The sequence below is a fragment of the Strongylocentrotus purpuratus genome, unplaced genomic scaffold (assembly GCF_000002235.5).
Source record: "Strongylocentrotus purpuratus isolate Spur 01 unplaced genomic scaffold, Spur_5.0 spur5_scaffold_3, whole genome shotgun sequence".
NCBI classification, from domain to species: domain Eukaryota; kingdom Metazoa; phylum Echinodermata; class Echinoidea; order Camarodonta; family Strongylocentrotidae; genus Strongylocentrotus; species Strongylocentrotus purpuratus.
In genome coordinates this window covers 12,833,061-12,905,149 of record NW_022145609.1, presented here as the reverse complement: position 1 = coordinate 12,905,149, position 72,089 = coordinate 12,833,061, and the positions used below count along the sequence as shown (strand labels likewise).

The following is a 72,089-nucleotide window of genomic DNA, read 5'->3' as shown; positions in this document are numbered from 1 at the left end:
AAAAGTATGATGGCAGTTTCAATAAAACACCATTTTGCCTTAATCCAATGATGTATAGAAGTAGGGAAACATCTTATTCTAATATGATTATTATGTACAATCCATTACAATACCTGCCTTCTCATAAATCGACCGAATGAAAACAACTTGTACAATGATAATAACTATCTATTTTGTGAAAGATTCAGCCCCTTAACAAAATTGTTTCTTTAGTTATAAATAGATTCATTAAGAGGCAAAAAGGGAGATTTTTAAAGTCACTTATGAAAAACTATTCTGATGTTCGTTCTCAATGAAAATCGTTAACGGATAGGTGTACTACTAGGTTATAATGTCTAGAAATCATACCTCCTGAGTAACACATGGCACCTGCATCACTTGTATGACTCCATGAGTAACGTGCATTCCCGGAATAACCACATTCTGCAAGGTTGTCTTCTGTTCCGTCACAGTTGACCCTATCTAGAAGAATACGAACAGAGCCCTGACCAAACCTTGCAGACCCCGGTGCGTCCAATGCTCCATCAAACCCCAGCATCCTGCAGACTACCCTCGCGTCTCTCAGATCCCAGCCAACACCACAAACAGTTCCCCATGATCCGTCCCGCAAGACCTCTACCCTGCCTTTAGCACTGTCCGATCCATTGACAAGCCGAACTTGGAATGGGTTCGGATGGGCTTTAATAATAAAAATATGTTAAACCGAACATCAGTTCATGTTTTTGTTTACATGATTCGACTACATATTTGTCTTGAATTAGGAATGGCATACACAAAAATAGAAATTAGTCAATCTCAATAGGGATATTTCTACGTTTCATTTCATGTATTCATTTATTTATTGAAGGGGGAGATTTTCGGAAATATTTTATGAGCGTAATTAAAGTTTTAACAAAAATTAATACAATTCTGAAAACATGCGCGTTCCAAACTTTACAATCGTTTACTAAATAAAGCCTTAAGTCCATACCTCCTAAATAACATACGGCACCTGCGTCCATGTGATGTCCACACGGAATGCTGGCCCCAAAGTATGGACAGTCGGCCAGGCTGTCTTCTGTTCCCCAGCAATCGACACGAAGAACATCACCAGCACCCTGACCAAACCTTGCTGATCGTGTCGCAGCCAGGGCACCGTCGAACCCCAGTATTCTGCAAACCACTCTTACATCTCTTAGATCCCACGAGGCACCACAGACAGTTCGCCAAGATTCACTATACAAGAACTCCACTCTTCCTTTAGCATGGTTGGAGCCATTTGCGAGACGTACTTCTGGTTGAAAAGTGTACATGGTGCTATTTCTTCTCCGCCACCCATTTTATATCAAGAATAGTTAATTTGGTTATATAAAGCGTTAGAATATGTCTCTGAAACCAGAAACAGCTCTGGTTCTCCCTCTTTTAAAATAAAGAGTGGATTGATTTTTGACAAGTGATATTCTTCATCCGTCACTGAATTGGTGGTATGGTATCGTATGCCATAGTATATCCTTGAAAATGTCAATCTAGAACAATTTCCTTGGGGACGGGTTCATTTTCCCCAAATCGCCGGACCGCTAGCCGAAATTTCTCCAAGAATCAGACAGGAAAGAATATGGAAAAGCAGATTTCCTTGCTATACTACAAAGGTTTTGAAAATATTGGTCGATTCTTTTTAAAAAAATGTTATAAAGCTATAGCAAGGATAACCCCTTTCCGTCCAGTTAGAAAGTTGTTCACGACTTTTTCAAATTATACGGCTAAATAAACAGCAATGTTTTATGCCACTGTTTTGTCCGTTGGTGAATATTAGTGGGAAGCAGATATTTACTTAGTTTGGACAAAGGCATTGAAGAGTATATTACCACATTGTGTCGTTTATTGCGAAAAGCGAAATAAAAAACGAACGAAACCTTTCTAACACGTGGTTTAATGAAAGGCAGAAAAAAGGCAAATATAGATCCACAAATTCCAAAGAAAATTTGACAAATGAAAAAGGTTTTAATGTTTTAAAGCTGCGGCGATCAAATACGTTTTTAGTAAGTTGACATACGTCGCGAGTAAAAAAAATATCTTTCGAAAAAAATAGTTAAAGGCCCACTGCACTACTTGTAGCTACTTGCGCCCTCTTACAACAAACAATGCCTAATCGGTGATCATTGGTCCCCCATGATCCTCTTTTTCTTATGTTAACTGAGAGCTGAGTTGATGAGATAACCACCTGTCCAGTGACCTTGCAGGGCAGTCTAATCCCTCCTGTAAACTATGGCAGATAAGCTTTAACCCATGGTACTCACAATGTGTCCTATATTTTGTTCACGCTTATAGGTTAAATGTGTCTAATATATTCCTATTCAACATTAAAATATAAGAAATTAATGTAACTCCGTTCATTTTAATTTTCACAAAAATGAATAGATTTTGTTAATAGATATTATATTGTTCGTTCAATTCACAAAAAATAACAACAGAATGATAGTATGTATAACATTTAACATCTAACGAATAGCACCTTTTCATTTATACATTTCGTTTTCAAACTTTTACAAATGCATAAGAAAGCATATATACGTTCCGGTACTAATTACCACAGAATCATAACATAATCATATACTGTTGGAAGTTATTACTCATCTTTAACACTATAACATGTAATACATTGGATGAACAGTTTTTCAAAAAAGAGCCTCACGCACACACACGCATGCACACACACGCACCCACTCGGAACGACACACACACATACAATCTTACCTACACCCTCCCTTGTTTGCAGCATTTCTTTTCACAAAAATGTAATGTATGCATTGAGAGTAGATAAGGTTCATGTTATGCCACAGCCTCTCTGAGGCATTCACCCTCGCTACTCTCATTCCACCCTCCCAATTCTTGATGTTGTCTATTATATGTATCCTGCAGGACGCCAATCAACTCTGCAAGTTGCTAGTACATCACTCTTACCATGCGTCACCATTCCTTCCTCATTTCGTACCGTAAAACAAATATCAACAATTAAATTCCTTGTTTTCACCAGACTGTCTATCTGCTTCTGCTCTGCAACTGTTTCGGATAGATCCAGTCTCCAGCATAGCATTTGGAATAAGATAGCGATCAAGATCTGTGTCGATTCCTATTGCGAACTTTTGGTGAACCGTTTTCATACCCATGTACCATCTCTTTCTGTGTCGAGTCTTGCTGTGAGGGGATTTTCCTTCCCCTCCAATACAACCGATGTCCATTTTCGATTTGTTTTATAACGTGTTATTGCACATGTTATTGTATCACCATCATTTGACGAAGGTCTTGTGATTCATATCCGTCCCCAATTTCGGCCTTTGGTAAACCGTTTCCATTTCCATATAATCATGTTTATTTTTTTCTTTTATGTCTTGAGACAAAGAATCCGTTCATCAGAAGGCTTTTGCATGTTCATTTTGCCAAAACAGTTCCTCTTATCCGTAACCGACTTCCCATTAAGGCATTATTTGAAGAAATGTTCGTGTTTGGAATGAAATATCCATCGATGTCTAAGTCTTCTTTGTTGAGACGTTTTGTAATCCGTTTTCATGTCTTTATATTCATGGATCTCCCCCTCTCCCCATGTATTGCTGTGGTTTATTCGAGTGTGAAAAGAACAATGTATTATATTAGCATAATAAAAAATGATTTAGCAAAATATTGAAACCTTTCGTACTCCAATAATTATAAAAATCAGTCGTATTTATGAGTGTGGTATCGTGTTTTTATTCATATAGTATAAATTATTCATCGGTTATACAGTTAAAAATTTAGTGAACATGTTGTTTAAAAGTTTAAACAACTGTTGATTAACGGGTGACCTGATCTAAGAGTTGTTTAAAATGTTAAGCAACTCGAGTTGTTTAAAGTTTAAACACTTAGTTGATCAACATTTTGAACAACTTGTTTAAAATCACAATTTAAACAACTGGTGTTGTTTAAAGACGGTTGTTTAAAACGGAGCTGTTGTTCAGTGGGGGTTGTTTACACCAACTGGGTTGTTTAAAGAAAGTTGTTTAAAAAGGAGCTGTTGTTAAATAATAATAATAATATTGGATTCTTATATAGCGCACGTATCGACCTTGCAAGGTCCTCAAGGCGCTCCAACATTACCCGGCTATGCTAGGCTGCCATAGGACATTAGTTCCGCGGCGGGACTCGAACCGTGGACCTTGTGATCGACAGTCCGGCGACGTTTCCACTCATCCACGACACGTCTACAGCTTGGTTGGCCATGATTTGAAACAAATCTTTTAGCCAACGCGCACTTTACTGGCACGTGACACATGACGTCATATGTAAACAACACTGTCTAAAAGCTCTCGTATAGTAAATAAAGCAGTCATTAAATTTTTAAAAAGCGAATGTTTAACAAAATTACTTTCGTTTCGAGCAACATTGTTTACAATTTGTTCAACTGTTGTTTAAGATAGTGTACAACTGTAAGTGAACATCACTTTTTTAAGCAGCGTTTTTACTGTGTACAGATCAAGATAGATAGTTACTTTATCTCGTTGTAGTTTATCAAAGTAAAATGAACTATGTTGATAATATTTTATGGAATGATTAATTAATAATAATAATAATACATAACATTTATTAGGCGCTTAATACTGATGTTTCTAAGCGCACAGTGTTCTGATTAAGAGAAGACTATAACCCGTAGAATTAAATTAGAAGAAAAAGCAAAAATACAAAAGTAACATAGATAAGGTAAGAAAAACAGTGGCAATCAACTAAATAAAGACAAATATTCTCTGTTGCTGTGTGGCGATTTGTTGTGATGGAGTCTATTCTTGCTTTCTATGGGTACACTTTGCAAGGCTGCAGTTTTGGACTAATATTGAATATAATATAATGGAAAGCAATAAAACAATTTTGTTCGAGTATCACTTTTCCAGGTGATCTCTCGAACTAAGCACTTGAATGTCTTCAGCCCCTCATACATATACGAATTGAAGCTATACAATATATTTATGATTCATTAATTTATTACAGATTTGTTTAAGGTAGGCTTATACGAAAATCAGGCATGAATTGTTTGGTGCGCATTGATAACGGTTATATCTTTAGCTCAAGCAACAACATTATCCCAACGGTATCCATATAATACCTTCTTGAATGATTTAACGAAGGTGAGCTTATATACGTTAACAATCAGTGCCAGGCTTGAAATCTCACACACACGTGCGCACACACACAAATGCATCCTCCAAACACAAAAAACACACACACACATACTACCCTTTTCATTTATTTGGGGATAATGGGTATACCAAATAGTTTGACCAAAAATTACACCTTCATCCGTTTGAGCACCTAGATTACATAGTGTAATATGTTTCCATGCATTGTTTATTTTGTTTATATGCCAAAATAATAAATTGATTGTAGGACAGGGATTGAAAAACATTTTTCAAAAATCGATTTATAGTGAAAATAATACATATATATGTCGTGTCGAAGTGGACCACTCCATTTCCGACCATTACCTCGCAGAGCAGCTGGTGATAATTATACATCTTTTTTTTCAGAATACATCTATCCTTGTCTTTCCTCAATGAATAGTCTTCTAAAGTTCCTTAATTTCTATGTGGACCTATTAATGATCCACGTCCATTTAAATATCTTCTCATTTATTAACGCCTGTCCAGTATTCGGGTTTGGAAGGATTCATTTTTAAAACTTCTTAATTTTTGGTATCTAAAAGAAAGTCAAATATCAACAAAATTCCATCGTGTATGTGGCTTTCTTTTTAAAGGCATGTTCAGATATGACATGACAAAATCGCGACCTTTTTTCTTGTTTAATAAAGACGTAAAGTGCAATACCCTTAACATATCTGCACTCTGAACTATGTGATTCTTTAAAACGTGAAAAATCTGCGGCTATTTAATTTTTGCATCGGTTTACCGCGTGATATCTGACCAAGTCTTAAGCAGTTGTGATGTTGGTGTAATCAGGAATAATATCGTATTCCGTATCTGACGATGACCTTGCCACTTTGTGTTTGTCATCACCAAGTGGGATGGCAGTTACTGCCATTTTAGCATTTGTCGGAACTCTAGCTTGATGTGTTGAGATTGTTGAATCACGATTACAGTCAGGATAATCGTCTTTACCTGCAGAAGGCTCTTCATAAACAGTTGTCATGTCCATGTATTCATGTAGTTCAGGCGCTGTACTGCCTTTTGTTACGGAGGCATGTTCTACATCTTTCACATATGGACAGTTTGTCTGGGATCCTTGAGTTACAGATGGATCCCTGTCTATGCCTACATCCGTATCTGAGTTGATATCCATATACTCGTGTTTGTAATTTTCTCGAGTATGTTTCGGTTCTCTGCTGACACTTGCTTTTTTGTAATACCGTTGGAAATCAGTTAAATTCAGAGAAATTTCGTTTCCTAAACCTGTAACGCCAGGTAGAAGATACCCAGCGGTGTCTATGTCTGTAAATACTGGGGGCTCGTGATAAACAGACTTGATGTCCATGTATTCATGAACCCCATCTTGTCTGCTGAATTGTAGAGTTCCTTTCAAATTTCCTTTATTGTCAATATTGGGTAAACCAGTTGATATTGCTCTCAAATTCGGGGTAACTTCGTTTTTGGAGGGTGTAACGCTTGGGAGAAGATAGCCATCAGCATCTTGGTCGGCGTCTACTGATGTCACACCAGGAAGAAGATAACCGTCAACATCGAAGTCCAAACCGGATGAAGGCTTTTGATAAACAACGTTCATGTCCATGTACTTATGATCTATATCTTGTATATTTGTGTGTGTTGCTCTCGTCATTTTGACGTCAGTCTCTGTTACATTGGCAGCCGTCGTTACCATTGTTGATGTAAATTCAGACTTTGAAGCTGCTGAAGTTGGAAGAAGATAACCGTCAATGTCTCTGTGTGTGTCAATTGGAGGCGTTTGATTAATAGTATTCATTCGCGACACCATGCGAAATTCAGACTTTGATCCCGATTTCGTTGCTCTCCTAGTTGGAAGATAGCCATCAAGATATGTGTCTGTGTGTGTTGAAGACTTTTGATTTGCAGGCTTCATGTGCATGTCTTTATGAATTGCCTCTTGTTTATCGCTATGCCTTGATCTTGTCATTCTTTTGTCGTTGCAAGAACCTGATACACATGCGGCTCTCGTAGCTACCATGGGAGTTAATTCAGACCTCGAAGCTGTGGAAGACGGAAGTAGGTAACCATCAAGATCTACATCTGTGCCTGTTACGGGCTTTTGACTGATAGGCTTCATGTCCATGTATTTATGAACCGCATCTTGTTTATTGATTTGTCTTGCTCTTGACATTCTTATCTCATTGTCAGAACCTACTTCATCTGCAGTTGTGGTTCCTATTTCCATGTATACTCTTGGTTCCGGAGTTGTACCAGTTGGTAAAAGATAACCATCGATGTCTTCATCTTTAGAACTACGAGGTCCTTCACGGATAGGTTTCATGTCCATGTATTCATGGGATGCATTTTGTCCACTGTCTCCCCTGATGTGCACCTGCTCACCTGCCGTATTTTCACTCACTGTCCAGGCAACATGCGATTTTTGTTTCCGAGATGACACAACAGCTGACAAGCGTTCTGGTAATTTAGGTGGGGAATTAATATCCTGATAGATTGAGTCTAAGTTCTGAAGGTCTACAGACTTAGAATGCATCAAATCCATGTATACAGTTGTATCAAGATTGATTTTAGCTCTTCTCTTCCTTGATCGACATATTAGGCAATATACGAACCCTGTGATAAGAATAATGCTCGTAACGGGAATACATATTCCGAGCAATAGTATGTTTGTAGTATATGAATCCAGAGATGTATTTCCAAGATCCGTTAATAGCACTTTTAACGTTGTACTTGGCAAAGAAGAATCAGTAGTCTCGAATTCAATAGTACTAGAAGATTCTGAAAGATAATACAGAATTGAGAATTTTTCAGCAAAGAACAACAACAACGCTCATAGTTTTCCATAGTGTCTCAAATGTTAAAATAAATATTTCCCTTTAAAAACATTTATAGTCATTAAAAGTAACAAATGTATCTATTCAGATGTATGTAAGCTACTGTAGCTATACGGTATGTCTTCGATTCCTTCATTATAGTTGTTTTTGTTGTCTTTTTTAAAGGAGATATGAGTACATATATATTTGTATTACTGTTATTAGAGTACAAGTTGTTGCATTTTGTGTATAAATAACTAGGGGGTTAACTGCACTGTCGTATCCAGACTTTACCATGTATGCATGTATAGTTTGTTTCTACACATTTATTAACTATTTTTGCTACCCACCAACAACATCAACTGAAATCGCTTCGCTCGATGCATTCAGCCTCTTTTCTTTTGTCACAGCAGTGCAGCGGTACGCCCCTGTATCTTCTGCACCGGCTCCCCGGATGGTGATGTAGTACATTCCCATGTCAGGGTTGCTGTCTACCCTGTATTCCACATCAGTTGTACCCGGGAGTTTGTCACTATCTCTGTACAAGGCAACCTCATCCAGGTCTATCCCTGCGAGATTAACCTGACAAGCTAGTGTAAAGTCGTCGCCCTTTGATATTGTATCGTTAGATGGGCGGTTGGCTGTGACTTTAACCTCGCCTGCAAAGAGTGAAAGTACCAAGTCATGGTTAGGGTACTTATTACAAATTACGGTCTTCTTGTACGGCATGAAATTTTAGGCCAGGAAAGTATGCAAAACGGTCTATATGTTCAATATATTCCTAGTGAGCATTCTGTGAGCAACTTTAATTCAGGAACACTCAGTGGACATATGTAGTTACATGCACAGTACATGCACATGTATACTTTAAAGGGGAAGTCTACCCTCATATTAAAGTGGGTTTCAATTAAAAAACGAAATGTGAGAGAAACAAATCAGTTAAAGTTTGAGCAAATTCTGATTAAATAATAGGAAATGTACGAATATCCGAAGTTGTCATCAGTTAAACACAAATTAGCAACACTATGACGTATCTTGCGAGCTTCTCTCCAATTTGTTCTGTACAGAAAATCTCATGAATTTTAATTTTCTTAGTTATTGATGTTGGATTAGATTTGTTTCATACAGAGGTTGTATAAAAACATATTTGCATAAATTATATTTAGGGTGAATGTATTAGTATAGAGCAGATGAAAGGGGAGCTCGTAAGATCCCAATTTGTGTTTGATTGATCACACCTTCAAACATTTATATTTTTATTTTTATTAACTTTTTTGCTCGAACATTCACTTACTTGTTTCTTTTGTTTATCGGCTTCTATCAAAACCAACTTAAAACCAGGTTGGACTTCCCCTATAATGCATGGATTTGAGTGTGATGTACCATTAACACTTGGTTACTTTCTTCGCCTCTCAGCACAGTTGCTCATTTGCCACATGTGCAATTTTGCATAAAACAACAGGCAACACTTGACGGAAGGAAAGCTTTAAAAATAACAGCTTTGCAAAATTACCCATTTTTGGTCTTGATTACCTCCATGGCAACCATTTCAACACTGGTATAGATTAACCTTGTACTAGAAACAGTTTGGAATATCTATGCCATATTATAAATACAAACCATTTTAAATATAATGTGGCACAGGGAGATTATTTGTGTTACATATACAGAGTTAAGTTTGGATGTAAATGGAAAAAAGGACACACACATGTGTAATTCAATTCAATTAATTCACATTTGAATATTTTTTATGACATTCATCATGATCATGCGTATCTACTTCTCTAAATTCTCTTTGAATTTAGCCATCACAATACCAACGAGTTCACTTACTTCTGTCACAAACTGCTCGCTCAAATGCTGGCTCACAACTGCAGCTCCCATCAACGTTACTGCAGTTAGCACCATCCACACATGTACAGTTCTTCATACAGTAATCTCCAAAAGTACCAGCAGGACAGACTGAAATTATATGCATTATATAAGAATAGTTAAACAGCAGCCCGTTTCTAAATATTTTTTCCTCCATCTGACACACTCTAACAACAATCATTAAAATAGCATTTTTACTCTACAATCAGACTACCAATCTCAATTACGATGGCCTTGAACGAAACATTCCCTTCACATCTTCTGAAAGATCCAGACAACCTTCATATTGATTGTTATTTATCTTAATAAACATATTAATAATACCATCAGCAAACTGTATGCAATCAGTAGCAATATCATACTACCAGCTTTGCTTCATTTGTTTCATAAAGCATTTCTTTAGAAAAGGCCAGCAGGAATTCAAAAAATTCTATGTACACTTTATCTAAAAACTCTGTAGATATTAGCATTTCATTTCCCTAAAGAGAGGATGCAGATTTACTATCACACTATGCTAATTTTGTTATTCTCCTCCATATGACATGGCACACAAAGGGTTAAAAAGAAATAAAAGAGAATTGGATTAGATCTTAGATATTAACAATAGCAAAAAATACAACTACATACTTTCTCCCGGCATACTCTTTGAAATATTCCTTTCAAATCATGAACTACTTTTGTTTGAATGCAGGATTTATAGTCACAAATTTGATCTGATGATTTTTTTTTGCACTGCAACTTTAAGTCATCAATCAATGTGCAAATGCACTTATCATGGTAATTCAAATGTGCTTTCAGCAACCTTAGTATAAACAATCCTACTCTTTTTATGTTTAGAAATAAAAGATCAAGCATTCTCATGTCACTCAACATCCCCTATATTTCCTAGTTCACATACTATTTTGACAATATGTTCCAATGAAGCCCGGAAGACAAGTGCAGTTGTAATAGTCAGTGCCATCAAAGCAGGTTCCGTACACATTTGACAAAAAGGATTATGCGTATTTGTATTTGAATAACCCTTTCAGCATTCTAAAACAGCACAACAACAATTCTCCAACGCCGGGCATTTAGCAATAATTTCAAAGATCTTTAAGCAGTAATTTTTCTGCTACAGCTTAACTTCCAACAAACCTTGTTTAAATGATTACAATGAATAAACAGAAAATTGTTAAGACTATAAAAAAAGTATATTCTGTAAAACAACAATTGAAAATTGAAGCTTCGAGGCCCTGAACTATTTTGAAGGTAACTTCTTACTTTCCACATAAGCCCTCATGCATCTGAAATTTGAAAATTTTGTGAATCAAATTTATAATGCTGTTGTTAAGAGTACAAACAAACAGCTCATCTTAGAACTGCTTTTTAATGCCATTAAACAAATATAATTGGATCATTTAACAAAGATTCTAGGGTGGTACAGAAAGAGATGATTAAATATTATCTGGGTGAAATAATAGAAGTACTAATAATTGAGTATAGATTTAGCCTTGGTTTCTTTAAAATCACGCGTTGTCATTTACTGGTATAAAACCCAGTACATAGTGTTTATCTAAAAGTAAACTTTGCTCAAATTTACCACATACATACATGATTATTATTTGATACACAGGTTTTATTCTTCAATAAAAAAAAAAGATGATATTTTTGCACTGGTCAGATGTGAATTAGTAAATCATCACGAAAAATGTTTCTACTGAATATGTGATGGTATCAAAATAATCATGAATGAGGACTAGTTGTGTGCAAATACTGATAAGATCTGCACTGTACAGAACTTTATAAAAATTTCCCAAAATGACACGGTTGCCTGTAGAGTTGGTATAATGTTTGTCTTACCTCTTTAAAAAAATGACTGTGACAATCAGGTTATTCTTGATAAAGTTCACATCTCCGCAGAATTTTATATGTTAATCTAAAGAGTCATAAAGTTCGGAGAAGATATAAACTTTATCTATCAAGATAAAGCCATATTGTCACAGTCAATTCATGAAAGGAGTTATGGACAATATATTCCAACTATATGGGCAACAGTGCAGCCATATCATGATTTTGGAATTATTATTTGGGCTGGAATTGATACAAACCCTCTGCGCAATTTCTCACTGTCCATCCAGGCATGCAGAAATATGTGTAGGTAGCATTACCGGGATTCATTAAGTGGTTTGTGCAGTTCACTTCATTGACACATGGGTTAGGGAAACATGCATTAATGTCTTTAGAGCAGGGCAAACAATATCACAGCCACAAAAGAAAATACAACAAAAAATAATCAAAATCATGCAAACTAAAATGTTTTCTATTACCTGCGAGCTTTGTATATTGTTAAGTGCAATTTGTTTATGTTTTACAAGTTGGGCCTAGCTTCTTATAATGCCAAACCCGTAGATTGGGATTCTTGCATATGTTTGCACTAGTCAAATTGGACTACATAAATCATTGTGCAAAATGTGTTTTTGCTTAATATAATGGGTGGTATCAAAATGAATATAAAATCAAAATAGTGTGCAAATATGCTTAACATTAGCATTTTAATTGAACATTTTTATTTTGGGGGGGGGGGGCTGGGGGGGGGGCTTTAGTAGATGAAAACTGAAAACCTCATCTCTAAGAATTTTTTCTTTTAAAAGTCTCTTCTATTATAAATTTTAACTGTTTGATAAATGATTAGTTTTCTCTTGATATCTTTTCATTGGGTATTACTTATGAAACTTCACAAATAATTTCATTTTGGACCAAGACAAGGCAGAGGAATACTTGTGAGGAATCAAAATATACATGATCCATTGTGTTATTCATGCAAATCAACACTAACAAAAATTGAAACTGCATAATTCATACTTTTGTCAGTAACTCCAAATAGTTTTTAAATAAGAAATCTCAATAAGTTGGCACCAGTTTTAGTATTTCTATACCTACGGTTATGAAGAGGAAAGATACCCGCTTGCAGCATTCGGATATAAGCATTTTGTACTTTTGAACTTAACAAATTGTTAAATTTCTGGTTAGATTTATCAAATACATTGTTCATGTCATGCTCAACTGAGATATATTTCACCTAATTTCGAGTTAAAAAGGATAACAAAAATGACATGGCTCTCACAAGTCCTCTGAGAATTTTTTTTAAAACCTGCGAACTTCGTAGTTTAAAGAGTGATAGTTCTGTCTACAAGATCAGCAAATGAACAAAATCTAAGAATGTTTATAATATACTGAACACAATTCCTTTAACATAATTCTACCTATGACGTAAAAACATACGATCAATATAAACAAAAAAACTAGAAATATCACAATCTGTATTGCCGCGCAATGCGAATGTACCCCCGGCAGTGGCAGCGATTGTGTGTCATCCTTATGTTTGAAGGAGGGGCAAAGATTCCCCCTCCCCTCCCTGAGACAAATTGTGTAGATTAGAGTATAATGCATCTCTGTAGACGAAACACAGGTGGCAGCATCAACAAACACTAAAAATTAGTAGATTGTACTTAGACACACCTCGATCATACAACATTAGAAAGAAATCCGTCAAGAAATGTGGCAGTTAGAGCACATAAAAGACACTTGACTTTTGACCATATAACAGACGGAACAATGAGGGAAGCATTACCCAAAAGTGTAGTTGTGTAGATTAGAGTATAATGCATCTTTGCCGAAAATTTGAAAGAAATCTGTCAGGAAATGTGGCAGTTAGAGCGCATAAAAGATAGATGACCATTGACCATATAAAAGACGTAACAATGAGGGCAGTATCACCCAAAAGTAATAGTTGTATAGACTGTAATAAGACATACCTCGATACAAAATTTGAAAGAAATCCGTCATGAAATATGACCTACAGAGCGCACACTGGTGGCAGCATTATCAAAAAGAGTATAGGGGCATATAGTTTACTAACATACACTTTCATACTCAATTTGAAACAAATCTGTCAAGAAATGATGCAGTGAGACCGCACACTAGAGTGCACTCAAGACATCTATCAAAATATGGCCTTTTACTCTATAGAAGACGGAACAATGGAGGCAGCATCACCAAAAGTTAAAGCTGTGTAGAGTATACCAAGATACATCTCCATACACAATTTGAAAGAAATCCGTCAAGGAATGTGGCAGTTAGAGCGCACACAAGAATATGACGCGGCGGCGGCGGTGGCGTAACGCTGCTGAATCCAAAGTACCCCACCGGCATACTGCCGAGGGATACAATAAAGCAGAGCAATTCAAACATTCATGCAGAACGGACTAAAAATCAATTCGACATGAGTCATGCATGAGTCAAAGAATATATCAGTCACCACACTGCTCTATTAAGATAACAGGGTACATAAAAATATAAATACATATCTCAGTTTCCTACATATATGTACCTGATACATACATGTCCTATTAAATTTTATCTACCCATGTGTATATTGCTTTTCCTTCATGCTTTTTATGGGGGACTCCTGTAAGAATAATTCCTCTTATTTCAAAAGGGCTTCCACTACAGTCTTCATCTCTTAGGTATTCTGAAGAAGTGTATTTTTGAAAGGGATAACTAAGCTGCATGATATGTTACCAAATTCACAGTGAGTTCCGTTGAATCCATCTGGACATGAACATGTGTATCCATTGACCAAGTCCATGCAGTTCCCTCCATTCATACAGGGGTTGCTCGAACACTCATTGATATCTGGACCAAAAGAGAGGGGGAAATGATGTTAGCTGGGTTGGCTTCATATCTTATCCTACTTGTTTGTATGTTAATAGCCAATTAAATATACGAAAGAATATATCAAGCCCTGCAGATGCCATCATTCATACCAGTTCTAAGGGAATCCTGAGAGTGCCGGGAATGACTAAGACATAAAATCTAACGCATTTAAACTCAACACTGTCCTGAACATTTCAGACTACAAATATTGTACAAAAGCTATATAAATGCAGTGAAAAAGTTTATAATAGCTGAGAAGTGAGCATAGAAAAATTAGAAAAAATAAAGGTAGATATCTAACCTGGCGAATATTTGACCATGCGGTGGATTAAGTGAATATCTTCTCCTGCACATTTTTAATTACACTTTGTTTGTCCAAGGAACGTCTCTACTGCTTAGTTAGTGTTCAGAATGATTTTAAGCCACTTATTTGTATGCGCCTTGAGCATCTCTAGAGATAGATATGTTGCGCTTTATAAATATTGTTATTATCATTTTTATTATCAATGAAATTAAGACCCCGTTTACAGTGAGCAAAAAGGCCGGGCCGGGCCGGACCGGGCCGAGCCGCGGCCAGGCCTAGCACTGTAAACGCGCAAAAGGCCAAATGCGAGGCCAAACTGGCCGCGCATTTGGCCCTGCTCTGGAGGTAGTCTAAATGCGCGGCCAACTGTTACCCGGGAAGTGAAAGTTAGCCGTGTATAGGAAATGATATGTTACCAAATTCACAGTGAGTTCCGTTAAATCCATCTAGACATGAACATGTGTATCCATTGACCAAGTCCATGCAGTTCCCTCCATTCATACAGGGGTTGCTCGAACACTCATTGATATCTGGACCAAAAGAGAGGGGAAAATGATGTTAGCTGGGTTGGCTTCATATCTTATCCTACTTGTTTGTATGTTAATAGCCAATTAAATATACGAAAGAATATATCAAGCCCTTGCAGATGCCATCATTTATACCAGTTCTAAGGGAATCCTGAGAATGCCGGGAATGACTAAGACATAAAATCTAACGCATTAAAACTCAACACTGTCCTGAACATTTCAGACTACAAATATTGTACAAAAGCTATATAAATGCAGTGAAAAAGTTTATAATAGCTGAGAAGTGAGCATAGAAAAATTAGAAAAATAAAGGTAGATATCTAACCTGGCGAATATTTGACCATGCGGTGGATTAATGAATATCTTCTCCTGCATATTTTCAATTACACTTTGTTTGTCCAAGGAACGTCTCTACTGCTTAGTTACTGTTCAGAATGATTTTAAGCCAGTTATTTGTATGCGCCTTGAGCCTTTCTAGAGATAGATATGTTGCGCTTTATAAATATTGTTAATATTATTTTTATTAATAATGAAATTAAGACCCCGTTTGCAGTGAGCAAAAAGGCCGGGCCGGGCCGGGCCGAGCCGCGGCCATGCCTAGCACTGTAAACGCGCAAAAGGCCAAATGCGAGGCCAAACTGGCCGCGCATTTGCGCCCTGCTCTGGAGGTAGTCTAAATGCGCGGCCAACTGTCACCCCGAAAGTGAAAGTTCGCCGTGTATAGGAAATGATATGTTACCAAATTCACAGTGAGTTCCGTTGAATCCATCTAGACATGAACATGTGTATCCATTGACCAAGTCCATGCAGTTCCCTCCATTCATACAGGGGTTGCTCGAACACTCATTGGTATCTGGACCAAAAGAGAGGGAAAAATGATGTTAGCTGGGTTGGCTTCATATCTTATCCTACTTTTTTGTATGTTAATAGCCAATTAAATATACGAAAGAATATATCAAGCCCTGCAGATGCCATCATTCATACCAGTTCTAAGGGAATCCTGAGAGTGTCGGGAATGACTAAGACATAACATCTAACGTATTTAAACTCAACACTGTCCTGAACATTTCAGACTACAAATATTGTACAACAGCTATATAAATGCAGTGAAAAGTTTATAATAGCTGAGAAGTGAGCATAGAAAAATTAGAAAAATAAAGGTAGATATCTAACCTGGCGAATATTTGACTATGCGGTGGATTAAGTGAATATCTTCTCCTGCACATTTTTAATTACACTTTGTTTGTCCAAGGAACGTCTCTACTGCATAGTTACGGTTCAGAATGATTTTAAGCCAGTAATTTGTATGCGCCTTGAGCATCTCTAGAGATAGATATGTTGCGCTTTATAAATATTGTTATTATTATTTTTATTATTAATGAAATTAAGACCCCGTTTACAGTGAGGCACTTCGTGATCATTTTGAAGCGCAATTTGTATTATTGGGGCTTCAATATTACACCATATCACAAATACTGATATCACGTAGGGCCATGCATCTCAGATTTAACTTTGTTAAGCGATGCCTTTAAAGTTTAATATGAATTTCAAAGATAATTTGAACATGTATAACTCTTCTTAAATGAAGAAAATAGAATTGAAGGTCATAGCACGTAACCCAACCCTTCAATTTTACAGGGGGGCTGTTTGGGGTAATACAGATAGCAAATGTCATTGCACCCGAATACCAATATTTTATTTTAAATTGCATAGAGGTGTGCGCTAGACAGGCGACTCTCTCTGCCTCTCTCTCTTTCATTAAGTTTACTTGTGTTCTATGTAACTGTTACCTTATAATTTTGTTTAAAAATGTATCTGTATATGTCACAGAAGCTGCTAGACAACTGCTGAGGATTATAGAACAATACTCCCGGCTAAAACAACTTTCGTTCATAATGAAAACCATACATCTTACACTATACTAGTCTTGATCTTTTGCAATTAAATGTCTTGCTCATTAACCAAAACACGGCTTTTCCTTCACCCCAAGTTTACAAGGAAAAGAATCACTAGCAAATCATTCATGAAAGGTAAGAAAGATTCCTAAAGGCTAGTTCAGACATGACGTGTAAATGAATAGGAACTGCGCGCACCAAGGGACACAACTAACGTAATATATATATATATATATATATATATATATTTACAGCCACGGTCTTGCCTCGTCTTGTCTGAACGAGCATTCACTGTCAGTGCCAATCATCAGACGTACCATGAATAATTTTTTGTTTAATGTATGAACTAAAGCTACCTAAATATATATATATATATATATTATTATGTGTTCGGGTTTTTAAAAGCAATAAGACTGCATGTTGGTCAATATTTATGACCTTTTAAGCTCAATTCTTTTTGTTTTGTCGCGATTTTAACAGTATGCCATTTACAATTACGACTAGTCGATTCCTCATGTCCAAAAGAGTTCGTACCTCCTGAATAACACACGGCGCCCACATCCCATTGATGCCCACACGAAGAACTAACTACAGTGATACAGTCTGCCAGGCTGTCTTCTGTCCCAAAACATTTGACGTAAAGAATGTCACCAGAACCCTGACCAAACCTAGCCGATCGTGGTGCAGCCAGGGCACCGTCGTACCCCAGCATTCTACATATTACCCTTGCGTTTAACTGATTCCAGCCGCCATAACCACAAACGGTCATCCACGATCCACTGGACAAGACCTCCACCTTTCCTTCAGCATTGTTGGAGCAATTTATAAGACGTACTTATAGGTAGATGTCGATTAGTTTCTGCAAAACTGCGTGTAATTGTATTTTATCCAAAGTGATTAAGTGTGACCCAGAATTAAACTTTTTCTGAAACGGATACGTTGCCCTCGTTTTATATATAATAATATCATAACTACAAATCAGATTATTTTCATTGTGAAGTTGTCATATAACTAACAGGTGTGTTGCTAGACTTGGGGGGTGGGGGCAGGGGTAATACTAATTTTGTTATACTGCTGACATTGTCCAACAAGCTTTTTTTTTCTTCTGTGAGACTGTTTTTCTTTTACATGCGAATGAATTCTTCCTTACAGGTGAGGACCTGTCGAAAGAATATGCATAATTGATAACTATCGAGTTTCTAAAGACCTACATCAAGAATGACCATTTCCTATGTTTCATGGTGGAAGCACCATTTTTCGCGGGAAAACATTTTCAAAGTATTGTATCCACAATCTTTTCTTTTCAAAACATACCATAGAAATTTTGAATATTTCTTTATACACTAAATAGGAGAGTTCTCTCTTTGAGACAAAAATTAATGGCATTGCAAATAAGAGACAAAACAGTTACAACAAAAATTATCAAAAAAACTTACAACGCCTAGCTGGCAACTGCAACTATGTACTCATGGTACAATAGCCTGGGTAATTAATTGACAGCTAGGTTAGTAATGTTTGTGCATATTGGTCAAGGTTTCCATGCACGACCAAGATGATAATGTTTTGCTCGATGTTTGGGCATACGTAAAATCATGTACTCTTCTCATTCTCCTCGAAACTGTGAAGTCTTAGCATTTCACTCTTTTGATAATAACCTTGTTGTTTTCATGGTTATGAATATGGTTCAACGTAAACACCTTAAGTAGCTCTTTTTTGGATTAAGCATCATAGGAAAATGAACACAGATTATGAATCAGATTATGTATTGTAACCGTTTCAGTCTGTGCTAATCCACATGGGATATTCCTTCCATACTGACAATGTACTTGTTTGCATATTTTCTTCAACATTACATCTGTATTTTAAGTGGAAACTAGTTCTTCCCTTTCATGCTTCCTCTTTGATTTTTGTTTGTATATGATATATGTATTAGCATATGATATCGGCGTGATTTTGAGGGGAGTTTTCAACGCAGTTTACTTTTTTCCAGCGGCCTCTTGATACCTGTTCTTGTGAGAAACGGCTGAGATCAGCCACGAGCTGTGCCACAAAAGGTTCTTTTGTTTCGAAAAATGCTCTGTTTTTTTTAACGACGATTTTGAGACTTTCTGTACTTCTCGGTATCCCCGACTCCGGGAAAACACTTCTTAGATAAACGCATCAGCCTGAACGAAGGAAAGTCATCGCATCGACGTATACGAGTTTCAAATGGATTGCCACGCAAGTCATGAACCGACGTGAGTTGTGATATAAGTTGAGATCGGGTAGATTAGGCAGTCCAAGCCAGTCCGTAGTCAGTTTAAACCCATTATTAACTAGTTCTACCTCGATCCCAATACGTCCAAACCTATTCTAACTAGTTCGCCACTTGTTCTAACTAGTTTTTAACTCGACCACCCCGTTCAGAGGCAGTTTATCTCTTCCTCATCTCGTTCTGAGTGCGTTCCTAGAGCGTGTGCAATCCCGTCCTGACTCGGGAGTTATAAAAACCCAGCGGGTTCTCGCCATTCCTCATTCCCGTTCAACTTAAACGCTTTAGGCTTTGCAGATCAAGAAGTTTAAGTCAAGCACCTATCACACCAAACTAGTTCTCACTACGATCTGGAAAATGTTGCCGAACGGGCTCGAACTGTGTGTGAACGGATTGAACGTATTAGCAACTATTTACGAACTTTTTAAGGACTTCATGGACGGGCTCGGACTGGCTTGGACGGGAAGGGTGGTCTAGAACTTTGAGACTGTTCCAAATTCTCCCCGTCCTGCAATTGGACAGAGTGACAACGTACTTAAAACGAGATTAACGTACTACGAACGGAATTGCCGTACTTCGATCCTAATAGGAACGTGTTACCACGTGATGTGGTCGAGCATCAATGAGGAAGAACGCGCTGGGTTTGTATAGCGCTCGAACCAGGACGGGATTGCAAAGCACGATAGAAGCGCGATCGAACGCACTAAGATCGAGATGATGACGAGATGAACTGTCTCTGAACGGGTGATTGGGTTATAAACTAGTAAGAACAAGTTCCGAACTAGTGAAAATGGCTTGGACTACTTGGAAATATCAAATTTATCCGATCTGAACTTGATATGAACTGACCGTGGACGGGTACAGACGAGTTGGACGTATTGTGGACTGTTAATGAACGAGCTAGGATCGTATTAGAGACATTAGTCCAGTCCGAGCCCGTCCATAAAGTTCTTAAACAGGTCGCAAACGGTTGCTATTACGTTCCACTCCGTTCGCACACAGTTTGAGCCCGTTTGGCAACATTTTCGAGAACGTAGTGAGAACTAGTTTGGTGTGACGGGGGCTTTAGTAGTTATTAGTTGTGATATTTTATTCTCATGCCGTACTGTACACGTACTTTATAGGACCCCGTTGGAAATAAGCCTTTTCCGGCTTTCATGGGTTATCCTGTCAATGTATCTTCTCGTTTCATTTTGCTTTATGTATGCATTCATTGTACTATACTTGACGAATAAAATCAATCAATCAATTTACATGCGCCAAGCTAAGATATTGCAAACAATGGGCACGAGCAGGGCTGAGAGGTGCACAGTCTAACTAACTTTAGCACGCGTTATACAGTGCCCGAAGCGTGGTAACGTTGCACACTCGCGCACATATAGAAATATCCCATGCTCCGGCGTTCAAATACAACAAAATATGTTAACCTACAACTTCCAGAGTGAGGTTATATTTCACCGAGGCAGCAGGCTGATGTTAAGATATACTGGCTCGAGGTACATTCAAAATTGTTAAGTGATTATATGTTATACTGAATGCATGCAGTATTTGTAATATAAAATTGAGGGTATTTGCGACCTCTTGCCTTGCTCCCTTGGAGTCGAGCCATGCGCGCTGCTCAAACAATGGAGTATAATATGCAAGGAAGAGAGGTGCGCAGATGATTCTCTTTTGTATGCGTTATACCGTGTTAAAAGGGTTGTTATATTTTGCAAAGTCGTGCACATTATAACAATATATCGAGTGTCACGTAACCCCTTTATAGCCAAAAGGATACTCACTAACAAATACAAACAAACAAAAGGAAGAAACATACTGCTGAGGAGCCAGAACTATTATTTTGAAAGCAAGATAGGTACAATTAGCTGCGATGTTAAGCCTGACTAGTTATCTCTTTTATTATCGTTAGGATAAATATATATTGTGAAAATAGATTATTTGGATAAATAGAAGGGACTTACATATGATTATGAATAATCTCTGTTTCTTCTCTATTACTTAATGAATTAAGCCAAATCTAAAGTGATGATAGAGGCTATCGAGTACATTCAATATCTAAGTAGTTTGATATGACACGTTTATAACCAAAGAAGGAACGCAATATGATTGATACGATTTAATTTGTTGAAATATTTTGTAAAATATTGATTATTAAGTCACTTATCTCGAGTTGTTCATGTTCTTCTAATAATCATGCAATTAACAGAATGGTCAGTTACAAATACTTGGTTATGCGGGAGAGGGAAACATACTTCCTGAGTAGCAAATTGCTCCTGCATCCCTTGTATGAGCGCATGGGTAACGTTCAATCCCTGCATGAGCGCAATCAGCTAGGTTGTCTTCATTTCCGTCACAATTGACATACACCAGCAGAATACGACCAGAGCCCTGACCAAACCTAGCAGATCCCGGTGCGTCCAAGGCTCCATCAAACCCCAGCATTCTGCAAACCACCCTCGCGTCTCTCAGGTCCCATGAATAATCACAGATAGTTCCCGAGGATCCATCGTGCATGATCTCTACTCTGCCTTCAGCATCATTAGACCCTCCGACAAGACGAACTTCAAATGGATTCGGATGGGCTGAATGAATAAAAAGTGTTTTAAAGGAACTTTAAAAGGGACAAAATATTACTTAAAACCTCTACTTGGTCCCGGAGAATATGCAAAAATCAAACATAATCAGAAATAAAATTAACTGTTTAAATACGATAGGGTATCTTTATAGTGCTGTGACGTATATCATTCCAAATGTTTGATCGTGCTTGCTACTCAATCATTTGGAAATGTCTTTCTGAAGGATTATAACAAATAGCCGATATAAAAAAAATATTGATCATAATTTTACTATATCGCCAGATATTTCTTTTGAATTTGTAAACATGAAAAAGACTATGAAAAATGTTATAGTAAGTGTTTTTTTCTGAACGAAACCCCTATTTTCTCCTTTATCAAAGTGACATCACCTGAAACAGGGAAAACTTGGATTAAGAATGTCAATGTTCTTGTATTTTTCTGTCCTAAATAGTATGGCATCTGTAAGTACCATTGGAAAATTATTCTTTGATATTAAATGAGTTCATACCCCCTGAATAACATACGGTACCCGCATCCTCGTTATGCCTACAGGAAGTGGTGGTCCACAGGTATGGACAGTCCGTCAAGCTCTCTTCTGTCCCGTAACATTGAACACCAATAATATCGCCGGTTCCCTGCCCAAACCTAGCCAAACCAGGTGCTTTCAGAGCTCCGTCGAACCCCAGCATTTTGCAGACCATCCTTGCTTTCCACAGATTCCAGTAATTATCACAAACGGTCATCCACGATCCACCGTACAAGACCTCCACTCTTCCTTTAGCATTGTTGGAGCTTTTGACGAGACGTACATCTTGGTAGAAGATTGCATTTAATAAAAAAAAGTTGTATTTAATCACATTTTCAAATGATAAACTAAATACTGTATAGAAGCATAATTCTCGTTTAAAGCCATTTAATTCCCTATAAATTTGCCAGAGGACTTAGCAAGTATCAGTACTTGAAAATTTGTTCCATGCGATTGATCGGCGTTCCCAAATCGTATAAATAACTTGATATCTCAAAAGGAAATACCAACTTTGAAATGTTCCTGTATCCCGGCAATGAAATTCATATCATTTAAAATAATACATTCTTTGTTTCCCGATTGTATATTTACCAGGTTTCCATGATTACTAGCCACTAAATACTAATATCGTAAAAGTTCGCCAAATTCCAATTGGGCCACTTTCTATTAATATAGACATGGTGTTGAGGGGGTGGAGTTATCGACCTGCTTGTAGGTAATGTATATACAACTCGAATAAAGATACGTCGTTTCACGAAAAATAATATAAAAATAGAGTATATTTATAAAGCGCATAATAAATTGTGAATTTCTCTATGCGCTTTACAGTTTTGTACAATCAAAACAAATTTGAATATATAAACAACATTAAAACAACAATAAATAACAAAATAGATAGGAGAATGACAAAAAAATATTAATGAGAAAGTAAACCAATTAACGCACCTATAATTACACCTACAAAATTAATTGACATTACATATAACAAATTCAACAAACAGACAGACACTCATCATGCCGAATCAGCCTCCCAACCAGAAACGGACAAAGCAGCTCTAGGAGAAGAGCCTTGAAAACGAATAGGTTTTCAGGGCTCTTCCAAAGCCGTCAATGCTCACAACAACTCGAAGCTGGTCAGGAAGCTGGTTCCACAAGACAGGTGTCAGAGTAAAATGGGGAATTTATTCTTATTTTATTCGTATTCCTATTTTCAAGGTCATCTAGACATTAGAGGGCGTTTGTAATAGAAAATATTTCGCTTGTCTGAATATATGCAAATTAGGGTGTGGTGCCGAGAATGCTAAAGTGTGTACGTGTGGATTTAAATCAGTGCAGTTGACTAGAAGACGGAGGTTGTAGCTGGACGTGTGAGAGGTCTTGTACATGTACCCTTATGTGTGTTGTGGAAGTTGCTACCAGAGCCTTAATATTGTATTCGGCGCAAGCAGTCTTTTTCCTCAGGCGACACCGGTACGAGAGGTATACTCCATGTAGCCCAGAACCTCAATTTTCCTGCCATTGGCAAAACCTTGTCAACATAACTGTAAGTAGCTTTCTATACATAACCTATGTGTGATAATGAGATTCAGATAATTTAAATATTTACAGTGTGCAAGAAGAACCACGTTAGAGCAAATTAGCTCGTATGTGTATCAAAAGTAATTATTCACGAACACGTGACGAAAAGGCCGTTCATGAACTATCGTTCTCCTGAGTGTCGCTCGATAGGGATAATTATACGTTTATTAATATAAATGCTTTAACACTTCATGCATAAATTCTGAAATTATATGTAAAAAAACATTTTATTTTGTGTTAATGAATTAACGCATAACAACCTAGTAGTAATGTTGAGAAACAAATTATTATTGAAATAGTTGTGCTAGAAATGACTTAATTTCTCTAACGAATTTTTGTTGACATAACGAAATTCTTATAATGATTAATTAATTTTATGGGTCATCATCCTTCCGACACAAGTCTCCAGGGTAGAAACCATGTCGGTATTGGATCTTCTGATATAGCAATTAAATCTTACTTTTTGCCCGGGTCAGTTATATTGGTGACCCTAGTTAATAATGAAAAGAAAGTGTAGTGGAAAGAAACCATGTTGGTTTTGTTATAACCGGATAAAGAAAGTCTGGTGAAGTAATCTTTATTATTCCATCGTTTGGTTTATTCGAAAATAATTAATAGAAATAAGTGTTGAAAACGTATAAATTAAATATGTATTTTGAAGGATATATTGATAATTTCATTTATAGCCGTGTAACGAGGGACAAGAACGTTCTAAACTACAAAACTAGTGGCACGCTGAGCTTCGTCTAATTAGCATTCAAGAATCGCTGAGTCATTACATCCGGGATCTTGAAGACAACGTCACATGACCGATTGCCGTAATGAGTGATTACGGGACATCAACCTTCACAAGTCTCCAAGCATCGAATCGTCGTAGAAACCATGTCGGTATTTGATCTTCTGATATAGCAACAACTATTCACAAAAACCAAACAAAAGGCCTTTCGCGTAATTCGGACAATTGTCCTAATTTCGGACACTTATGATAACTTCAGATAATTACTGAACGTAAAACGGGAAGTTAACTTAAGATGGGACTCCACTCGGTGTTAATGGAGTAATTAATTGACAGCACGTATATTTACATATTTGTGTAACAACAGATTTCTATGAATAAAGATGTGTATTTGACGTCAAAGTTAAATCGTTCAACTGTAATCAAGAGAACACACTGTTGAATTTAGATGCTGATTTAGTTTCATTAAACAGTCTTTAAAACTCATTTATCAGAGTCTTCTTGGCTATTTTGTTGTATCTTTGAAAAATCTTGACAACAGGCGCTGCCGTTGAAAAGACACGAGAACCATATGTTTGGGTTGATGTGGTAGGGACAGTCAGGAGATTCGTTGTTGAGTATAGTATCGTGCTTTTATTCATATATTATCTACTAATCATTATATTATCGATTATTCATCGGTTACTGATCAAGATAAATAGTCAATATCTCGATGAAGTTTATAAAAGTAACATAGTCTATTTTTTAGTACACTTTAATACAAGGCTGCAGTTTTGGACTTATCTTGCATATAATATCATGGAGGCTATAAAACAGTTTTTCTTTTACATCCCTTTTCCAGGTGATGTCTTTAACTAAGTACTTGAATGTCTTCAGCCCTACATACCTATATGAATTGAATCTATATGATATAATTATTTATTAAGATTCATAAAATGTTTACAGATCTATTTAAGGTATACAAAACCGGGCATGAAATTATTTAGTGCGCAGTGATAACGGTTTTATCTCTAGCTCCAGCATAACAATTATCCCATCAGGTATCCATCTAATCCCTTCTAGGGAAGAAGCAATGTAGACAGAATATCATTCACAATGGTATCACTGTTACATGCTCTATACTCTGAAAACATTTGAGAGAAAACAAGGGTCCTTTATAGGGACAAAAAAAATTGCCAATTCGCGATCATTAATCTCTTCACCCACAATCGAGTGAGTATTACTAATGTTTACATCGGGAGAACGCCAGGAATGATTTAACGAAGGTGAGCATATATGTTAACATCGCGTGCGCGCGGACACACACACACACACACATTCACCCTCCTACCCACGCACACAAAAAATATACACACGCTCATGCACCCTCCCAACACATAAACACACAATACACACGCAAACACATACCCACTCACAAATACTACCCTTTTTCATTTATTTGGGGATAATGAGTATACCAAATAGTTTGACCAAAAATTACACTTTCATCCGATTGAGCACCTATAACATAGTTGGTGTATTTCCATGCATTGTTTATTTTGTTTACATGCCGAAATAATAAATTGATTGTGGGACAGAAATTGAAGAAAAAAAATGAAAATCGATAAGTTAAAATAATACATATCTATTTCGTATCGAAGTGGACCGCTCCATTTCCGACCATAACCTCGTAGAGCAGCTGGTGATGATTATACATCGCACCTTTTAAGTGCCGTCTCGAAATGATCAAATTATTCAATTCGATATTATCAGCAATTAACATATAGGCGTTACAATAAAGTAACAGTCTGACGATAGTAATTTCATTGGACTAACGTAATTTCTAACAGAATGTTCAGCATATTTACATTGTTAAGTGAAAAATAACACTTCGTTGTGTGTATCATATTGAGTGCATCACTACATCAGTATCCGATCATCCATATTTTCAGAATACATCTATCTTGTCTATCTTTTGTGAGTGTTCTTCTAAAGTTCCATAATTTCTATGTAAACTTCTCAATGATCCTCGTCCATTTAAATTTCATCTCATATGAATGTCCATCCAACATTCGAGTTTGGACGTAATCATTTTCAAAGTTCTTAAGGAGAAGGTTGAGTTCTGGGAAGAGGTGACAAGTATTTTGTGAGCGTTTATATCATTGTATTATGCAAGTGTGGAAGGACATCAGATTAAGAATGTTCCCTGAAAAGCATGGCTCTTCAAATGCCTTAATATTCTAAATATAGCATGTAGCATTATAAAATCGGAACGGAATTTTACGCCACATGTTCGTGTAGTCCCATATACATCTTTCTGTGTACAGTGCTTGTAATTTTACCAAGACTGGGCAAAATTTCTTATCATTTTGAAGATTCCAGAACCTTGCAGTACACACCAATACATATATGCTAGATGATCAACCTTTTTCCGATCGAATTCACAACGTTTCTTTCTCAATGCAATCGCGTGACCAGAACTCAACGTTATATTTAATGTTTGGTATCTAAAAGAAAGTCTAATATCAAGAACTATGTCCCTCATTGATGTGGCTTTCTTTTCAAAGGCACGTTCAGATATGACGTGAAAAAACCGCGACGTTTTTTGTAATGTAGACGCAAAGTGCAATACCATAAGAACTGAAGGTACTTCAATTTTGCATCGGTTTACCGCGCGATATCTGACCAAGTCTTAAGCAGTTGTGATGTTGGTGTAATCAGGAATAATATCGTATTGCATATCTGGCGATGACCTTGCCACTTTGACTTTGTCATCACCAAGTGAGACGCCAGTTACTGCCATTTTAGCATTCGTCTGAACTCTAGCCTGGTGTGTTGAGATTGTAGAATCATGATTAAAGTCAGGATAATTGTCTTTATCTGCAGAAGGCTCTTCATAAACAGTTGTCATGTCCATGTATTCATGCAGCTCAGTAGCTGTACTGCCTTTTGTTACGAAGGCATGTCCTACATCTTTCGCATATGGACAGTTTGTGCGGGATCCTTGAGTTACAGATGGATCCATGACTATGCCTACATCCGTATCTGAGTTGATATCCATATACTCGTGAGGGTAATTTCCTCGAGTATGTTTCGGTTCTCTGCTGACACTTGCTTTCTTGTAACACCGTTGGACATTAGTTACATTCAAAGAGATTTCGTTTCCTAAACCTGTAACGCCAGACAGAAGATACCCATCAGTGTCCATGTCTGTAACTCCTGGGGGCTCTTGATAAACAGACTTGATGTCCATGTATTCATGATATCCACCTTGTCCGCTGGATTGTAGTGTCCCTTTCAAACTTCCTTTATTGTCAATATCGGGTAAACAAGTTGATATAGCTCTCAAATTCGGGGTCACTTCGGTTTTGGAGGGTGTAACGCTTGGGAGAAGATAGTTATTTACATCTTTGTCGGCGTCTACTGATGTCACACTAGGAAGAAGATAACAGTCAACATCAAAGTCCAAACCGGATGAAGGTTTTTGATAAACAACGTCTATGTCCATGTACTTATGATCTATATCTTGTATATTGGTGTGTGTTGCTCTCGTCATTTTGACGTCATTCTCTGTTACATTGGCAGCCGTCGATACTGTTGTTGATGTAAATTCAGACTTTGAAGCTGTTGAAGTTGGAAGAAGATAACCGTCAATGTCTCTGTGTGTGTCAATTGGAGGCGTTTGATTAATAGTATTCATTCGCGACATCATGCGAAATTCAGACTTTGATCCAGATTTCGTTGCCCTCCTATTTGGAAGAAAGCCATCAAGATATGTGTCTTTGTCTGTTGGGGACTTTTGATTTGCATGCTTCATGTGCATGTCTTTATGAATTGCCTCTTGTTTATCGCTATGCCTTGTTCTTGTCATTCTTTTGTCGTTGCAAGAACCTGATACACATGCAGCTCTCGTAGCTACCATGGGAGTAAATTCAGACCTCAAAGCTGTGGAAGATGTAAGTAGGTAACCATCAAGATCTACGTCTGTGCCAGTCGTGGGTATTTTACCAATAGGCTTCATGTCCATGTATTTATGAATCGCATCTTGTTTATTGCTGTGTCTTGCTCTTGACATTCTTATCTCATTGTCAGAACCTACTTCATCTGCAGTTGTCGTTCCTATTTCCATGTATACTCTTGGTTCCGGAGTTGTAGCAGTTGGTAAAAGATAACCATCAATGTCTTCATCTTTAGAACTAGGAAGTCTTTCACGGATAGTATTCATGTCCATGTATTCATGGGTTGCATTTTGTCCGCTGTCGCCCCTGATGTGCACCTGCTCACCTGTTGTATTTTTATTCACTGTCAAGGCCACCTGCGATTTTTGTTTCCGAGATGATACAACAGCTGACAAGCGTTCTGATAATTTAGGTGGGGAATTAATATCCTGATAGATTGAGTCTACGTTCTGAAGGTCTAAAGACCTAGAATGCATCAAATCCATGTATACAGTTGTATCAAGATTCTTTTTAGCCATTCTCTTCCGGGATCGACATAGGCAATAAACGAAGGCTGCGATAAGAATAATGCTCGAAACGGGAATACTTATTACAAGCAATAGGACAAGATTGTGTGGGACTTCATTAGATTGTACATTTTCAGGTTCATCTGGACTGAAATTTCCAAACATGTTTGGAGTATTTGAATACAGAGATGTACTTTTAAAATCCGTCGATAGCCCTTCTAGGGTGGTGCTTGGCAAAGAAGGATCAGTGGTCTCGAATTCAGAAGTACTAGTAGATTCTGAAAGAGAATAAAGAATTGAGAATTTGTTAGTAAAGAACAACGACAACGCTCATCGTTTTCCTAAGTGTCTCAAATATTACCAAGTATTTTCCCTTTAAAATTCTTGTTAAAACAGTCATCGTCATAGTAAGCGACAAAGTTATTCATTCCGAGGTCTTGTGTTCATTTGCTATGAAACAGTACAAAAATAAATTAGAATTTGATATTGGGACATGAAAAAGTAATTGATTTATGTGACTATAATTAAATCTGTTAATGTCAAGAAAAAAAACTAATTTCTTAAATACAGAATCAACATTAAAATATTTAAAAAACTCATATTTACAATACTAATTAAGTACATTTACGGTTTAGAGCAACTATTATAATTCCTCCTATTATTTGAATTCCTGATAAAGGAATTTTGTTGGAAAAATATGAAAAATCAATAAGCTACAGATTAAATCCATTTTTTTCTAAAATATTTTCTTTACACACTAGCTTAAAACGAAGAGGAAACTTACTTCCTGAGTAACAAATAGTGCCTGCATCTTCACCATGTCCACAGTTGTGAACTCGAATCCCTAAATGTGCACAGTCTGCAAGGTTATCTTCTGTTCCGTCACACCCAACATCATCTAGAAGAATGTCCCCTGATCCTTGACCAAACCTAGCAGATCCCTTGGCTTCCAAGGTTCCATCAAACCCCAGCATTCTACAAACCACCCTCGCGTCTCTCAGATCCCACCAGTCATCACAGATTGTTCCCCAGGATCCTTCATGCAGTACCTCTACTCTGCCTTCAGCATCGTTAGACCCACCGACAAGACGAACTTGAAATGGCTGAGGATGGGCTAAAGAGAAAAGTAGTTTTGTTCTCTCTTATATTTTTCAAATTTTGCGAATCATAAGGAAATCAACCAGATCATTTGCCTGAAGTAATAACGAAAATAAATTAATGGTTAACATGCCAAAGATTCGATGTTTTCCCTATGTACTGTAGGGGTCAAACAATACATTTGTCATTCTTTTCTATCATTTCGTTAAAAAGTAATCGGCAATATTTCCAGAGGGAAACAACGCAATGTGAATTTCACTGGATATCTGCTCTATATTTACATTGCATATACCAGCAGTAGGAGTTTTTGACTTAACTATTCAAAATAAAAATCAATAATATCAAGTCAAAATGTTTTGGAATTAAGGTTCCATTTTGTCTTGATAGATCGACTTAAAACTTTTTATCTGTAGAATATGGACCAGAGAAACCTACCTCCGGAATAACAAATGACACCTGCATCCTTTGCATGTCCGCATGAAGTATAATCTCCAATACCTGCATGAGCACAGTCTGCCAGGTTGTCTTCTATTCCCTTACAGTTGACATTCGCTAGAAGAATACGACCAGAGCCCTGACCAAACCTAGCAGATATCGGTGCGTCCAAGACTCCATCATACCCAAGCATTCTACAAACCACCCTCGCGTCTCTCAGATCCCAGCCGCCATCACAGATAGTTCCCCAGGATCCATCGTACAGTACCTCTACTCTGCCCTTAGCATCGTTAGACCCATCGCCAAGACGAACTTGGAATGGATCTGTGAAGGAGAATCAGGGTGGTTGAAATATATGAAAAGTTTTGCCAACTGACATTTGTATAATGTTTGGTTAAAAGTCATGTGAGGCTGTTTTAATCCCACAATCCTCGATAAAACTGCAAAAGAGTTTCTTAAAAAAAGGGTAGATAATGATCACGAAGATAGTTCCATAGCGTATGTTTACTGTAGTGTGAAGAGAAAAACTCTGCAGCTATGTGTCAACTTTATATCCACTGCGTTGATTTGGAATATAAAAATTAAATAAAACAATCATGGCAAAATATAATATAAGTCAAGCTCTTACTTATTATTTTCAATCTGTCGTTGGTTTATCTTTTTTTTTTCTTTGTTAGTTTGCAAGAAAAAGAGAGTTGATCGAAGAAACTCAGATTTGTGCGAATGATACAGTTTTATAACAGAAAATACATCTAAAAAAAAATGGTAGTTTTGTATTTAAAAAATTGTGCACGGGCTTTTTAGAAACGTGACAAAAGTAAATATAAGTTAAGACCGTGAACTAACTTTTTTCTTTCTCTCGTTGTTTTTTTTTTCTTCATAATAGAAAAAAATAAGTTAGTCGAAGAAACTCAGATTTTTGCGTATAAAACCGTTTTATAATGTTTTTTAAAAAAATCCGAAATGGTTGTTGGGTTTACAAAAGATTTGGAACGGAATTTGTACTAAATCTTTTTCAAATGGTTTGACGGCAGTTAACATCATCATTGCTTATAAATCATTAAAGAAACGTTTTTTTTTAATCTATTAATATCGGTGGGCAATAAGAGAATCTTTAAAACTTCTTTTGTAATGGAATTATTGTTTAAACCCGAAAATTAACATTCGTCTGAAATGGAAACCTACCCTCTGAATAACATATAGCTCCAGCGTCCCTCGCATGACCACAGGAACTAAAGTCTCCTATTCCTTGATGACCACAGTCTGCTAATTGGTCTTCTGTTCCACCACACGTGACCCAATTGAAAAGAATACGCCCAGAGCCCTGACCAAACCTAGCAGATCTCGGTGCGTCCAAGGCTCCATCAAACCCCAGCATTCTACAAACCACCCTCGCGTCCCTCAGATCCCAGTCACCATCACAGATAGTTCCCCAGGATCCATCGTACATGACCTCTACTCTGCCTTAGGCATCGTTAGACCCACCGACAAGACGAACTTGGAATGGATCTGTGGATGAGAACCAGGTGGTTAACGATTTTTTTTCTAGAAATATATGACAAGTTTTGCCAAGTGACATTTGTAGAATGTTTGGTTAAAAGTCATGTGAGGCTTCTTTAATCCCACAATCCTCGATAAAACTGCAAAAGAGTTTTGACAAAAATGTAGATATTGACCACGAAGAGAGTACTACAGCGTAGTTTTACTGTAACGAGAAATACTCTGCAGCCATGTATTAACTGGATTTTAAAACACCCCTTTTCAGGTTGGAACAGTTCTTTATCTTTTTAATTAGATATAGATAATTTCGAGTCGAAGCTGTTTACTTAATATCCACAGCGTTACATATTGATTTGGAATATAAAAAGTGGAATAAAACAGGCATGACAAAGTAAAATTAAGTCAAGCTATTATTTATTATATTCCATCACTCGTTCGTTTATTCTTTTTCTTTTCAAATAACACGAGAGAGAGAGAGTTGATCGAGGAAACTCAGAATTATGCGTATGATACAGTTTTATAACAGCAAATATGTCTTTAAAACAGTGGTAGTTGGGTTAAACGAATTATGCAAGGACTTTTTAGAAACATGACAAAAGTAAATATAAGTTATGATCGTGAATTAACTTTTTCTGTCTCTTGTTCGTTGATTTTTGTCAGTTTAGATTAGGAAATAAGTTAATCTAAGAAACTACGTATCAAACAGTTGGATAAAGTTTTTTTTTTAATGAAATGGTTGTTGGGCATAAAAAAAAAGATTCGGCGCGGGATTTGTACTAAATTATTTTCAAAAAGGCTTAACGGCAGTAAACATCATCATTGCTTACAATAAAGAAACGTTTTTTAAAAAAATCCCTTAAAGATACAATGCCCTTTTTGCTGCCAACATCAAATTCAATAGAACTTTGCAGAAATTATGAATATGTCATGTATGTCCTATGTGTGAAATGTAAACATTAGCAGTGTCCTAGTATTCAAGTCATGTAAGGAAACCCGTTTACAGACCCATAATACACCATTAATTGAATGAATGAAATCTTTATTTCTTTCGTAATAACATATATACATAACATAAGCTGTAACAGGTACATGGGCATGTGTTTACAAAAATAACCCAGTACTTTTAATGGCCAAAATTACACTGATTGAATCTTTGTGCAGGACAAAAAGTATACACCTATTCGGTAAAAGGGTCTGAAAATCAGACTATTACTTAGGTGATTGCAATCACTTAAGTCGATTCGACAACTACTAGTCATTATTTTCCCACTAAAAAAAAACATTTGTAAGCCCTTTCGTTTTGAGGGAAGTTCTAAACTAGTATTGTCTTTCAAATGCCGTTTTAATTAAACTTGTTCATTTTTTTGGCCTGAAAAGAGAAATAGTACCTTTAATCTCAGTGGAGCATAAGAGAGTCTTTAAACTTTTGTTGTATTAGAATTATTGTTAGAACCCAAAAATTAACATTCTTCTGAAATGGAAACATACCCCCTGAATAACATATGGCTCCAGCGTCCCTCGCATGTCCACAGTAACTAAAGTCTCCAACTCCTCGATGACTACAGTCTGCTAGGTTGTCTTCTGTTCCAACACACGCGACCCAATTGAGAAAAATACGACCAGAGCCCTGACCAAACCTAGCAGACCTATAGTTCCCCAGGATCCATCGTACAGCACCTCTACTCTACCTTCAGCATCATTTGATCGCCATCGAGATTACTTCGAATAAGATTTTGATGTGCTTTAAGCAAGGCCCGCTCCCCCCCTCACCCCCTCCCCCCGGATCCGCGCCTTAAGAAAGGGACAGTGCTTTGTCTGTTGTTGGTACATTCGAGTACCTACTTTTAATTTAGTTTTCCATGTGTACGGAATATACCATAAGCAGCTTACAGAAAGACAAAGTTTTGCTGTTTCAGCTTTTTTGAACTGTAGATTAGTTGGGAAATGGTTCATGATTCGAACAAATATATCTTTGATAGATCTTTTTACAAGTGACACGGAAGGGGGGAGGTTACCTGATTCAAAAGTAGTTTATGCTGTCAGACTATATAATGTGATAAATTATGGAAAGATTACTCTTCTACTTTTTATTAAAAAAGACTGATGTAAATCATAACAGATGCACTTTCGTCTCGTGCCTATTAAAATTAAATTCATCATACGCTGTCGCTCATTAAGGTGTAATATTTTTTTATCCCAATTTATGGAATTATTTTAAAAATAATTTAAAAATAACAGATCTAGATAATAGTATACATTCTCAGATTTTATTGAATAATAATTTGCCAATGTGTGTTTTACGTGACTGCTAAAGCATGTGTATGCTACTCTGCTTATCAACTAGGGGACCTATGCCCTTAAGTCATAAATGACAGTAATGAGGATTAATGCCCCACAAAAGGGCACTAATATAGCACATCGACACGGTTTTGATCCTGGGGCCTCATAGTTACGAGGCCATTGCTTTTTCACTGAACCATGACTGTACGCAGCGGGGGCTAGGGTAGGGGGCAGTTTCCATAAATTTTTTAAAAAAAACAGAAAATGCAATAAATTTTCAATAATTTATTGCATTTTCCCCCGATTCCCAACATAAAAAATCTTCTGTGTGCCCATGCCTTGAGCCATGATGCATGGCCGTCCAGAGGATTTTTTTTATGTTTGGGGATCGGGAGAAAATGCAATAAATTATTGAAAATTTATTGCATTTTCTGTGTTTTGTTTTAATTTATGGAAACTGCCCCCTACTCTAGCCCCCACTGCGTACAGTCATGGTTCAGTGACAAAACAATGGCCTCGTAACTGTGAGGCCCCAGGATCAAAACCGTGTCGATGTGCAATATTAGTGTCCTTTTGTGGGGCATTAATCCTCATTACTGTCATTTATGACTTGAGGTCATAGGTCCCCTAGTTAATAAGCATAGTAGCATACACATGCTTTAGCATTCACGCAAAACACACATTGGCAAATTATTATTCAATAAATTCTGAGAATGTATACTATTATAAAGATCTATTATTTTTAAATAATTTTTTTAATAATTCCATAAATTGTGGTAAAACTAGTCCACTTTTATGAGCGACAGTGTAATACTAATATTAACATCCACCACCGTCTACTATTCGTCGAAAATGTAATATTAACGAATCATTAATACATTCGAATCCTTCTTTTTTTGGAAAAATAGTTTACAGACAATTGGTTATGTCCTTCTCTTACTTAATCATATTCGACGAATCAAGTGGGGTAAAATAATCAGGTTACCCATCGGGATCGTGTTTATCACCAAACAAGGTACATGACTGAGCGGAATTCTCGTTGAGAGAAGTAAACAGTTTGTAATGTCCAAATTCACTTATACATTTTGTTAAACGAAGATTTTATATGAACACTTGTACGGCTAAAAATATATATGTATTTACAAAATAAATGAATAATCTTCTACATAATTACAGACCAGGACCTAGATTTATTGTGCGTGTGTATATTGTGCTTGGTGACCTTAAATTTTGTATGAGGTTATAATATGTCTCCGACTTGAAACCGGACGAAATACTCCAGTTCAAATGTTCAAATGTTTGCCTTTTGAATGGCATACTCATAGTCATAACAAAATGAAACACAGTGGACACGACGAACTTTTAAAGATAAACATTGCATTTATATTGTAGTATATGAATTACTTCAGTTGGTACATTCCAATTCAGACTGCCTACATATTTCACAATTGCATCAAACGATTGATCTAAAATTTTGATTTTAAAGTTGAATCCGACTAGCTAGAAAACTATTATTGTAGGTAAAGTGTGTTAAGGGTTACAAGATGTATTTGCTTTGACAGAATTATATGCTGTAGCTCTTGACATTTTACCTACAAGTGTCTTTGAAAAATTTAGTCGTAACTGATCTTCTCATTCTATTTAAACAGCATGTGTGCAGAATGACATTGGGTTCTTTTGATTTGTCTTATTCCACTTCCACGAACTGTATTTACAAAAGGCATTACCTTCCAGAATTTGGGCCTCACCAAAAAGTTTTGAATAATAATAATACTAATAATAATAATGATAATTATAACTAGAAATTTAATTCGTCACGAAGACGAATAAGGTGGTCTGTCTAAGTCTTATGATAGAATTGAGAATGGGAGAAGTTATATAGACATGTAAACAATGATGATCATGATGACCATGATGATGATCATGATAGTAAAGGTGATGATGATGATAATGATAATGTTATATGATGATAAAAACGATAATGTTAATGATGATGATGAGCACAAGCATGATCCTGACATCTGATTGAAAAAATAAGGAAATATTTAAATAGCAAATAGTCTCAGCTACAACATACTAAAATTTGGGAGAAAACTGTTGAATAACAACCGAGATACTGGTCAAAGCACCTTGTCATGCAGATTCATGTTTTGAAAAAAGTGACCTCCAATAGACATAACACGTAAATATGACAAATTATGCATTGTCGCCTTTAATGGAATATTTAACTATGATGACGTCATCGAAATGAAAAATGAATGGTATATTTTTGATAGAGAATTATCTCAGCTACAACATATTAAATTCTGGGAGAAAATCGATCACCGATAAGTGAGATAATCTCAATTAAACAAAGACAAAAATGACGTCATCAACAAAAAACATTTGTTTGAGTTTAGATGCCAATATGATGACTTTGTTTCACTTTGTACGAGTCAGGGTGGTATGAAATCATATCTACAACTCATGCTTTCTCCAACCATGATATAAAAATTGGGGGTCAATGGACTATCTGAAGAGCTATTTCGATTTTTAAAATGGCATGTTTTTGATCAAATTTGCATTATATCGCCCATAGCAGTACGCGCGGATTTTGAACTTTGACGCACGCTCACGGCCTTATGAAATATGAAGAGTGACTGAAATTAATGTTAATTGTCAATTACGTTAAGAGGAATCCAAATCATGTAAACATTTTGAATTTGACCTTTTCCGCGCGTCATGAGCGCGCGCAACGCGCGCGGGGACATGTACGGACGGAAAATTTTGAAATGCTTAAAATGACCTGATTCGTACTCTCCTTTAGTAGTTAAGTAATTTTGAGCTTTTTAAAATTTTGACGCACACGTACGCGCGCGTCATGACCTTTATGTGACCTTTGATGACATTACCTGTTGACCCTTGACCTGAAGTATATGTGATGTGAATATGAATGACCTTTGCTGATGCATCATGAAGATATGATGGATAATGTGATTTCACAAAATGGCGCCTGGATGACGTCACGATGACTTGATGACCTTGAAAATCTTCAAGGTCATAGGTAATGACAATGACCTATGACTGTGCTAAAATTGAATCAAATTGACCAAACCAAACTGTGAGTTATCCTGGGCACAAAAAACGGGAAGAAATAAAAATAAATAATAAATAAAGAAAATTCTGACGAAATCAATAGGTGGTCTGTTGATAACAGACCACCTAATAATAGCCTAATAGTCCACTCCAAATTTTATTAAACCGAAACGGAAATTCTTTTTTCCCAATTGATCGTGAGCCCGGCAGCCACAGAGCAGCGGCAGATTGACGTTGCTCTATCCCTTATTGTTGAACGCCAAACAAGGTAGCAACAACTCCCATCTTTTTACATCTTTTGGTATGACGTGGCCGGGGTTCGAACCCACGACCACCCGGTTGTGAGGCGGACGCTCTACTGACTGAGCCAACACTCCGGTTTTGATTGATCATATTTCTTATTTCATTTCATAATCTTTACTTTGTTTTAATTTGAAAAGTGTGTTTTTTAATCTATTATACCATGAAATGAATAGTACATCAGAATAAGGGGCAGGGTCAAAAGTGAAAAGTTGAAAAATGCATTAGTAAGCACCGTTATTGTTATGCACAGCACCTTTATTTCTTTGACATAAGAGGGGTGATTCTTGTAAATGATTGGGGCTGTGTGTTCCCAACTGATTATTCATGAATGCCAGATGTTAAGTAACCTAAAAATGAAATTCACGCTCTTTGGTCAGGGTGTGACATTTGGGGTAACAATTTTTAATGTTTGGGCGTCAACTTTCCGCAGCCGCATGCCCCTAGGGGTAAACAATTTGTTGAAAAGGAATATGAGATCGAACAAGTGGAGGCTGGAGTTCTCCTTAAAAAAAGTTGCAGCGTGTTTATTTTCTTCCAGAGATGAACTCATGTGCAATGAAATAAATTGTGTATTTCGAAAGTTTATTTCAATGACAAGGCATTGTCTTTTTAGTGTCTGCATGTTTGTTCCTTTTCATGCATGTCTGTGTCAGTACAGCGTGTACATATATCATCTGAAAACACAGCAGCCCCACACTCTTAACAAAAAGAGGCATGTACAGCCGAACTAGAACAGTGCATTTTGCAACTTGTCAATTTTGACCTTGCCCCTTGTTTTAATGTACTGCACACATGCTATGACTGACAAATCATAACATATGGTCTTAAAGAAGGATAAACATACTGTTTAATGATACTAAACAAAGCGATGATTATGCCATGTCAAGGGAAATATAATCGATCATACTGGCGTATCCACATTTTTTTGAGGGGTTAAAATAAATCATTAAAGCAATTTTTAAAGTATATTATATTAAAGTGTAGCAAAGAACGTTGAATAGGCAATAGTGATAATTTGTCATCATTCAAAAAATAGTCAAAAGAACATTTTGTATATATTGATGAGAAGAAACCTTGTTTTAATGAGGTGGTGTTAATAACACATCTACCTACATTCATTTGTTTTAAGTGTTTCCACTTTAAGATCATGTATATCTAACAATAAAAGACTGAACAAAATGTAAACACGACATAATTCTCTTATTTATCCTTCTTTATACATGCAGATTTGTGGGTGCAAACACCAATTATATATTTTCACCACTTCATAAAATATGATACCGTAATAAATAAATTTAAAGGAGTGTTGAATTTATATCAAGTAAAACATCGAGAAACTTACCTTAAGCACCCTCTACAAACAGTAAAAGCTTTAATCTTGAGAAACTATTAGAAGACATATTCATTTCTATCACATTCATGAGAATAGAAACGACCCCCTTAATTTCTTATACTTGTTTTTAAGTCCGAGGAATTTACTTCTTTAAGTCAGAATCCGAGTACAAAACTTTCCTATTTAAAACAAGACTATAAAGATACTTCAAATTTGAAATCCATAAAACACAATTCTGGTCTAATGGATTAAGTTTTTAAGTCGAATAAGATCCATTTTTGTATGCGCGCTGATGCATGAGATCATCTACGTGCAATCCGATTGACAAGTAGTTTAATTTCATCACAGCTTTATTCGCAGAAGTCAATTTCTTTAAAACTCGTAAACGTTTATTCAGTGAAATAGATCTTTAAACAATTAATGTTTAAAAAGTATTTTTAAGCCTTAAAAAGGATTTACAATTTAATTACTAGAAATCTAGTGATGGAGTTTCCTTATTAGGATATCTACCGAAACGTTGACACATGAGGTCAATTTATTCTAGAGATAATCTAATTCATTTGCATAAAATTAGACAATATGACTGCATGCTATGCTCAGCACTTGAGAGTAAATTTACATCAGTGAGGTCAAAACATTTCCAAAAGAAAGGGTACGATGTCCAAAATTATTTCCAAAAGAAATATTCTACACTAAATTTTGAAAAGATAAAGAAGCACACATTTCAAAAGATGACATTACATGGTTTTCAGAAATAATGAATAATATCACAGATCATTGTCAGATTATAATTCTTACATTTTTAAATAAGATATTCATCGAAATGTTTTCAAACGTTTTCATCATTTTTTTATAAAGGAAATATCAAACACTAATCAAGAACTCCCTCTTTATAGATATATATATGAGGTGGATATAAGGCCCATTATTAGAAAATGGCAAACACCTTCTTTAAATGCATAGAACCATGCAAACATTTCTATTAAAAACATGTTTTTAATTTTTTTCCCAATTTTGCGCAATATTCTTTCTGAAGATTAATGTCCCTTCCTCTAATTTCGTCCGTGAATATTCAATGTGACGGCCAAATCATGTGTTGAATCTCTTCCTAATCTGGAATATCATAATCGTTGTTTTCTGATGATCCCTCTGTAAACTCATTACTATCTTCGATACACAGCATGAGGAATTCATGCGTATTATCAGGCTTTTCTTCAACATGCTGCATGATATCGCATGGTAATTCAATCCTATCGTCGCCTGCAGCACTTGGCAGAAGATATCCATCTTTGTCTTCATCTTCAAGCGTTGAGGATCGTTTGGAAATAGTCTTTACGTCCATGTGCTTGTGAATTGAATCGTGTTTCGTACATTCATGTTGCAGTGTAGGAGTCTGTTGATGTGAGCTACTCCTTTCACAAACACTGGTGAGAAATATATCTCTATCGTTTTGAGACAAACAACTCTGTTCTGCATTTTCAACATTCGGTTTATCTTCGGAATTTAAACCAGATTTACTTGGCAAAATATAACCGTCAAGGTCTACATCGCTTCCCTCCAAAAGCTGTTTGTTATTATTCGTCATATCTATATATTCATGGGTGTCAGTTCGTTTAGTAGTTTGTGCGTTATCTAGCGGCTCTTTTTTTCCACTTTCAGTTTTACTTGGGAGGAGATATCCGTCAAGATCTACATCCTTTCCCATTGTAAGTTGTTTGTATACAGTATTCATAACCATATACTTGTGTAGATTATTTTGTCCCTTGATTTGCACAGTATCTACCGGCTCACACGTTTCATCATGGCAGATTGCTCTGGATACTGTCGCTGTATTATCATGTGGTAACGTATCTGTGTCTTTATTTCCAACGCGGAGGCTATAAGCATAAATATGTGCATCCTTGTTCGTTGAAGCTGTCTTGTTCATAGGAGTCATGTCCATATAGTCGTGGGTGTTGTCACTAATTCTTGGCTGTTGTGCCAAAATCTGCTCCTCAACCGTATAAAACCGCTGGTTCTGACAGGACTCTATGATCGTACTACCTTTACTCAACCTCGTTAAGCGTCGCTCTGGGAGTTTGGGAGGAGCATTTAAATCCTGATATGTAGAGGCTACAAACGTGTCCTGGTTTATTCCTGTGTCGTTAAAATCCATGTAAATATCATTTTCTAAGTTCCGTCTTGCCCTTGACTTGATGGCCCTACGTACACAATATGCAAGTGTTACCCCGATGAAGATGATCGAAAGCAGTATGCAAATCCCGGTAACAATTGTCACTTGTAGATTTTGTAGAGGGCTTTCCGAGGTTGGTGTTGGACCAGATTCATGTGTTGTTATTGTTCTGCTTGTTTCACCGATTTCAGATTGCGTCGTGCGATCTAAATGAGGATCGGAACACGAATATAAAGCAAAGTTTGAATGAAAATGGATTTAAGGAGCTGGACTTCCAAAATCTTCTCCACAACAGGAACGCAATACTGTAAAATTCAGCCCCGAAATTTGTTTTCAACCATTTTTGCAAAACAACACAAAAAAATCCACCGTAGTGGTAAAGTCAGCAACTTTAAAAACCTATCATTTACCTTTGCAACTCGTGGTAAATACTTCACGATACACATGAACACAATTTGTTAATTCGTTGTCGTAAATGTTTCACTTGATACCGAGAACTACATTTATGATGTAGTATACCATACCTTTTTGGATGCAAATAACGCTGGCATCCTCGTTGTGGGCGCAGTTGTTTATACCAATGCCGTCATGATCGCAACGTTCAATGTCAGTTTCTGTCCCGTGGCACTGAACTTCATCAAGAAAGATGCTCCCAGATCCTTTACCAAATCGAGCTCCAAGTGGAGCGTCCAAAGCTCCTTCAAAGCTTAACATTCTGCAAACAACCTCGGCGTCCTTGAGATCCCACGAATCGTCGCAGACAGTCCCCCATGATCCATCGTGTAGAATCTCTACTCTACCTTCAGCGTCATTAGTTCCACCGATCAGACGAACTAGAAAGGTAATAACCGTATATTTTTAACAGATTGAAATACAACAAGATTCCCTCTGAGTAAGCTTTTTTGCAAGCACTTTTAAACGTCAACGTTATTTAGTAGGTAAAGGTGTGCCTACGTTCTTTTATCCTGCCGGAATTCATACAGGTATGTTTCAAAGTTGATAAATACTTTTTTGTACAACTTTACTTTTTCCTTTTTTTTTGTTTCACAATGTTTGAAAAACAATATATCAAAAAGATGTACATCGTTCTTTTGCAACTTTTGGCGAGAAAGCTAAACTTATTTACATGAAAAACTCTACTGTACTATGGAACAGAATCATACCTCCTGAGAAACAAATCGCACCCGAATCACTGGCATGGGTACAGTTATGAACTCTTATTCCTCTGTGATAACAATCTGCTATGTTCTTTTCTGTTCCGTAACACTGAACATCACTAAGCAGAATATTGCCATTGCCCTGACCAAACCGTGCAGAAACTGTTGCTGCCAAAGCTCCATCAAACCCCAACATTCTGCAAACAACTCTCGCGTCGTTCGTATCCCAGCCATTGTCACAGACAGTTCCCCATGATCCATTGTACATCACCTCTACTCTACCCTCTGAATCATTCGCTCCATCGGTGAGACGAACCTTGAATGGGTCTGTGAAGTTTTACAAATATCAGATGAAATAGCAATTTTAAGTATCAGGAGAGGAAAATGTGTTTGTGGAAAGTAGAAGAAACGTGATCGGTAGGTCTTCTCAGACATCAACTCAAGAGCAGTGTCAATACCCTATTGTATACTTTTTGTTTATTACGTAATGCATCGGCCATTGTTTTACTGTCTATGCGATCATGTCACAAGTGCATGGGTGTACGGGTATACTAATGAACTACAAACAGATAGAAGAAAGATAGATTTGTGTTTAATCATATTCTTTAAAAATCGGAATTTGGAGTTGTGATTATGTTAGACTACAAGTATCATCCCATACCTCCTCTGAAACAAATGGCTCCGGAATCCTCTTCGTGTTTGCAATCGGAGACGCCAATCCCTCGATGATAACAGTCTGCCAGGTTATCGTGTGTACTTTCACAGGATATATCATCAAGTAGTATATCTCCTGAACCTTGGCCAAACGCAGCAGAGCCTGGTGCGGTTAAGGCTCCATCAAACCCCAGCATTTTACACACGACCCTTGCGTCTCTTAGATCCCACTCATGATCACAAACGGTTCCCCAAAAACCATCATACAAGACCTCTACTCGTCCTTCAAGGTCGGTAGATCCGTTAACGAGCTTAACTAGAAATGGTGCTGTGGGGGAGGGGGGGTTGGAGGAATTTTAAAAAAATGTATGTATGCAATCAGTTGATTTCGGACTTCTCTCTGTAAAGGAGCCAACAATAGCTAGTAAATGCTAAATTCCTAAAGATCTTAAAATCATGTTTTCAATTGGCAATAAAGGATTTTTAGACAAAACGATAATTGGTAATAACGTTCCATTACTTAATGTATATGTAAATGCCCCTATTGTCAGCTGTTCTCAAGTCAAACTATACGTTATCATCGTCCCCTGTAGAAGGACATAGGACAAACGGGACTTAAAACTTAAAACACCCCATTGGTCACGTGAAAACAGCAAGACCAACACGAAGAAGACCATGAGGTTGACAATTGTAACAACCGTTGTAAAAATTTTAGATTTTCAAAGCCTTCGAGAACTAATATATATATAATCCTATTAACCTACCTCCTGTAAAACAAATGACACCAGCGTCCCTATCATGTTCACAGTTGTTGATTCCAAGCCCTCGATGGTAGCACTCAGCAAGTGCATCTTCTGTGCCCTTGCATCCAACGTCATCAAACAAGATTTCACCGCTTCCGGCACCAAACCTAGCACTACCAGGTGCAGCTAGAGCTCCGTCAAATTCTAGCATTTTACAAACTACTCTTGCGTCTCTTAGATCCCAGTTATCATCACAAATAGTTCCCCAGCTTCCCTTATACAAAACCTTCACTCTGCCTTCTGAATCGGTAGTTCCATTGGTAAGACGAACTTGAAATGGCTCTGTTATGTTTAATGAGTGGTCAGGATGAAAAGCAGAATAGGTTTATCAGATTAAAAGTACATACTCTTACAAGGAAATGTAATCATGAACCCCTCTTTATAAAAATCCAGTACATAGATTGGTTAGGAGCACCTCACATGACCAGAAATATCTAGAGAAGAGCAATCCGCTATTATAACAACAAAATTGAGGTGAGACGTTGGAGTGAGAAAAGTTATAATTCTCGCTTGTGTGCAGAATTCAGTTTCGTGCGTTCAACCTCAATTACTGAATTAGGGAAATGCAAGATATACATGCAGGTGTATATGCAAGCGAATAAGTAAGAATTATTTATTCAAATGGCTATTCTATACAAACATTTTTTTAAACAGAACACCTACCTCCCGAATAACAAACAGCGCCTGCATCCCTCGTATGACTACATATGTAACGTCCAATCCCTGCATGAGCACAGTCTGCTAGGTTGTCTTCAGTTCCGTCACAATTGACATACTTTAGCAGACTACGACCAGAGCCCTGACCAAACCGTGCAGATCTCGGTGCGTCCAAGGCTCCATCAAACCCTCCCATTTTGCAAACCACCCTCGCGTCCCTCAAATCCCATAAATCGTCGCAGATAGTTCCCCAGGATCCATTGTGCTTGAGTTCTACTCTGCCCTCAGCATCGTTAGACCCACCGACAAGACGAACTTGAAATGGTTTTGGATGGACTATTAGAGAAGAACGTAATACATGCTTGTTTGAGATGATATCACCAAACATTTCACGATCGATAACAAAATTATGAGGGCACTTACAAATATTTTACCATTGTTTGCATTTTGTATATCCTATAAGTACTAACGAACAATTATCCCCAATCTCAGTGAGGGCCACAGATGATGAGATGGAAAATCGCATTTTCGGCTTGATATATCCATGTGTGGAATAATGGAAATTATTATGCTTTTGATGTCTTTGCTTCTCATGCAAAACCGTCGTTAAAACGAAATAAAAATACAGTTTTGGGGGAAACTTAATTGAACATTATCATGGATATTCTGGTAGATAAATACTTGCCCCCGTGAAGAAAAGAACGTCTAAATACAAGTTAATTGGTCAGTATGTTTATTTTTATATTATTGCCAGAGTGGGCTTCTTGAAACCAAAAGTTTCTTGGTAATATATCGAAATTTACGGTTTAAGAGGTAAATGGAGATTATGAAAGTCACTAATAAATAACTGAGCTGACGTTCTTGCTCATTCAATAAGCACTCAAGGAAATGTATAGTCGGGTAGATGGACTACCAGCAAGGTTAAAATAGAGAGAAAACATACTTCCAGAGTAGCAAATGACTCCTGAATCCCTTGTATGACTGCATGAGTAACGTTCAATCCCTGCGTGAGCACAGTCAACTAGGTTTTCTTCATTTCCGTCACAAGTGACATACTTTAGTAGAATACGACCAGATCCCTGACCAAACCGTGCAGATCCAGGTGCGTCCAAGGCTCCATCAAAACCTGCCATTCTGCAAACCACCCTCGCGTCCCTCAAATCCCATAAATAGTCACAGATAGTTCCCCAGGATCCATTGTGATTGAGTTCTACTCTGCCCTCAGCATCGTTAGACCCACCGACAAGACGAACTTGAAATGGTTTTGGATGGACTATTAGAGAAGAACGAAATACACGCTTGTTTGAGATGATATCACCACAAATTTCAAACCACGTTCGATAACAAAAATGAGGGCACTTAAAAATAATCTGCAATTCCATTTGTATATCCTATAAATACTACAATACAATTGACCTCAATTTCAGTGAGGGTCGTAGATGATGAGAGGGAAATTCGCATTTTCAGCTTAATATATACATGTGTAGAATAAGGGAAATGATTATGCTTTGTATGTCGTTGCTTCCCATGCAAAACCGTCTTTAAAACAAAATGAATATACTTTTTGGGGAAACTTATTTGAATCTTATCATGTATAATCAGTTAGAACAATACTTGTCCCCATACAAAAAAAAACGTCCAAGTACAAGCAAATTGTCCAGTATGTTAATTTTTCTATTTTATGAAAGAGTTGGCTTCTTCTTGGTTCCAAAATGTTTTTGTTTGTACATCGAAATTCTTTGTTCAAGAGGTTATTGGAGACTTTTAAGTCACTAATAACTAACTCTTCCGGCGCTCGTGCTCATCCAATAAGCACTCAAAAAATCACTGTCGGGTAGTTGGATTACTATAGGTTAAAATGCAGAGAAAACATACTTCCTGAGTAGCAAATGGCTCCTGCATCCCTTGTTTGTCTGCATAGGTAACGTTCAATCCCTGCATGAGCACAGTCTGCTAGGTTGTCTTCAGTTCCATCACACCCGACATAGGAAAGAAGAACACGACCAGAGCCTTGACCAAACCTAGCAGATCTCGGTGCGTCCAAGGCTCCATCAAATCCCAGCATTCTACAAACCACCCTCGCGTCTCTCAGATCCCACCATGAATTACATATAGTTCCCCAGGATCCATCGTACAGTACCTCTACTCTTCCTTCAGCATCATTCGATCCATTGGCAAGACGAATTTGAAATGGATTCGGATGGGCTACAAGACAGCAATTGCATGATAGTAGCTTCATTAAGTTTTAAGAATATTAACGGCGAATACAAACTTTTTGGCAGCTGAAAAATGAACTAGCTATTTGTCTGTTACCATTGATTCTTTGCTCGACATCTATATGTAGCATTCTAAAATATGCTGATGAAACTGTGATATCAGGTTAGTTAAAGGGATAATTGAGTTCTTGTTTAAGACCGCAAATGCCTTCAAAGTGCATGGTTATTGCTCTTATTGTTATTTATGATATTTATAGTGCCCTTTTAAAACCTACAATTGCTATGAAGGTAATTTTAGACCCCAAAATGTGTGAATTTAGATTGAATACATTCATACCAATCCATCTCCACTTTCCAAAAAAATACGATGACAGTCAACTAATAAATTAACTAATTTATAACAATACACGGGCCGGCTGGTTCTGCTTATTATAACAAACACGAAACAGCCAACAAAAAGCCAAGATTGGCATTGGCTGGAATAAAACGTTTAAGGCTCTAATCAAGTTTTTACAATGGCTGGTTCAAAATTACTGAATATTTGTATAACACCACAAATATTAGAAATTGTTATATTTATGGATATTTCAGCCGTCCTTGAACCGATTTTGATCATTTAAGTTGTATATTCTTTCAAATTTCATACTCAGTTTTTCATTATCTCACAAACATATATTTGTTGTAGCGCCCTCTGCAACAAAGGTCAACTATCCTTTTAACTGATGACGAAATTGGGTACAGTTCTGAGGTAGGCTGTGATCTGAAGAAAATATAAATTCCTTTTTTGTTCACGTATAAGAGTCAATAAGTGGAATTTACCTTTACCTGTACTATTTTATGACACACATTGGTTTCTTCAACTTCCTCAAAACGTCTTTGGTATTTTCTTCCGTTTGGTGATCTTATAATGTTTATTAAAAAATGTCATTATACACTTCCTTACACTTCTTTGTTATGTATAATTCTGCTGTTTATGGTTCAACCAATTGAACAAAATTCATGTCGTATGACAGAATAATCAATAAATACGAATTCGAATTCAAATTGTCTAAGGAGCCCATGTTATCATATCGACACAATCAATATTTAGAAGGCTGAAAAAATATCACTTCGCAGACTGTGCAGTAAGAATTAAAGAAAAACAAGGTTTGGGCATACAATCAAAAGATATGATGATTTAGCTACGTTCAGTCGCTATGACAGGGTAAACAAAAGCGTTATTCTTGCTATCGCTAATTTAATATATTTAAAAAAATTCCCGTATGTTACGTTCCTTCACCATTTCAAATACACTCTGGGATAGTTCGGTGACAAAGTCGCTTCTGGTTTAAGTTCCCGCATGGCTGCGCTGTGTATGCCGGCATTAATTATGTGTATTTGTGTGTGTATTTTCTTTTCTAACTGTAATCACAATCATTTATCACGATTTTCAAGCGATTTCAAGAGTGGATCATTACAAACAACGCATACAAATACTGTTAACCATACTAGAAATAAGATATTTAGATGTGTGATGGGCAGGAGCAAGTAGAGGCGTCTAATGTTAATTGGAAAACACTATTCCTCGGATAGTATGCTAAGTGTACAGGAGAGTTAGCACCTTTGTACGTTAAGAACCCACTGCACTATTCGTATAAGAGTAGGGGCACACACCGATGTAATGGTTCACCTGCACACCCCAATTATACGGGAGGAGTTACCAGAGGGTTAAATACAGTGATTCAATTCATTTTTCGACTCCCGCGTCACAGGTGACGCCAAATACTTAATAATGATAACAAAAACAATAGTCAATGCCTTGGTCTTTAAGGTTTGGGCGTTGACCACAACACTCATATTTATATCATGTTTAAGCAAATGATTCTGGAAGCATATCATAGAGATTGATTGAAAATATGTTTTTTTTTAAACATATACCTCCTAAATAACAAATGGCGCCGGCATCGCCACTATGACCACAGTAATATCCAATCCATGGATGAGCACAGTCTGCCAGGTTGTCTTCTATTCCCTTACAGTTGACATTCGCTAGAAGAATACGGCCAGAGCCCCGACCGAACCTAGCAGATCCCGGTGCGTCTAAGGCTCCATCAAATCCTAGCATTCTGCAGACCACCCTCGCGTCTCTCAGATCCCAGCCAACACCACAAACAGTTCCCCGGGATCCTTCATGCATGACCTCAACTCTGCCTTCAGCATCGTTAGACCCATTGGCAAGTCGAACTTGAAATGGCTGAGGATGGGCTGAGGAGAAAATTGTTTTGTTCTATTTTACCTTTTTCAAATTTGTTGAATGTTTGTGAAATAAGCCTAAACACTTCGATGTTTTCTTTATGTACCGTTGGGGTGAAACAAATATAAAACATAGTTGTCATTCTTCTCTATCATTTCATTTGAAAGAAATCGCTAATATATCCCTAGGAAAAAAACTAAGCAGCAACTTCAATGTTATTTCACTGGAGATCTAGTCGAAATTAAAACTTCGTATGTCAGCAGTAAGAGTTTTCCTATTCCACTGTCGGGAAAAAAAATAACAGCAGTCGAGTTTACTATTCGAAATAAAAAGCGATTAATATCAAAGTGAGTGTTTTAGAATAACTGCTCTATTTAGTCTTTATAGATCTACTCAAAACCTTTCTCTGTAGAATACGGACCAAAGACACCTAAGATAACACAGTGTAGATTGAGTAACAATTGAAGAAAATAGGTTTTGACATAGAATCCAGAGATAGGATTTAACTGCGTTCAATTGCTACGAAACAGTCAACATGATATTGGTACAAGTAAAAGTAGTCCATGTTTGAGTAGAATGAAATCAGATGTGAAGAAGAAAAATTATTTCTTTAATACGTTATATGCCTTAAAAACTCTTATAAACTATAATACCTAAATACATATATAGCTTACAGAAACTGTAGTAGTTCCTCCTATAATTTGGCTTCCCGATAAAAGGAATTTGTTGGACAAATATGTAAGATCATTTACCGACAGAGAAAACACTTTTTCTTTATATTAAACATTTTCTGTACACACTAGCTTAAAACGGGAAGGTAACTTACTCCCTAAGTAACAAATAGTGCCTGCATCTTCAATATGTCCACAGTTGTGAACTCGAATCCCTAAATGAGCACAGTCTGCAAGGTTATCTTCTGTTCCGTCACACCCGACATCATCTAGAAGAATGTCCCCTGATCCTTGACCAAACCTAGCATATCCCGGTGCGTCCAAGGCTCCATCAAACCCCAGCATTCTACAAACCACCCTCGCGTCTCTCAGATCCCACCATGAATCACAGATGGTTCCCCAGGATCCTTCATGCAGTACCTCTACTCTGCCTTCAGCATCGTTAGACCCACCGACAAGACGAACTTGAAATGGCTGAGGATGGGCTAAAGAGAAAAATAGTTTTGTTCTCTCTTATATTTTTCAAATTTTGCGAATCATAAGGAAATCAACCAGATCATTTGCCTGAAGTAATAACGAAAATAAATTAATGGTTAACATGCCAAAGATTCGATGTTTTCCCTATGTACTGTAGGGGTCAAACAATACATTTGTCATTCTTTTCTATCATTTTGTTAGAAAGTAATTGGCAATATTTCCAGAGGGAAACTACGCAATGTGAATTTCACTGGATATCTGCTCTATATTTACATTGCATATACCAGCAGTAGGAATTTTTGACTTAACTATTCAAAATAAAAATCAATAATATCAAGTCAAAATGTTTTGGAATTAAGGTTCCATTTTGTCTTGATAGATCGACTTAAAACTTTTTATCTGTAGAATATGGACCAGAGAAACCTACCTCCGGAATAACAAATGACACCTGCATCCTTTGCATGTCCGCATGAAGTATAATCTCCAATACCTGCATGAGCACAGTCTGCCAGGTTGTCTTCTATTCCCTTACAGTTGACATTCGCTAGAAGAATACGACCAGAGCCCTGACCAAACCTAGCAGATATCGGTGCGTCCAAGGCTCCATCATACCCAAGCATTCTACAAACCACCCTCGCGTCTCTCAGATCCCAGCCGCCATCACAGATAGTTCCCCAGGATCCATCGTACAGTACCTCTACTCTGCCCTTAGCATCGTTAGACCCATCGCCAAGACGAACTTGGAATGGATCTGTGAAGGAGAATCAGGGTGGTTAAAATATATGAAAAGTTTTGCCAACTGACATTTGTATAATGTTTGGTTAAAAGTCATGTGAGGCTGTTTTAATCCTACAATCCTCGATAAAACAGCATCTTCGCTGTGTCCACAGTCATGAACTTCAACCCCTCTATGTGGACATTCTGCTAGGTTGTCTTCTGTACCCGAACAATCCACATCATCTAGAAGAGTATTCCCTAAACCTTCACCAAACCTAGCAGATCCCGGTGCGTCCAACGCTCCACCAAATCCCAGCATTCTACAAACCACCCTCGCGTCTCTCAGATCCCAGCTGTCATCACAAATAGTTCCCCAGGATCCATCGTTCAGTACCTCTACTCTACCTTCAGCTTCGTTAGACCCACCGACAAGACGAACTTCAAATTGCTGAGTATGGGCTAAGGAAAAAAATTATTATTATTTTTCTACAATTTTCACATTTTGCCAATCTTTATGAAATAAACCTTATCATTTGTCTGAACTACTCATGGAAATGAATTCAGGTGTAAAGTGCCAACAATTTGATGTTTTCTCTATATATTGTATGCATGAAAAAAATACAATAAAGTTGTAATTCTTCTCTATCATTTCATTGGAAATAATTTGCTAAGATATCCACAGAGAAACAGGGCATGAACTTCAAAGTCATTTCACTGGAGATCTGGTCGAAAATAAAACTTTATCAGTTGTAGAGTTTTGTTATTCCATTGTCGGAAAAAAGAAAATGAAAAGCCCTCGACTTATTTAAACTATTCGAAATAAAATGCAATAATATCAAATTAGGTGTTTTAGAATAACTGCTCCATTTTGTCTTCATAGATCGACTAATAATCTTATCTCTAAAGAATACGGACCAGAGAAACCTACCTCCGGAATAACAAATGACGCCTGCATCCCTGGAATGTCCGCATGAAGTATAATCTCCAATCCCTCCATGGGCACAGTCTGCTATGTTATATTCTGTTCCTTCACACTCGACATAATCTAAAAGAATACGACCAGAGCCCTGACTAAATCTTGCAGATATCGGTGTGTCCAAGGCTCCATTAAACCCCAGCATTCTGCAAACCACCTTCGCGTCTCTAAGATCCCACAAGCGATCACAGATAGTTCCCCAGGATCCATCGTACAGCATCGTTAAATCCACCGACAACACGAACTTGAAAGGGATCTGTCACATTTAGACCAAAAGAGTGCACACTTTATGGTTAAAACAAATACCAAAAATTATGGTTAAAACACATACAAGTTTTTTTTTGTTAGCCCAATATTCACAAAAGGAGATGTCTAAGAGACCCGAGATAAGTGACAAAGAAGTAAGCCTATACAGCCTACATTTCTTTCTTAAGAAGAGAAAAACTCTACAGATATTATATAAACCGGAAATTTCTTCAATTACGGATGAATTCGTTCAGGTTTTAGAGGTTCTTTATCTCTTAGAGATAGATAATTTTCAGTTAAAGCTGTTTTTATTAGATATCTACCGCGTAATATATTGATTAGGATATAAAACAAGATAATGACAAACTTGATACAAACCAAAACCAGTGAATTAGATTATTTTCCTTATCTCACTCGTTTATTGCTTCGTCAGCTTTGAAGAGAAAAAGAGTGCGTTTTAATAGAACCAACATTATCTGAAAAAAAAGGAGTTGGTAATACAAAATTTCCTCACGGTCTTTTTGCAAAAAATTAATATACTTTTAAAATACTTGAGACAAAAGTAATAGCATTGTTGCTTAAAAATCGTTCATGAAACGTAAGAAGATCCCTAAAGGCCTGTTCAGACATGGCATGTAAATGAGCAATGGCGCTCAACAAGGGATACATCTTACGTTATACATTCATTTGAGAAAACCGCCGCGATTTTGTCGCGTCTTGCTTGAACCATAGTCTATGCTTGAACGAGCGTTTATGGTCAGTGAAAGATAATTTTTGTTTGTGGTGCCACCGATGAGACGTTCGCCAAATGGATTGGGCGGGCTTAATTTAAAAAAACGTGTATAAACTAAAGCGAACTAATATACATATATTATTATGTGTAGGGTTCTTGAAAGCAATATGACTGCATATTAGTCAACATTCACGAAATGCATAAAAAAAGGTGTCAATGTCAATCGCCGTCATAATATGTGATAAGACCTTCACTATCACTTTCTCAAACGGAAACGTTAGATTTTAGTAATTTATTTTGTGGAAATGATAGGAAGAACTAAATGCAGGCCGTATTAGCTCAAAGAAAATTGTTGTTAAATTACGACTAGACGTTTGCTCATGTTCAAAAGAGTTCGTACTTCCTGAGTAACACACGGCGCTCGCATCCCTGTGATGCCTACATGAAGCAAGCCCCACACTGTAACAATCTACCAGGCTGTCTTCTGTTCCCCAGCATCCGACACGAAGAATATCACCAGAACCTTGACCAAATCTAGCCGATCGTGGCGCGTCCAGGGCACTGTCGAACCCCAGCATTCTACATATTACCCTTGCTTCGAATAGATCCCAGTTGACATCACCACATACGGTCATCCACGATCCACCGTACAAGACTTCCACTCTTCCTTTTGCCCCCTTCACATACACAGATTTTTCTTACGAGTCCTTACGGATCACACAAATTCACTAATCTTTCACGGATCCTTACGATTTACAACCGATTGAAGAGTTGTTACGAGTTGTTACGGCAAAATTCCACGATTTGTTACGAGTTGTACGTCACGGATAACTACGAGCAACTAACGTGTTAGATACGACCTGTTTACGTGTTGTTACGAATAGTTACGAGTTAGTTACGAGTATTACAAGTCCTTACGATTTTTAACCAAATATTAACAACTGGAAATGAAGTGTTCGAATTTGCAGCTTTTATACTTTTCCCCAAATCGTAAACAATTCGCAAGTATACGTAAATTATACGTATCTATTCGGAAAGTACTAGTAACTATACTTTAAGTGCTCGTAATAATCGTAACAATGCATAAAGCCATCGTATCAGGACCTGAATGAAATCGTAAATAACACGTTAGCACTCGCAATAATCCGTAAATAATCCGTAAACAAATCGTAAACTAACCCTAACAAATCGTTAACATTTTGTCTTACGAGTCATTCACGGATTCTTGCGAGCAGTTTACGGATCGTTACGTGTTGTTGCAAGCGATTTGCGATACTTACGGATCGTTACGAGCTATTTACGGAAAAAAAATCCGTGGACAATCGTAAGAAGATTTTTGACATGTCAACAAATTTGCCCCTCCTTTCACGGGTCCTTAAGAGTTTTTGCGAGTTGTTGCGAGCTGTGACGAGTTATTTACGGATACTAGCGAGTTATTTACGGATGCTTGCAATTGACTACGACTTGGTGATTCATAAGGACTCGTAAGGAAAATCTGTGTATGTGAAGGGGGTATTAAGCATTGTTGGAGCAATTTATAAGACGTATATCTAGGTAGAATACTGTCGATGATTTTCCGAAAAACTGCATTTAATTGAATATTATCCAAAGTGGTTTATTGTGATGCAGAACGAAAGTAAGAATTAACCTTTTTCTGAAACGGATCCGTTGCCTCTCGTTTTCATTCGAAAATATGATAACAAAAAAATCAGGTTATTCTGATCGTAAAACTGTGATAACTTATACCCCCTTTACATACACGAATTTTCCTTACGAGTCCTTGCGGATCGCCAACTCATAGTCAATAGCGAGAATCCGTAAGTAACTCGCTGGTTTCCGTAAATAGCTCGTCACAACTCGCAACAACTCGCAGACACTCGTAAGGATCCGTTGACATGTCAAAAATTTTCTTACGATTGTCCACAGATTTATTTGTCCGTAAATAACTCGTAAATAGGTCCTAACGATCCGTAAGTATCGTAAACCGCTCGGATCAGCACTTTCCCTTCAGTTAACTGCTCGCAGGAATCCGTAAATGACTCGTAAAGACTCCTTTCACAATTTGTTTCCGTTGGTTAACGATTTGTTTACAGATTATTTACGGATTACTTAGGGGAGCCTTCCAAAGTTGCGACTGTGCCCGGACGCGTCGGGGCGCGATGAATAGAACAGTCGCGTCCCAAGAGACGCATTGAGGCGCAAAGGGGCGCGAAGGGGCGCAATAGTCACCCTCACCTGATTCTTGCATATGAAAAGAAACCGTCTATTGTTAGTATAAACCCGCTCTATTCTTCTTGCGCCCTTTTGCGCCCCACCAGGCGATGGAAGATTATCTCTCCCGTCATTGTTCTCGCTCGTGATGCGCGGTACAGCTTAAACTTGATATACAGAAAGTATTTGTCGGCCAAAGCCTGACTTCCCCTCCTCCGGTTTTCGTTCTGAAAAACTTTCCATTGTTTGTACAAAAATGATGTATTCTTCTCGCGTCGCGATCTATTCTTCTCGCGCCGTTTTGCGTCGTAACGGGCGGGGTATTACCTTTCCAATCATTGTGGCGAAGCTTTGCGATGTACATTACTACAGCACAGCATGAACTTCTCTGGTGGGATCGTCTTTGTTTTTTTTTGGGGGGGGGGCAATCAACACACTCGTTCATCTTGATCAGAATACATTATGATTTATTTTTGTTGGGTTTAATACGCCTCCTTTTAATTTTTGTGACGACTGTATGAAATGTGAAATAAAGATGACTATGTACGATTAATGGTTGTTTAATTGCGAGCTTAATTGTCCCCAACAACAAAAAATAAAAGACGAATGATGTGAATGACCACATGTATGCGGTTATAGTCGGCAAATTGATTACTGTTTGGGTCGCTTGTGTATGTTTGTAATTTGAATGCTTATCAACATATTTGTATAATTCCCACATCGCGATATGATTCTAGCGTCGTATAATGGACAAAGGAATTATCTTTCTCTCCCGTCATTAATATTCACGCTACGCGTTGCACATCGCCACAGCCTGAGCTTGGAAGAATTTATATTTTGTCAGTCAAATCCTTTTTTTTTCTCCTCCCATGACTTGGTTCTAATAAATTAAAGGTTTGCTTATTAGGGATAAGAAGGATAACATCAAACAAACGATTTACTCAAGATGACGCTCTTTTCATTTCACCTCGCTGTTTGATAAAGTAGAGTTTTACGGAGCGAATACAAAAGAAAAGTTCGCTCTAAGGCCAAATAAAAAAATGATTATTAGTGTCCTGTTTTTTTCGAAAACTAGGAAGGAGGAGGCCCTCTCTTTTCTTTTTTTTTTCTTTCAAAATGGCCGCTCAAAATGGCCGCTCGGTACATTCTCCCTGACAGTCGGGCTATTTTTCAAGATGGCCGCCGAAATCTTTTAACTTTTAAAAAAAATCAGTAATAGATCCATTTTAGTATTGTTTTTCATGTGTTTTTTTTTCATTTTTTTTTTTTTTTTTTTAATTAAATAAAAAAAAAAATTAAAACAAATTTCCCCAAAAATAAAAAATAGGAGGCGGCCCCCAAAAAGGAAGCAGGCGGGGACGCTAAACATGTATATTTTGTTAAGTGGCCTCAGGGAAAAAAAAAAACATAAAATGCCATGGCAGGATTTCACGCCCGAGATTTGCCTTCGAAAATTGCCCGTCCAAAAGGCGTTTTAAATCATAATAATTCCATAGCTCTTTTTAAAAGTGCAATAAATAGAAAAAAGAGTCCGGGAACTATATCGAGATTATAAAACACGTGTGTCATGAAGATGTAAACAAAAAAGCGTAGCCTGATGGTGATAAAGTTGAGCAGCAATTGGAAATGCAATACAAAACATTAATCAGTTCATGATGATAATTAATCATTCGACACAAATGCAAACATTGATTTCTGCTCTAACATTCGAATCATTTATTCGTAGATTTGTATAATTAAGTGGCGAAAGTGAAATTTTGAAATCTTAATGCACAGATACAAAAAACATACCAAACATGTTTTGATTCTTATTCTAAAAAAAAAAACCGGCAAATTTTAAAAGATCTTTTTAAAAGGAGGGGGGCGCTATAGCCCAGTGGTAGAGCAGAGCAGCTCGTAACCGGGAGCTCCCTGGTTAGAAACCAAGTCGATATGCTATTGTAAGGCATAACTCAACATTACATTTCGTTCGGAGAGGATCTTAAACCCGCCGGTCCCCTGTTTGCCTAATTCAGAGCATACACATGCTTCATATAGCAGTCAGGAAAAAAAAGCGAACGGTACAGGAAGCTACCTTTTATGGATAGGCCTAAATTGAAGGTTTGGCTTAACTAGGGAGAAGAAGGATAACATCAAACAATAGATCTACTCATGATGACGCTCTTTTCATTTCACCTCGCTGTAAGATAAAGTAGAGTTCTATGGAGCGAATACAAAAGAAAAGTTCGCTCTAAAGGTAAAGACATAGAATGCCGTGGCAGGATTTCACGCGGCCGAGCAAGACTATTGTTTGATCGCTATAATTGTCCGACTTGCTATAGATTCTTGTTTAGCTACACATTAAGGTTGCTCGCTAGTTATAAGGACCGCTATTCATTGGACAACTATTCATGAAGACCGCTATTCGTAATTTGAGAACATGGTCATTATGTATAAGGGTCATGAATTCGTAATACGACATCCCCCTCCCCAAAACTAAATAAATAAATAGAAAACATGAATAGATTAATAAACTTAACTAATGATACAATAACAAATAATGCCCGGTAATTGGGAATAGCCGCCTATGAGCGCAACAACTATTAGCTGCTCAAAGAGCTGTCTTTTGTCATTGCGTTGCAAAAACAAAGTGCTTTTAAAAGTTACATGTACTATAATATCCGTATGTTATATAACACCCAATGTGAACATGACGTGTTCAGGCCTTATAACTATATACAGTGCACGTTAAAACAAAAGACTTTACTAGCGCTAGCTAACAAATATGCAACGTCAAAACGTCACGAACATTGAAGATAACAAATTGTTAAAGGTGAAATTCAAAGAAAATCACAAATATGTCAACTAATGTATCACTAGAAACTGGTAAGCTAACAGATGGCCATCGTAAAAGTTTGAGGTCAGCTACATATCGGGTGATTTATAAAAATAAAAATACAACCACCTCCATAGCAGCTGGGATATACGAGAGATTCGCCAGAAAAATAACGATGTTTTAATGACGTCACAACAGGGACCAATACTGCCCAAGCAGACGACATCCCATAAAGAATGAACATAATTGCAAAGCTATTATTTGTCAAATTATAATGAGTTTAGTGTATATAAATGTACTGGCACGTCAAACCGATCAAAAGGGGACCTGACCCGATTCTGATAACTAAAATCTTTTGCTTTTAAATACACAGGATAGGGGTTAATTAACAATCAAAGAAACCAAACTTTCAAATTGAAAAGCCCCCGGATTGATATTAAGGGCGGCATTTGTTCCCTCTTAAAACGCCGAACATACCGCGGTGTCTGCAGCTGAATATACAATGGCGTCTTATTTTGTTTACAAGCGACAGATTCCTTTATTTTTGTATCGCTGCATTTGTCATCAAAATAAAAACATGCGCGGGGTTTAGAGTGAGGCAATAGATTACACATTTAGCCTGACGGTAGTGAAGTAAGAGAAAGAACTCAAGAGAAGATGAAAACACAGGCACTGAAAATGTGTGAGATGTCATGGGACATCGTCTGCTTGTGCAAATCATGTCCCTGCTGTGATCTCACACATCTCAGCAGCCTTCGGAGAGCTATTCAGGTGCTATGCCGGGGCTGTATTTAAGCGTTTTGTAATTTATAATAATCATTACTTCGAATGTTTCCAAGCATTGAATTTTGATAACCTTGTCGAATCAAAGTTTCAACTTTGCAATAAAGAAAATAAAGCTAGATTTAAAATCAATGAATATCTACTTTAAGACAAATGACACCACCAATAAAGTTTCTTCGCGAAGAAATATTCGATCGAATTTCATGTTTGGAACAGATAGGCGATTTTGAATTGTTCCATCTACCGAAACGTTTTGATGATGCAGGCTCCCGACAATACGACTATCATTTTTGTAATATCTTTAATTTGCAGATGTTTGTTTGTTTTGTATGACATATTTATAAACGCCCTATAATCTTATTTCAAGCAGAATCTTTCAATCTCTTTGATTATAAGTATCATTTTTTAAATCACGGGTATTTAAATACAATAGCTGATTTTGCGAAGATTTAGAGAACCTACGTTTCTATTCTTTAAATCGATCTTGCATGAGAAAGAACAGAGTGATGATATAGATATATGACCTATTTTGATCGGATGACAGAAAAAAATAAATGTAATATGAACCAAATAATGTGTCAAAACATACAAAAGGAATACAATTATACATATCGTTTTTGTTTTGTTCGTGAAGAAATTAATATAATACAAGTATTGAACACATTAATGAACAGAAATGAACAATCATAACAACGTCAACGCCTACACAACTTCGATGTTTGGGAGGAATATAACAATCAGAACAACAATCTAAATCAATGTCTTGTACGTAAAATAATAATAAAACATATCAGTAGCCAACGTGAAAATTTTAGAGTCAAATCTTTCAAGACGAGAGCGGACACACACGCGAGGATTACATGAATAACTAATGCGTAGGAATGGGCGCGAAAGCTTTTCAAATTCACAAATTCACAATTCACAAAAAGCGCTTCGCCTTTAAGCGCACCCCCCCCCCCCCCCCCCCCACCCCGAATGAGTGTTATGTAGGGTACGCATATGCATTTTCCCTCCTTTTGAAAACAGTCCCCTAAGTCCGGTGTGTAAAGTCAATACGGGCCGGATTTGTGTGTACTAGACGAGCCGGACTTTGGTGCGTGAAAAGTACCCCTTTACCAGACAGTAACAAAGAGTCTCCAAACAATAGCCAGATTTGATATTCATATTGTGAGCATGTGCTTAGTTATATAGGGATTCCCTGGTTATATTGAAGACGTGGGCTAATATCTGTTTGCCCAGTATTTCTCGCTGATTGTTTGACCAACATTAAATTGCTATTGTCCAGCTGACTTTTCTAAAGGCTTTTCTACCCTCGGCGCTAAAGGGATTGCCCCCCCCCCCCGAAAAAAAATGTCCCAAAACAACGCAATCATTATTAATTCCGTTTACTACTTGATACTAACACGTGCATGATGGATCCCCCGGATGGATCCTTATTTAGACGGTGAGACAGTTCTGTTACGAGAAGCAATTCAACGAATTGCCATGGCTTGTATTTGTTCTAGAACGCAGTACGCTCTTTCGATAACACGTGGCCCCTATTCAGCACAATATATACGTATTTTAGTTATTCTTAACAATGACCTAGATCTAAAACTGGCCGCGGATGTAACCCCCCCCCCCCCCTTCGTCGCAAAGAAATATTCGATAAAATTCTTTGATACGGGCACAGTGTATTTAATTTTGTTCGTAACATTAGTGTTTTGCAAAGAAAGAACATTCTGAAAATGAGCGTCTTCCTTCTAACGAAACATATTGATGATGTTCCCGACAATACGGATATCATTTGCATTAAAAAAACATCGTAATACAGATAAAACGCTTTTTAAATCTAATTCATGGAGAAACTACGACATTCTGGATTAAGTATCATTTTCAACATCACGGATTTAAAAATACGTTCTCTAATTTTAAGAAGATTCAAAGGATCTATGAAATAACAGACTGATGATATAATTATATGATTTATAATGATCATACGACAGAACTGTTTACAAGATGCAACAAAAATTGTTTTAAAAAAAACAAGAAAATCGAAAAATGCGATAACATCGCTATAAGGAAATATAAAATTACAATTAAAGTGTCAAAACATGCACGAGGAAAACAATGTCAGAGAGAGTGGGGTAAGTATAAAATAAATTTGTTTTTTTCGTGAACAAATCAATTTGTATTAAAATTGATACAGTATATTGAACACAATCATGAACAGAACAGGAGGAGGTGAAAAAAATGAACAATCATGCCAACGTTAACGCCTACAGAACTCCGATTTTGAGAGGAAAATAAACAATCAGAACAAACATTGTAACCAATGTCATGTATGTAAAATAATATTAAAACAAATCAGTAGCCAAAGTAATGCTTTTCAGAGTCAAATCTCGCAAGACGAGAGCGACACACAAGCGGGCACTTCTTGAATAACTAATGCGCCGGACCGGGCGCGAAAGGGCGCGAAAGCTATTCAAAGTTTAAGCTCCCATTCACAAATGTCAAGTGCTTCACCGGGGCGCGCCCCGGCGGGGTAATTTCGTAACAATGAGACTCCAAACAATAGCCAGATTTTAATGAGCTGGCAACCAACTGAAGTCCTCTCCTATCCGACGCAAAAAGGCGCTAATGGGCGCATAAAGGCGCCTCCTTTGTTCTCATATCCTGCTCTGCGCCCCGACGCGTCGCGGCACAGTCGCAACTTTGGAAGGCTCCCCTTACGGATTATTACGAGTGCTTACGTGTTGTTTACACAGTTAAAATTTTTGTGAACAAGTTGTTTAAAATTTTAAACAACTCTTGATTAACGGGTGACCTGATCTAAGAGTTGTTTAAAATGTTAAGCAACTTGAGTTGTTTAAAGTTTAAACACTTAGTTGATCAACATTTTGAACAACTTGTTTAAAATCACAATTTAAACAACCGGTGTTGTTTAAAGACGGTTGTTTAAAACGGAGCTGTTGTTCAGTGGAGGTTGTTTACACCAACTGGGTTGTTTAAAGAAAGTTGTTTAAAAAGGAGCTGTTGTTCAGTGGGGGTTGTTTACACCAACTGGGTTGTTTAAAGAAAGTTGTTTAAAACGGAGCTGTTGTTCAGTGGGGGTTGTTTACACCAACTGGGTTGTTTAAAGAAAGTTGTTTCAAAAGGAGCTGTTGTTCAGTGGGGGTTGTTTACACCAACTGGGTTGCTTAAAGAAAGTTGTTTAAAATGGAGCTGTTGTTCAGTGGGGGTTGTTTAAACCAACTGGGTTGTTTAAAGAAAGTTGTTTAAAAAGGAGCTGTTGTTCAGTGGGGGTTGTTTACAACAAAAGGGTTGTATAATGGGGTATAATTTGGGTTTGATACTCTGAATAAGTGCACCACTACTTCTGGGTCTCTATATAGGTATATGAAGACTAGGGTAATTCTGCAATTCATGAATTAGCGCCAAAACAGTGCCCATTTTGCATGAGCGCGCATGCACGCACGTATAAACTGCATATATGGGGATGCATGCAATCTCTATGGCAATGAATTTAGCACACGTTATAACCAAGTGCGCGATCAGCGCCGCACTGCATGACGCGACGATTTTAAGTCTACCTATATTCTGACATTTGCGTACAGATACCGAAAATTTTAAATGTGAACTTACGCTATAAGTTAAAAACTTCAAATTGGTTAATAGAAAAGTGATTTCAATTAAGCCATTGAATCCCCAGTCACTTAGAAGCGCGTCGGTAGCTTGGTCGGCCATGATGTGTGTTGTGTTGTGGGTTGGAAAGTAATAACTATTAAGCTAAATAAATGTAAGTATAGAGACAAACAAAATGGAGCCTGTAGAAACACGTGTGGTTGCTTTGGTAGATTAATCCAGACTCAATGTCCATGTGCTTTTACATATGTATCAATCTGTGTAGTCAACAGAAGACCCTTGCATACACTTGCATTGTGTGTATGCATCTAATATGAATAACAATGAGCTGTGTTTTAACAGCTGCACTGCATTTCTAAGTGGCATGTCAATTTCAATTGCATGTTAGTTTCAAGGAACCTGTTTCTAAACATAACAATGTGAAATAAAGCCTTTAGCCAACACGCACTTTACTGGCACGAGACACATGACGTCATATGTAAACAACACTGTCTAAAAGCTCTCGTATAGTAAATATAGCAGTCATTAAATTTTAAACAACGAATGTTTAACAAAATTACTTCTGTTTCGAGCAACATTGTTTACAATTTGATCAACTGTTGTTTAAGATAGTGTACAACTGTAAGTGAACATCACTTTTTTAAACAGCGTTTTTACTGTGTACGATTCCATTCGGGTCGTGTTACAATGGCTAGTTATGAGTTATTGCGAGCACTTTACGTGTAGTTACGAGTACTTTACAAATAGATACGTATACTTTAAGTATTCTTACGTTTCGCTTACGTTTTGGGGTAAATTTATAAAAGCTGCAAATTTGAACTTTTCATTTTCAGTTGTTATTTTTTGGTTAAAAATCGTAAGGACTCGCAAATACGCGTAACTAACTCGTAACTATTCGTAACAACACGTTAACAGGTCGTTACTAACACGTTAAGCAGGGCTCCCACTTAGCCGAGTTGGAACCTCGAGTTGTGGCGAGCTGGCGCGATCTTATAGCAAGCCGTTTTATTATTAATTGATAGCAATAAATCAATTCTTGTTATCAAGAAATAATTTTATGTTGTAAAGCAATGGTAATTCTTGATATCAATAATTCGATTTCGTGATATCAAGAATTGAACTCTTGATATCAAAAAATATGTTTTAATGATAAAACGGCTTGCCATAAGATTGCGCCAGCTCGCCACAACTCGAGGTTCCAACTCGGCTAAGTGGGAGCCCTGCTTAACACCCGAAAACTGCGCTGCCTTAGATTATTCGTATTTTAAATAGCCTCGTTGTTTCGTTGTCTTTTTGTCATAGCGTAACTACTGTTGTATATGGTTCAATGTAAACAATCTAACATAGATAATTTGTACTTGAAATGAATAAAGGTTGTGATTCATGTAAATTATTTATTTTAACCATTAATACGTCTGTATAAAACCACAGGTAATATCCCTCTCATGCTCAACCGTTTTAGGTAGATAACGTGTATGCATACTATTCTTCAGTATTACATCTGTATTTTAGGGGAAAAACCAACTCTTCTCTTTCCTGCTTGTATGATAGTGGCTTGAGTTTTTGTTTTTGTTTTGGTGTTCAACGCAGTTAACTTTTTCATGCCGCCTCTTGAAACTTTGAACAGAAACTATTAAAGCTGACTTGGCAGAAAATGATGGTTTTTGTGCTTTTGGTAGTTATCGATAACCCCGACCCGCAGAAATGGCGTCTTAGATAATCACAGCAGCCTGAACGAAGGAATCCATCGCATCGATATACATTGAATGGAGATGGCTTGTCATGCCCGTCATAACCCGTAGCAAGATGTGTTATAGGACAGGAAGTCTAGCAGAAACTATATTTTATTCCTATCACATCTGATCATCATATGAATTTTATATCGACGGCCTCTGGTAGCGACTTGCCTAATTTGGTGAATATTCCACGTGTACAGTAAAGGCAACTATATAAATATATCAAATATAGGCCTATTGAGCCTAGGACCGTCATGAAATGCAATGTCTAGCATACAATTCAATTGCCAATTGTAAGGTTGTCTCACCCCCTTCTCTTTCCCCTCTCACGCTCTTTCCATTTCTCTCAAGTTAGCTCGCAGCTTTTCTGCCTGATGAAACTATTTTATAACGACAATATATGGTAGCGTCAAGTTTACTATATTTAAATATATTTCTCATATGCACAAGCTGCCCGTGAATTTTCACGACACTAATTTATGGGTTTACATGTATAGTACAAAAATATTACATATTTCGATGTTCAATATATCACAATAATTGTATTAACCACGTATTTAAAAGTATATTTCAATTTGAAATATCATGGCACGAGCAAAATTTTGAATTTTAAAGGTGAATATATGTTATAGGGAGCAACAAAATGCATGTTCTGTATGTTAAATAAAATTCTGGGTACATTTGTAATCCATTGGAATGAGGCCCTCCCGATTACATGCGCCAAGCTAAGACATTAGGGAGTTTTCACAAACTCATTGCGGACGGAGATTCTGCGGTTCGTGTGCAAAATCGAGAAGCTACTATAGTAACAGCGGAGTGACCGTTGAGGTACTGAAATCCAGAACGGGTTTTGGCCAAATCTACGGGCGTTCTCAATGACGCACCAAGTAAATCAAGTGCCTCGATACAAACTATTTCATTCACCTGATAAGAATAAGAGTATTTAAATAGACAGAATTCAATCTGCATACATTAGTTGTTGCCACACTTAAAACATGCAGTTTGCATTCTGACTATTGCGAATAGTAGACAGGTGAATGAAACAATTTGTATCGGGGAACTTCACAAAGACTCATGTAATCAATTTGATTACATTACGAAAATGGCCTATTCCCTGCCACGCAATACAGTACAGGCGGGATTACACGACTAGCACAACTTGTCTCGACTCATACCCCATTCACAGTGGCCTCAAACACCGCGACAGCAGCGGGACTGTCCCGCTGCTGTCGCGGTGTTGTCTTCAGTGTGAAGGCTCGGACCCGTTATAAACTATCGCGGGATAACACCGCCTAGCGAGAACGCCGACACAAACTATCGCTAGGGACGCCTAGCTACAGCAGCGGGACAGTCCCGCTGCTGTCGCGGTGTTTACTCAGTGTGAAGGCTCTCCGCTATAACACCGCGACAAACACGTGTGATTTGTTTACTTACCTATCACTGACCTCTTTTCTACAGCAATGGGGAACATAAAGTGAAATAGAAATAAAGTAACCAGTGGATTCAAATTGATTTTATTATTATGTAGGTATTATAATTATCCAAATAAAAATATTTCACACTTCAAAAAATTAAAATATTCTGACTGGAAGCAATAAAAATGCTAGTTTTTTAAAAAGTAATATGATCGAGGATACAAAAAGCAACTTGACATGTTTACCGCGCAATTTCAAGCAAGTATTTCCGGTCATATCGGGGTCACTCGCGGGTCATGAGCCATGCATACACGTGTTTGTTACGGAGGTAATAAAAATCACCCGCTGCAGCGTGAATGGGTACATGATATTTATCCCGCTGCTGCAGCGGGATAACTTTTCTACTGTGAATGCATTTGTAGCGGTGTTATGGCGGTGTCGCCGCTCCGCTACAACGCCGCTACAAATTTCAAAACCACTGTGAATGGGGTATAAGCCACAAAACGGCTCTTTATCAAATTTCAACAATTTATCATCAAGTTTTAAAACAATTCATGTTATAGGCCTGCCCATATTCATGTTGTTATAGTTCAGAATCAATAAACGAAAGACAAAAAACTCACCGAAGAGCCGTTCGCGTCAGAGGCAAATGTAGGGGGGGGGGATTAGGGGGTTTAAATCCCCCTTGGGCTGCCCCCCCCCCCCCAAAAAAAAGGAAAACTTTTTTTGTGTGTGCCTTCTACCCCCCCCCCCCCCCGAAATATTGGTTGGCACTTTTTTCAAATGAAAACAATTACGTGCTTACTGCCCCCTACCCCCCCTTTCCTCCTAACCCCCCCCCCCCCCCCGTAGCAAAAAGCTAGATCCGCCCCTGCGCGTTGAAATTCCTAAAACCATTTTTAATACAAGCTCGCTGATCGGCTTTTTATTTACTAATGTATGCAGATTGGATTCTGTCTATTTAAATACTCTTATTCTTATCAGGTGAATGAAATAGTTTGTATCGAGGCACTTGATTTACTTGGTGCGTCATTGAGAACGCCCGTAGATTTGGCCAAAAACCGTTCTGGATTTCAGTACCTCAGCGGTCACCGCGCTGTTACTATAGTAGCTTCTCGATTTTGCACACGAACCGCAGATTCTCCCCGTCCGCAATGAGCTTTCGAAATACCCCTAATGTTTGTCGAACTGGCAACAACTAATGTATGCAGTTTGGATTCCGTCTATTGAAATACTATTATTCTTACCAGGAGATTGAAATAGTTTCTATCGAGGCACTTCACAAAGACATATGCATTGAATTTGGTTACATAACGAAAATTGCCTCTTGGCATTGCAAATGCAATACCTACGTACTATACGCACTATAAACACGACGGACAAAGAAACAGTACAAAATATAAAGTTCCTCATTCTACCCTCAACAATTGATGTGGTAGACAAAGGAACATCCCTTTACTGCTATTATGTAAACATGTGCAGAACAGGTGAATATGCATGTGACACCTGTTCTACACATTTTTACGTAATAGCAGTGAAGGGATGTTCCTTTGTCTAACACAGTATTTGTTGAGGGTAGAATGAGGAACTGTATATTTTGTCCTCTTTCTTTGTCCGTCATGTTCACAGTGCCGTACCCGTTCACCGAAAAGCGAAACCGCGTCTTGTAACGAGGGCGGTCTGTGTCCGATGGCCGTAATCCTGAGTGCTCCTGAGCAGAAGGTCTGAGTAGAAGGTCTGTCCGTCGCTGAGCGAAAACTCGCTATTGCAAACAATGAGTACGCACAGGGCTGAGGGGTGCGCAGTCTAACTAACTTTAGCACGCGTTATACAGTGCCCAAAACGGGGTTACGTTGCACGCTCGTGCACATATAGAAATATCCCATACGGCGTTCAAGTATAAGAAAATATGTGAACCGACAACTGCCTGAGTGATGCTATATTTCACAGAGGCCGTCTGCTGAGGTTAATGGTTAATATAATGGCACGAGGGACATTTTATATTTTAAGGTGATTATAATATGTTATACTAAATGCATGCAGTATTTTCAATATTAAATTGAGGGTATTTTCGACCTCTTCCCTTGCTCCCTTGGAGCCGAGCCATGCGCGCTGCTCAAAAAATGGAGTATAATATGCAAGGAAGTTTGCAACTAAAGTTGCAAACCATACAGAGACTCCTAATAAATTGCGTTACTTATTAATTAATTATTTCATTACAAATCTTTATTCTCAGTTTTCTTATGAAGACTATAACTGATTTTCTTATAAAGTTGAAGATATTAATGGCGTATATATTCAATACTGAATAAACGCCATAAAACACCTACCAACAACAACAACAATATGTAAGGAAGAGAGGTGCGCCGATAATTCTCTTTTGTATGCGTTATTTTATATAATTTATTTAAAATGTTACAGAGTAAATTTACAGAACACATGATACTTTCATTTTTGTACCCAAATCCTTATTGTTTTATTCATTATTTCAACACTGATGACGTAATTATTGTCGTTTAACCTAATATTTACATGTAAGTCTGCATTATTGTCATACATTTTGTCTTAAATGATATTTTACCCCCCCCCCCCCCCCCCCCCCTCTTGAGTTTTTTTTTATGTGTATGTTTTTCTGGAAACCCCCCCCCCCCCCCTTTTTTTGAGTGTTGATTGATGACCTAAAAAAGATGACCTAAAAATGGAGAAAAAACCGATATATGTCTTACAGTGTCTAATCTACAAGTTGATTGAGATCAGTGGTTTGAAGATAAGTTTAATCATAGGACATGTCCATTGAATTAAAAAATGGTTTAGAAAAACAGTTGCGTTTGAATGGTTATAGAATCGGCATTAATCGTCATTGACCTGAGATCGTATGGAACTATAGAGCATTTTAATTTACTTGCAGAAGTTATGACCGCCATTAATAATTAAATTTTACATCACTTTCAGTTTTCCATCGTACTGAAGCGGGAGAATCCTTTTCGAACGTGGTGATTTGTTACCACTAAAAATACGGCTCTCATTCGATAATCTTTTATTTCAGCACACTTGTGTACATCCTTACGAATGACGGATAAGTGCATTATCAACAACTGAACCCCTTCTCATAAGTGTCTAATTATATCGTTTATCTTATGTCTATTTTACCCACAGTTGTCATGTCCATATATTCATGGTAATAATCCTGTGATATGTTTTTGTTTCACGGCAGCCTCCAGTCTTTTACTTAAACTCTTAGAAACTTCAGGAGTTTTTTGAGGTGCAGTTTTATTTATGTGCACACTAGATAGTGTTTTTCCATCGTTTTCGCTCGAGGCTATGTCGGTGTTGTCCTCTCACGGGAGAAGATATCCATCAATGTCCACATGTTTCCCCGCTGAAGGCGTTTGGTAGACAGTTTTCATGTCGATGTACTCATGATTATTCGATTTATCGTCACGAAATTGATCAGCCGTTGCTGTCACTCTATCATCCGATAATGCATCCCTGGTCGGAAGGATATATCCATCGAGATCAAAGTCTTTTTCATTGTCAGGTGTTTCATAAACGGTATTCATGTCCATGTATTTATGTGCTTCTCCTTTTGCGATGTATTGCGAGAGATTCAGATCTGCTTTCACGTCATCATCAGTTGCTATTTTTGATTCATAATCGTGATGAAGCATATCTGATTTTCGTCTATCCGGTAACCGAGGTGGGGCGTTCAGATCTTGATAAACTGGGTTAAGCGAAATAGCTTGCAGTGAGCCAATATTCGTTACATCCATATAAATATCGGCGTTTACATTTTTCGCAGCCCTTCTTTTTCTTATTCTATGAAGACAGTACAAGCAGGACAATATCAGAATGATGGTAAACAATAAAACGCAAAGCCCAAGTAGAAATATCTTTGGAAGATCTGATAACAGACTAGGTCTTGTATTCAAGTTCAGATCTTCAATATTAGTCGGGATTTCCTGATTGCGGGAAATGTTCTGCGTACTTAACGATACTACTGTAATGTCGTCAGCAGCTGTCATCGGATCGTCAGTTGTAGGTGTCGTAACATCAGGCGCGACTAAATGGGAATAGGCAGCCATATCTATGACAAAAGTGGAACATCAGATAAATATCATAAATAAACAATTCACATAAAGACAATTCATATTTTCAAAATATATACGGGAAAAAAATAATAACATGGGCTATGATAATTATTATTATAAAGATATGAAAGCGAAGGTGTGTATAAAGTTGTGAATGAAGTTAAGAGAAAGTTAGTAACTTTTTGAAGTAATTAAATCCTTTATTTCTCGTCTTTGCGCTCATTCCAACTTGAATCGTAGCTGCTTAAAATAGTGCATACGATTCCGTTGCCCTGTATACGAATATTTATCTTTATAATGAATTTCTTAAATAATTAATTACCTTTTTCCTTGTAAGCAATTCATTCATAATTGGATTCAAAACGTGTCAAAATTAGTAAGGTCACTTTGAAAGGTTAAATGAAAAATGATGACTGGATGCAATGTGCGTAAAATAGTAATATTGTACCTCCTATGAGACACGTGACCCCAGCGTCTTCGTTATGTTGGCAGTTGTGCACTCCAAATCCTAGATGTGCGCAGTCCGCAAGATTGTTTTCCATTCCATTGCACCCGACATGTGACAGGAGAATTTCTTCGTACCCCTCGCCAAACTGGGCTGAACCTGGGGCAGTCGAGGCGTTGCTGAATCCTAGCATTCTGCATACGACCTTTGCATCTCGCAAATCCCAACGATCGTCGCAAACTGTTCCCCAGGTGCCGTTATATCTGATCTCCACTCTGCCTTCAGAACTGTTGGATCCACCCACGAGCCGTACTCCAACAGAGTTTGGATGGGCTAAAACGAAAACAAAATTGATTACTTTTAGTATAGCCACAATTGTCATTCCATTTCCTTTTCTAGTTCATATAATCACTTGGGTATGGTTTCAAAGTCAGTCAATCTTTTATTAGAGTTGCGGAGTTTTTTTAATAATCGTATCATCTACTATATATATATATATATATATATATATATGTTTAATCTCCTATCGGAGACATCCCTACTAGCCTTTGCCGTAATAGGGGAGACGTGTCGGCATTTAGTGAAAATGTCCATTGTGCCAATCATGACTGTAAAACGCATATTTTAAGGACCATTACTACACTAGTGCCATTTTTTAAAAATTGTAGCCACTCATACTTGCACCTTCTTTACCTTGTGCAAACAGTGTCTTTTCGGTGAGAATGTCAGTGGGACGCCTAAAATTAGCATGACTGGGGGACGCCTTAAAACAGCCAAACAATCTTTACCGGGTGATTAGGAATCTACTCTTGCGCCTGACTATACCATAAAAAGGTGTGAACACAATATCATTTTACTGAAAGTATTAAAAAATACCTCCCGAGTAACAGATGGCACCAACATCCTCTTCATGTCCGCAGAAATTGACACCTAACCCAAGATGTGCACAGTCCGCAAGATTTGCCTCCGTTCCGTCACAACCAACAAGATTGAGAATTATATCCCCAGATCCCTGACCGAACCTTGCAGATGTCGGTGCGTCCAAGGCTCCCTCAAACCCCAGCATTCTGCAGACGACCCTCGCGTCTCTAAGATCCCAGCCATTTTCACAGATGGTTCCCCAGGATCCATCGTAGAAGACCTCCACTCTTCCTTCAGCTTTGCTGGATCCATCGACGAGCCTTATTTCGAAAGGATTTGGATGGGCTGAGGCAAAGGAAGTCAGTAATTAATAATGCAATCAAAACCAAGGAAATGTGAAATAGCACACAAAATGAAATAGATGGCACAAGGCAGTTATGTATATGTTATTTGTGAAGTTATTGCAGTAGAAAGTTTGGATGGTTATAATATGATTCTTAAGCTGAAGTATTGGTCTCTTCATTGATTAAGCCGGGAGCAAAATGGTGGAATCAGTAGACTTATTATAAACATGTTATTTTTTGAACATTTCATTCTCTCAAGATCTTTCACGACTGACATTAATGGATAATAAGTAAACTTTTAATATAATGACATATCAGGACTGCATGTGACGGTTAAACATACCTCTATTGTAACAAATAGCGCCCGCATCTTCATCATGTCCACAGTAATGTACTCCAATCCCTCGATGAATACATTCTGCTACGTTTACTTCTGTTCCGTCACATCCGACGACATCTAGAATTATACGACCAGAGCCCTGACCAAACCTAGCAGATCCCGGTGCGTCCAAGGCTCCATCGAACCCCAGCATTGTACAAACCACCCTCGCGTCTCTCAGATCCCAGCTGTCATCACAGATAGTTCCCCAGGATCCATCGTGCATAAGTTCTACTCTGCCTTCAGCATCGTTAGACCCATCGACAAGACGAACTTTAAAGGGGTCTGGATGG

The 72,089-nt window shown here is 37.4% G+C and overlaps 3 protein-coding genes across 3 annotated transcripts in view; all 3 read right to left on the bottom strand.

Moving 5' to 3' along the window:
- Positions 1–1,292, bottom strand: part of LOC105441114 (deleted in malignant brain tumors 1 protein-like) — a 2,969-nt gene extending 1,677 nt beyond the window's left edge. Inside the window, exons 1-2 of the mRNA XM_030995735.1 lie at positions 971–1,292; positions 349–678 (exon numbers count right to left, since the gene is read on the bottom strand). Coding sequence (XP_030851595.1) covers positions 349–678; positions 971–1,292 — 652 coding nt within the window. The remainder of the gene's footprint in view (positions 1–348; positions 679–970) is intronic.
- A 20,435-nt stretch (positions 1,293–21,727) lies between these two features.
- LOC583578 (deleted in malignant brain tumors 1 protein-like) lies at positions 21,728–53,730 on the bottom strand. The gene is given in 17 exon segments (XM_030995734.1): positions 21,728–22,080; positions 22,604–22,885; positions 30,143–30,451; positions 30,892–31,215; positions 32,077–32,355; positions 42,080–42,388; positions 42,860–43,039; positions 43,374–43,694; positions 44,131–44,295; positions 44,833–45,162; positions 45,770–46,099; positions 46,702–47,031; positions 50,102–50,410; positions 50,851–51,174; positions 51,177–51,599; positions 52,069–52,372; positions 53,569–53,730. Coding segments are annotated over 17 exon segments (5,034 nt in total).
- A 15,287-nt stretch (positions 53,731–69,017) lies between these two features.
- LOC576035 (deleted in malignant brain tumors 1 protein-like) overlaps positions 69,018–72,089 on the bottom strand; it is a 21,996-nt gene continuing 18,924 nt past the window's right edge. The window contains exons 14-17 of the mRNA XM_030995733.1: positions 71,761–72,081; positions 71,089–71,418; positions 70,216–70,545; positions 69,018–69,316 (exon numbers count right to left, since the gene is read on the bottom strand). Coding sequence (XP_030851593.1) covers positions 69,018–69,316; positions 70,216–70,545; positions 71,089–71,418; positions 71,761–72,081 — 1,280 coding nt within the window. The remainder of the gene's footprint in view (positions 69,317–70,215; positions 70,546–71,088; positions 71,419–71,760; positions 72,082–72,089) is intronic.